Source organism: Lates calcarifer, linkage group LG1 (genome assembly GCF_001640805.2).
Source record: "Lates calcarifer isolate ASB-BC8 linkage group LG1, TLL_Latcal_v3, whole genome shotgun sequence".
Classification (NCBI taxonomy): domain Eukaryota; kingdom Metazoa; phylum Chordata; class Actinopteri; family Centropomidae; genus Lates; species Lates calcarifer.
Window position 1 is genome coordinate 4,747,626 of NC_066833.1, and position 60,948 is coordinate 4,808,573.

Sequence of the window (60,948 nt, forward strand, 5' to 3'; positions counted from 1 at the left end):
CTTAAATCAGTTTAAAAAGGCAAGGCTGCCATCTAGTGACTCAAAAGCAAATGTCCTGATGTGATTATTTCTTTTCTTGGTATCTTCCCCACTGAAATAAAAGCAGAAACAGCTTGGCTTTTGATAGTGTATTGTGCTTGAAAAAATAGTTTTGGAATATATTTAAAACCTAGCAGAGCAACAAAAGATAGTTATAATTTAAGGGGATTTAGGGTCACATGATGATAATCACATGGACCTCATTTACGTGTTTTACAACCAAAACAAAGTTGAAGTTAATGAAAAAAAAACTTAATAACTTGGATTAGCCTGATGGTGATATTTCAAATTTTAAGTAATTCATCATGAATCAGGATCCTGTATATAAGGCTTTAGGTGTGTTATGTGTGATTGTTTTACTCTGTAACTGGAAAACAACAACAGAAAAAAAAAGTTGTCTGTTACTGAGTTCAACACACCAAGATACTATTGCTGTGGGATTTCATATTCACATATTACATGAGGCATTTAAAAATACTGAACTTCCATCTCAGACTTGTTCCTCTCATACACGTGTCCCATTTGTGGCCAAAATGTACACAACATGAAACACACATGTAGATTCTAAATTTTTGCTTCAACGTTGTATTTTTCCTCTTTTAAACTTTTGTGATGGTTAACTTTAAACCACTATTGGGTGCTAATGCGGTGTGAGTGCTGTCAGAGAGAGTGGTCTGGGGATTTTCCTAAAGAATTTTTAATTTTGGTAGGTGTGACATTTACAGCCTTGAGACCAAATCCAGCCCCATAAAGACCTGTTGCACCGCCCCCCCCTCCTACCCCCTCCTTTTTTTACAACCCTGTAAATAGAGTTAATTTGTTTTTTTGTCCACTGTGAGATTAAAACATGAACACTGAGTAAGAGGTGTTTTTAAAGGTTTCATTTCATTATTCCACAGCGCCCCACAGTCAGGAAATAAACACAGTTGTGGAAAATGAAGTGTCTGATGTGGGTGTGAAACTTTCTGAGGGTCACAGGATTAGAGGGCTGGGCACCCAAAAAAACACATGCTCACATTCACTTATATGAGCAAACACAGAGCTGAAAACTGAGAACCAAGATTTTCTCCCCCTGCTATGAAATATGTTTACCACATCTACCAGCCCTTAGGACTATAAATTCAGGCTAAGTTACAAGGGCTATAAAGTCAAGCCACATCTCCCTGATTCCAGTCGTGGATGGCTGCAGCAATGCCAACAGGGACCAGGGGAGTCTTTTTTTCTACGTGACTGGCTGGCAGATTTGCTCTGTGGGGACAGTGCGGTCACACCCAGGTGGTCTGGAGCTCAGGTAGTCTCTGACAGGTTTCAAAACCCCTACCATGTTCAAACCAGCTTCAGTCTGGTTTGGCTCCAGGCCTGAATTGCTCCCTTAAGACCTGTAAGACAGAACCCATCTTAAATCACACCTGCCCTGTGTGTGTGGTGATCATGAAGGGAGTGCTAGTACTGCTTTACATGAACTTTGTCTATTAAGACTCAACAGTATGTGGATGTATTTTATATAGAGATGTAAAGCGGCAGAGGGAACTGCTGTGTATACACATTACATTTCTCTCTGACATGGGAGAATTTAGTACTGTGAGAAAAAAAAGACACATTTTATTTTGGAAATGAGGTGCGTCACTGAATAATACCGTGTTTCACAACATACAAAAAACTGTGTAATCCTCCTGATTCACCCCTGGAGATGGGAGTGGATGTTTATACAGAGACAGTCAAGAATGTCCATTATGATTCAAGCGATGGTGAGGATGGCTCGCTCCCTCTTCCTCCTCTTCCTCTTCTTCTCCACCAGCCGGCCTGTGGCTTCAGCAAAGAACATCACGTCCTCTTTGCTCTCAATCTCCCGCTGGAGGAACTGGAGGGCCGCGCTGTTGAAGCCCATCACGTCCTGAAACACGCACAGAGGAGGTGGTGAGGACTAACACGAAAAATAGATTTTCTTTGTGGCTGAATTTGCTTTTTTCCCCAGAGATGTTACTTACTCTGATTTCGCGCACTTTTGAGAGAGTATTCACCCGAAGCTCATCGATGACAGACAGCAACATCTGGTTACTGGAGATCTGGCCAAAATGGATCCTGGCAAGAAAGAAACAACAAAGTCAGCTCAGCCCAGTGCTGTAAAGTGCTGGACTGTAACTAAGTACATTTAGTCAAGCACTGTAGTTGAGGTACTTGTACTTTACTTGTTTATTTTTTATTAATGCCACTTCATACTCTGACATCACTACACCTCAGAACATATACAATAGCCACTGTACTAGTTAGTTTACAAATTAAGAATAGCTTATCAAATATGATGCTTTGATAAAGATTAAACCAACCAAAGTATGTAGAATTAGATCTGAAATGATCAAATGATTAACTGGTTTGACAATTGACATAAACTTCAATTAAACTATTAAAATATTCTACGGTTCCAGGTACCATGGTTCCTGAAAGCCATGGTACAGTCAAACACAGTGTTTGTCGAAACTTGTGGTCCCTCATTTTTCTATTTTTTCTTTTTATGGTTGTCAGTGAGGACATATTGTTAAAAGGGCCTTTTTCAATTTTGCACCTTCAAATGTCTCAAACATAAAGATTTAATAAATTCAGTGAAGAAATCTAATTAGAAAATTTGTTTCATTCAGTATGTTTCAATTTGCAAAAACAGTGGGAGGTGACTGTACTTTTTTTTTCATTCTGAAACTATTATAATTATACTGTGACATTATTCAGTTGAACTCACTCCTCAGATATACCGTTGATGCATGCAATTACAAATTAGCTTAAATGAGCCCAAGTGAATAAAAATGGCTCAAAGATAAAATCCTTTATTTGTTTTTTAATTCTTATATGTTGTGTGTTGTGCCACCACTCAGGCCATCCAGTGATTTTCATTTAATTACCAAACCCCTTTTTCTTTTCCACACTCAGGCAGGTATCTTACTTGAGCAGGAAGAAAAGGCAGCGGCAGACCAGCTCCACCTCCAGGCCCTGCTGGATGTAGCTGTTGAAGAGCTTCAGCAGCTCAGGGACGTAAGGGAACGGTAACACCAGCAGGGAAACCTCCAGCTCGCTGATGATCACAACACAAATATAGGAGAAAGAAAAAACCCATTGAGTGTAGTTACATGCACAGATTGGCTTTATGGATGAAGTCAGAGTGAAAGATCAGTGGGTTTGGTCTGGTCAGCCTAGGCTCAAATCTTACCTGGATCTGACCTTCCTTATAACATCTAAGACGTAGCGGGACGGCTGAAAGACGGACAGAGACAGACTTAAGTTACCTACAGCCAGAAAACAACCTAATAACAGTAAATTTAGATTTGTTATTGATATCACTGCTCAGTTATTGTAGGGAATGTTGGCTAGAAATTTAATCTTCATTCATCACTGTCCTACTTACTGAAACATTTTCCAAAAGCCACAAGGATAGGATTGGGTTTCGGTGGAGGAAGCTGCAAAACAACATCAGCTGTCAATTTATTTGAAAAAAATCACAAAAATCCATTAAGAAACTGTAATAAAGTTTTCTGTCACAGCAAAGGATATTCTCAGTGATTTCTCAGCCTGGCTCAGCATCTAAACAGGATTACTAAAACAGGGTGTCTGAGGATTTTTATGCTCCACATCCCATGCCGCACAGATGTTGTGAAAAGTAGGATTTACTAGATGATGTCTCTACCTCTTTTCCTGCGTGCTCACAAGCATATTTATGCTCTTCCATCTTCCTGATTTCCTCTTTGTAAAGTTCCAAAGCCTCCATTATTCGCTCTGCCTGCAAAGAAATCATGTGACAGCAAGAACATCAACAAACATAAAAGAAAAATTAAAAAACTATATCTATATCTAAGCTACAACCTTACATTATCTGTATATTCACTTCAAACTGAAGCTCCAAGCAAGAATGAGAATGATATTCTTGCTAGAGGAGGTGACGTGAACTTACAGCTTTGACTGTCTCGACAGTCTTCTTGCCAGCTGGTGCTGCCTCTCCTTGAGTCTCTCCGGGTACCTGTAGATTAAAACACGTTAATGCATCACTTAACATCCATGATTTTGCTGTTAAAATGGTGATATTGTGTTTAATTTCCTTTAATTCAGCTAATCAGGTAGGTGAGAATGTTCTTATTTAGGTGTCCAAAAAAAAAAAAAAAAAAAAAAAACCCAATGAGACTCCTAAAAAGTGTCATAAATCTTCCAAGTGAACTGTTGCTGTAAATCATGGCAAACCATTCCTTATGCTTTGAAATCTGAGCATAACAAAGTAAGGATTTGACTAGTTTGGGAGGTAATGTTGACCCATCCTCACCCTCAAAATCTCTCTCCTGACCAATGTGAAGCTACAGCATATCACTCGTATATAGATAATGTCTGGTGAAAAGTATAAAGATGTTGACGAAGCACTCACCACAGGCACGTCTCCTTTGGCCATGCTCTCCTCAAACTCTGCCTCTCGCTCCTGTGAAAACAAAAACAGTTTAAGTAAGAGATACTAGAAACTGTGTCCTTTAAGTGTGTGTCTGAGCATCTGTAAAACGTTCTGTCTCACCATCTCCCGTTCCTCCTCCAGGATGATGGGTTCTCTGGTTCTTTCCCACAGGCGCAGGGACTTGTCGTGGGATGACGACACAATGTGGTCGCCGCTGGGGCTGATGGTCAGACACCAGACCTCCCGATGGTGGCCCTGTAAGGCAGAAAAGATGTTCAAATGTCAGCCACCACTGATATCTTGCATTTTAGCATTTGAGGTGTGAAGGAATCCTGCGAGAGGACCCTTGGACTAAGCCACCTGACCCTAAATGTCAAGGGCATGGAGAAGAGTGTCACCTCTAGCGTCTGGATGTGCTCAAACTTGTCTGCGTCCCACTGTTTGATCTTCTTGTCCTTCCCCGCTGTGAAGAAGAGGTGAGTCTTGGGGACAAACTGGAGGAACATGATGCTGTGGAGAACAAGCACAGTAAGAGAAGAGAGAGGAAGTCAGATAAGCAAATATGAAAATAATTCAAAAGCTGGAAAGCAGGGATGAAAACGGCAGGACAAGACAGAGAGACACAAGGAAAGAGAGTTAATAAGCAAAAAAGGATCAAAAGAGAGGCATGGAGAAATCAAGAAAGAAAAATAAACAGAAAAATGAATCAAAAAGAAAATTAAATTAATTCAAGGAAGAGAACAAGAAAAAACAGAGAGGACAGAAAATAAAATGATCTGCGAGAGAACAGATGAGCGGTGAGATGAAAGAGCAGCTGGTGTGAAGTCACAGGGCAGTCCGAGTTAACGGGACATGGATCAGAGTCCCTGACCGCAACAGATGAAGTCAGAGCTGGAAAGTCAAGAACCTAGAAAATGATTTCATCACCAAATTATTTGATGAAAACTGCTCCAGGGAACCTATGACAGTTTTGGTTTGTGTCTATGTTGTCGGGTGTTACCTGTCATCATGAGCAAACATGGAGCGGTGACAATCGCCAAAGTCCAAACCCCAGATCTTCACATTTCTGTCAGCGGAGCCAGTGGCAATAAGTGTGTTATCCTGGTTAACAGAAACACAAGGTCAGAGTCCGGAAGGCACAACTGTGGGTCAAGATGACCTTACTTGAGTCAATGTTGATTCCTAATGTTAATGCAATGACATAGCCTGTGGAGACTTCAGCCTCTAGTTTTGCTGTTTGCTTTCTATGAATAGGTGCCCATTTTGACTTTAACACATCAAAACACGCTGCAATGTGCCGGAAAGGCAAGGAAGAGGAAGTCAGAAAGCTAGTAAGGTCCAGTTCAGACTGTACGAATTCAGCCAGCTTATCATGGCCGACTGATATCCAGCATCAGGCCTGAATATGAATGCTGGAAATGGCAGATGGTCCACAGCATGACAAAAAGTCTAGCATGTTGTTTTGGCATGTTTTTTAATATTTTCCCGCCTTGTCTGACAATGTGTTCCTTCCCGCTGACCAATAGGATGACAGAGCACTCTCTGCTGTAAACATGGCCTTATGGCATTGCGTTTGACACGCTATTGACACTGTGAGTAACAATGGATGTAAACATAACTTGTGTTTGGTTACAAGAAAACTCCATAGGAGTAGGACTCCATGTAGATTTATTTGTCTTATATAGTTAGAAACTTAGGGGTGGCACAGTGGTTAGCACTGTCACCTCTTTTCTATGTGGAGTCTCTGGCTTCCTCCCACAGTCCAAACACATGCAGGTCAGGTTAGTTGGTGACTCTAAATTTCCCGTACGTGTGAATGTGAGTGTGAACGGTTGTTTGTCAGCCCTGTGATGGACTGGTGATGCCTTTCGCCCAGTGTCAACTGGGATTGGCTCCAGCCACGCCCACTTTCATTAAGGATAAGAGGTATAGATAATGGATGGATGGACGGAAGTTAAAAACTTTGTTTATAAAGCTGTGTTATATGTGCATTTTTGCAGCTTGAGAGTACTCACGTGTGAGATGTCCAGACAAAGAACAGGCAGCTTGTGTCCGTACAGAGACAAGAAGAACTAAAGCAAGAAGAGGGAAGAATGTTAGCAGCATCTATTACACTATCAATGCAACAGTATACACTGAATATGCCATTTTTTTTTTTAATCAAACACAGGCAGTCTGAATGTTGTGTAATGTTATGTATGTAGGGTGTACCTTCAATGTGTCTGTGTAGAAGATCTTGACAGTGCAGTCTAACAAAGAGACAGCCAACAGTCTGTGATCAGGAGAAAACTTCACACACAGAACGTCTTCCTCCAGCTGCAGAGTGCGTGTGTGTTTCACTGTCAGCCTCCTTTATCACACACACACAAACACACACACAATCAATATAAAATGAAACATTAAATCATCATACAATTCTATCTGAGAAAGCAGACCAAATATAAAGGAAATCACCTACAATGATTCTTAAAAGGAGTCAGATGTGACATTAGACCAACTAACTGGTTGTTACAGGGGACAATATCTGTTGTAGCTGAGTGATTCATTTGGGATGCAAAGAATATGAATAATCCTAACAAGGTGGAACAAGGTGGTGACTTACTTCTGGCCAGTCCCCTGGTCCTTGATCAGCTCAAACTCCCAAAACTTCACTGTCTTGTCTGCACTTCCTGTCACAATCCCCCTCTACAGGAATCACACACACACAATTAATCAAAAAAAGAAAACCAAATACAGTGGAGCCAGTATGTGGTGTGTCTGCACTCTCTCTGTCTGCAGGTGTGACTGCAAACAAGACAGATGGTCAAAAGCAGTCAGGTTTACCTGGTCTGGGGCCAGGCACAGGGACCACAGGGCTCCATCGTGGGCATCTACAGTCTCCAGAAGGCTTCCTGAGGCCAACTCAAAGATCTGCAGTTTTCCACTCTGATGGGAAAAAGCGACACTCAATGACCACAAAACATGAGCTAGAAAAGATCTTTCCAGTTCTTGCAGATTCTTCTTTTTCTGAACAGGTCTAATAGTTCTGAATGAACCAGCTATTGCAACTTTCTCTACAGAGAATATTGTTGTTTGGCTTAAGAACCTGATGGACATTTATCATAACCACATTAAGTGTCTGACTGAGTGGTTTTGTGTTGGAATACCTTAGTCCCCAGGATGATCTGTCTGTCTCCAGGCACAAAGAGGGAACAGAGGGCATATTCACAGGACATGGTGCGAATCACCTGCAGAGTAGACCTGTGGCAGGGGGTGTGACATCCAGTTAGAAAACCTACCAACAGCTCCTTTAATCCATGTGACAATATGAGTAAAAACTAAGACCGGACTTGATGAGACTGAAGCAGTTTCACCTGTTCCACACTTTGACTGTGTCTCCGGAGGCGGACAGGATGGCCAGGTTGTCAGAGCTGAAGGCCAGGGTGCGCACGTCAGTGCGGTGGCCACCGAGTGTGAGACGAGCTGTCTTGTTGGCTGTGGGGGTCTTGTCTGATGTCCTCAGGCTGTAGGTTTCAACAGTGTTGTTCTGCAGCAGCAGTGCCACCTTCAGCTCACCGCCCGCACATGACAGGCAGTCCACCCATCTGATGGGGGATGGAGCAGATGTGCATGAAGAGTTAGGAAATTCATACATAGGTTGTGGCTTACAGCAGCGCTGAGTGCATAATTTTGTGTTTTTCCTTGGCTCCACACTGACCTGATCTTGGCAGAGGCTTTGAGGTTCGTCAGTCTGATGATCTCATCTTTCAGCATCCTCTCCACCATCCGGCTCTGCTGCTTCCTCTCCTGCATCTTCTTGAGCTCTGCAGTAGAGGGCAGCCACACCACAACCATCAGCATGCTGAACTGAAAATTCCATCGCTGAATGTAGATGACAGTACAGCAGTTGCAAAAGTTTTAGAAGTTGGTGCAATTACCAACAAAATGCTTACTTGGCTGCCTTCTTTTTTGCTTTCTTCAGCTTCTTTGTCATTTTCTTCTGCACTTCCTCCTCTGACAACACGGTGAAAAGCTCCAGGACTGAATCATTGCCCTGGAGGAAGAGGAGGATGTATATATATATATGTGGCATTAATTGCTTATGTATAAAATATTTAGATAATCAATATATTTTAAAGTCACACATTCTGTACACAAAGTGCACTAACTGCATATAAAGCTACTTAACAAGAATTTAAAAATCTCTGTAATTCATCAACTTCATATGACTGCTGCTTCGTTTCAGCACATATTAACTGAACACACCGCAAAACTACAGCTGACATGCAGCTGAATGCCGACAAGCATGTTCACTGTGCCTGTGTCTACATGACAGGAAATAACTTGTCAGTAAACTGTGTTCCTAATCCAAAAAATATTAAGAAAAGACAAACAAAACTAATGAGGCAACAAACAAATCTTCATGGCAGTGTGAATCATATTAAACAGTCTTGTCATGTGGACAAAATACAAACTGATGGAACACAAATTTCACACACAATTTTCTTTGATTTGCACTTGTGCTGTCAGGCAGTAGTCTTATGCTCATGAATGAGAAGTATGCTTAAAAATAATTCACATGGCTAAACAGCCACAAGACTACACCCAGAACCAATATGTTAAATCAGACAAGTAGCCACTGATGAGAGGGCAGAAAAAAAACCATCAAAACTATAGATGATAGCAGGCGTCAGACGGCTCAGCTTCACTGAACAAATGTCACCTTGAGCCTGAGCTGGTACCTGTGATAGTGAGCTTTATCTGTGCTTTATCACATCTGTGACAGCTTGAGGCACTTTTATAAACTGAAAACATTTACTATGACTCAGTATGTTGATACTGACTACTACTACTAAAAAAATCTTCCTTCAATTCCCTGACATCTCCTGATTCATGATTTCAGAAACCCTGAAACTCTTTTTTCTTTTATGATTTTTCAGAGGGAACTGGAAAAAAAAAAACGCTTCGACACTCACATGGCAGGCGATGACTCTGGCCTTCGCGTCTGCTGTCAGCGAGACGACTCTGTCCCTGGCCTCTCTCAGGATGGAGCCTGCTTTCTTACAACTCAAGATCCGCTGAGAGACAGAGAGAGAGATACAAGTTTAAAGCCAAGTATGAGCAGAAGAGATTTATCTCAGGTCAAGAAGGTAAACTGCTGTTGTATGTAGTATGAAATGAATATATACAAACATGACTACTCTTGTACCTCTTCAAGACTTTCATCCACTCCTTCCTCATTGTCTTCATCATTGTCATCATCCAGCAGAGTTTTCCCCTTCTTCACCTTGGGCTCACCCTCAGCTTTTTCCTGAGCAGGGTGCAAGCACACAGAGACAGAGCTTTCACAAAAACTGATGATATGTCTCAGATTGGCAATTTTCTTTTTAGCTAGCACGATAGCTTGATAAAATTTCCACAGGTGGAGCAGAAACACTTGCATGCACTGAGGACAAAGTGTCCAGCTGCAGTCTTCCTCACCTCCTGCAGGTAGTTGATGTCCCAGGCTCGAAGTTCACTGTCTGCTGAGCCTGTTAACAGCCTGTTCTGCTGGTTCAGTAGCACCATGCCCCACACCTAAAACGCACACACAAATAAATACCTTCAGCTAATTTGCTACTTGTCCCATATACTTTATCCTCAGTCACATTCATTCCTTTGCTTATGCTAAATGATTTCAGAGTAAGAAGCCCCTCACCTCACTGCGGTGGCCCACCATGGTCTTGAAGCAGTGCTGTGTGTCCAGATCCCACCACTTCACAAAGCTGTCCTTGGAGCTGTATGGCGGCAGAGCACAATGGTAAATGGACTGCCTTTATAGTGCTTTCTAGTCTTAATGACCACTCAAAGCGCTTCACACTACAGGTCACATTCACCCATTCACACACACATTCATATAGCACCTGTTATAAACATACAAAGTGCTTACTAACACATTCATACACATTCACACACTGATGACACACATCAGGGGGACAAATCAAGGTTCAGTATCTTGCCCAATGCGGACTGCATGCAGACTGTAGGAGCTGGAGATTGAACCATCAACCTTCCGACTGGTGGACGACCACTCTACCTCCTGAGCCACAGCCGCCCCAAGATGATGGATGTACTGCGTTAGTAACATTACAGCTCTTATTTTGAAGTGTTAAACTCTTGCTCATTTGCATAAAGTGACTGAGGTCAAAAATCACAGCCCTGAAAACTCTTATTTCTATATGTGAATATGAAACTCTTCAATACAGGATGACTTTTTGCAAAAGTTGCTGAAAATGATGCAAAAAGCAGGCGTTCTTATTTAGACACATAATATGACATTGTTCCCTTTTTTTAAAGTTGCATGCCATGAAACAGCATTTAGGAACTTCTGTCTGGGAGCAAGGAGCTGCAACATGAACTAATGATAACTTATTGTTCGAGAGCCATTTGTTTTTTGGCTGGAGAATGAATGAAATTTCCTCTTAACTTCACCTGCCGATTGCTGTGTGTGTAGTGATCTCTTAATAATTAGAAGCAAAAATTAATAATTCTTGTCAACCAGCCAAAGCATCAAGGGAAAGGTGTATTACCTGGTCACCAGGAGGTTCTTGTCTTTCAGAAACAAAGCCTGTGTGATGACGTCTTTATGGCCTCTCAGCCTGTACAGACCACATTCATTGATGATGTCCCACACAATCACATCTGTGTCCTGAAGGAGGAGGAAAAGGTAATGATGCTTGAATAGGCAACAAACCATTAGCCTACATTTACTGATTTTATCACCTCTGCTTCTCAGGTGAAACTGAGTAGTTACATCCTCATCTTGATGTTAAAGGTTGCCTCTAACTCACCTTGGAACCAGTGACGAGCCGTGCTCCCAGTCCGTCATAGTGTATAACGGTGACGGCAGACTTGTGGCCGTTGAAGGAGACGTTGCTCTCGCCATTCAGCAGGCTGAAGATTCGCACAGCACCATCCTCGTAACCAACAGCGATATGGATGCCATCAGGTGAGGGGCAGAGGAAGGTCACCTCGTGTTTCTGGCCCTGCAGGATCAGGACCTTGACAAAAACACAGAAACACATATGCTGGATGAAATCTGAATTGGAGAAGGGACCAATTTCTAAAGTTGCTTCAAACTGAAAGCTGCTGTCATGACCATATCAGATTCTCACCTTCTCTCCTTTTCGTACATCCCAGATGAAGACATGTTCGCATGCAGCCACAGCAACATAGCGCCCCTTCTCTCCCCCCCGGAGAGTCACGTATGCGATATTGGCTTTCTGGCTTCCGATTACTCCAAAAACTGCACTGGCAACGTAGCGCAGGTACTGCTTGGTCAACCCCATGACCAGCAGCCTCAAGGTGGCACTGATTCCTGTTTCAAAGGGAACGCTGGTGATGAGTTATTATGGCATTAAAATATACAGTGTTAAGCTTTGATTGGTTCATAGAAAAAGAAATCACTTTAGTGCTTGTAGTAAAAATGTGTATATGCCAAAACATTGTCACTTTTTTAACATTACAAAATATGATAACATCATCTGCAATTCTATTATTTCGATGCTAAATATATGGGAAGTACACTACATGACCAAAAATATGCTTGACACCTAACAGTTACACTCACATGTAACTGTTAAATAGGTAAACCCTGGGCTTTAATCCTCTGCTATGAGTGAGGTCAGTGTTTCAGTTCATCTCAGAGGTGTTGGATGGTCTTCCAGACTAATTTTTCAATTAAACGTTTGGTTTCATCTTTTTTGTTCAACTAACAAGATATTAAATTCAGAATGATATATGACAAAGAAAAGCAGCAGGTTCTGCCGTTGGAGAACCTGGTAGCAAAGAACATTTTTCACTGTTTTTGCTTTAAAAATGACTGAAAAGACTAATCAATTATCAAAAGTGGCTGATATCCACATACTATTGGGTAAAAGGGCATATAATAATTACAGAAATAGAAATCTGTTCGTTTCTTGAAAACAAATGCATCTTTTGTAAATATTTTATTTATCGTTATCGATTAGTTATGTATCTAGGGCTGCAACTAATGTTTATTCCCATTATTGATTAATTTGCTGATTATTTCCTCGATCAATCGATTGCTAATTTTTTTTTCTATACACCAGAAGAGAGTAAGAAATGCCTGTTGTAATTTCTCACAACCCAGCGTAACGTCTTCAAATGTGTGCTTGTTCAACCACAGTCAGTTTTACTGTCATACCTGACAAAGAAAGTTATATTTGAAAAGTTTGAAACAGATAATGTTTGACTAAGGCACTACATTACACACATAACTGACATGAATGTGCTGTGTGACGTTATTAATGTGTTCAAATGTCATAATACATGAATTACAACGACTTATAGTGTATCTCTAGTGGAGTTTATGGCGTTTCGTGCTATTTTCATCCACAGTGGTGTCACTTACTCACCCACTATGACTACAGGTGTATAGCGGTTTTCTGATAATTATTTTTGCATATCATGCTTTTAAATAACCTACAAACTCACTTTTTGGTAAATTTCTAGTTGTGCCACACGATAGTCAACACAGTCAGAGGAGCGTTCGTTTTGTTAACTTGGACTTACCCGCGTGGTAGGACTTTAGCGCTTCAGACCATCAAAATCAACTCAATATGCGGCAAACCCCGCCCGCTCAAAAACCCCACGTAAAACAAATCGAGTACACTTCACCACAACACACCGGTTGTCCCTGAACCCACGTGGTGACGTCCCCGGGTTAAATGTAAATTATAAAACCAGATATAGCGCAGATGTAATTCTGTAAATGTTGAACACAGAGCTGAGATTTTTATCTTCAATGCAGCGCGTTTTCTGTTTGTTCAATTTCTCGTCTTACCTCTGAGAAGCTGCTGCTAGCTTTAACTGAACTGTGCTTCCTCCTGCGCTGCTGTTTCAGACCCAACCAATCGATCACACATCGACTAATAACTGGTTACCACCATACTGTACATTACTAGCTTGTTTGTTGAAGTATACTGTTCCAGCAAAATTCAGAATAAATATATTGAACACAATCATGGGGCAAGTTTAGCTTGTGTGCAGTGTTGGAAAGTAATTGAGTACATTTGCTTAAGTACAGATGGTAGTTATGTACTTTACTTGAGCATTTCCAAAATGTGTTAAAATGTGATGCCTTATTAAACCAACAGTATACACAGTTCTTGCTGAGACACTTTAATTTTACATATAAAAATACCACATTTCATATTTTCACCTGCTATATTGTGACGATTTGCCGTTCGTGGTTTTAAAATGTAATAATTCTCATAATTTTGAGGTTTGGACTATTTAATGGACAAAATAAACTCTAACAAAACAATCGATTAATCAGGAAAATGGCGAGAGGATTAATCCGTAATGAAGGTTGTAGCTCTAAACACAACAGTTAAAATGAGTTGGTTAGACATTATTGCATGTGTGATGTTAATCTAAGGAGTTCTGCATTGAGTAGGCTGCTCTTAATAGTTTTTAATTACATTTTGCTAAGTACACTGTAATTTAAGCAACAATTCAATACTTTTACTTGTAATGGAGTACTTTTACCATAGTGTTATTAGTACGTTTACTAATGTAAAAGATCTGAGCACTGCTGTGTGTTTTTGCTCGATTGCTCTCTTTCTGTTGTTTTTGTCTGCGGCCCCAGGAAGAAGCACAAACACTTGATTAACCAAAGGTTTTAGTTTATTGAGCTGTGACGAGGTAACTTCGATATTTTGTGGCACAAATTTGTTTATCCATAGAGTTATTGACAGAAAAAATGCAGTGACTTGTCACAGATCCCTTAACAACCTCAGCGGAAGTGTTCCTCGCTTGTTAGTCAGCTGATTAGGAACTGAAAAAGAGATAAATCAAGTCAAATACAAAATAACAAGAATAGTACCGGAAATACGATACAAAATAAAAGCAGTATGACTTTTCAAGTACCTCAGAGGGAAAAGGACGAGGTAAAAAAGCATATCAAACATATCTGCAATAATAACTCGGGTAGATAAGAGGCACTTATGTTCCTTGTAGTTTTCTCTGTGCTAACTTTAAATCTTAGTTTGACACATACATTCTGCAAACTAATGGAATCTTCAGGCTCTTCTAATATAGTATTAATCCAAATTGTTTTAAACTATAAAAACACACATTGAATTCTAAGGAGTTGATGTAATCACCTTTTATGTAGTAAAACATCAGATACAAATATTTTTTTTCAAATTAGAGCATGTTTGTGAGTCATCTTACCTTCATGTTTTATGTCACACAACAAGGAAAAATAAAAATAGAAAATAAAAAAAAAAAAACACTTTTCCATGTCATGTCACACTTGACAAAGTCAACTTTTTCCCTCTAAAGCTGTGTCTAACATACATAATTTAAAACGTGTGAAGTGTATAAAATATAGAAATATTAAAGAATCTGTTACAAATAGACCTGAAAAACAAAGAAACAAACAAAAAAAAAAAACAAGAAGTCCAAGGAAGAGTAAGAATGTGCGTGTGTTTCTATAAAAGGCATATGTAATTTGAGATTTTTTTAGGCTGAAGCTCCACCTCCTAGTGCGTTAAAACAGACAAAAACATAATCTGAAATTAAGTTTGTGTGTCTAAATGTAAAAGCTAGATTTTGAGGGGGGGGGGTCAATGTAGTTTTATTTTGAAATTCAACACCGGATGTTGTTTGATGTAATTCGCTCACCTGACGTCGCAGAATCAGCAAGCAGTTAGCATGCTGGCTAAATCAGTAAACCTGCTCAATTGTCACTTTTAAACTTAATTTTTGTCTGTTTTTGCGAGTATTCTGTTTGTTAGTATGAGAATTCCGAGACACTACAACACCTCTTGAGTGTATACACGCCGTGTCAAGATTTATTGATTATTTTGTGTATGTTTTTTGGCGTGGGCATCACTTCTGCCTGGAGGAAATACAGCTGGCTAATTAGGTAGGTAACTGCTGATTTAATGATTTAGGGAGACGCTGACTGGCCAAAATACAGTCTTCATCGATTTCTAAACGAAATATTACTCTTGGGGACTGTCATAAATATGTTCAGGAAGATAAAGGCGTTAACTTATGAAGAGGAAATTTATTTTTTGACAGTAATAGGACTGTTTCTTAGGACCAGTCCCACCTCTTACTTTCGTACTACCGTCCTGTGTTTTGGTTAAGTTAATGAGATATAACGATGTGCAGCTGTTCCACAGTGGTAAATAAATCATAATAGCATCGTGGTTGTCATTTAGCAACCAGTCAAAGCCAAAAGAATCAGAAATATATTTTCAGGAAAGCATCATGGCTTCCTCATCTAACTCACTATTACAGGTTATTAATTGCTGTTTAATCTGTCTTTTATTCCATTAAACATGACCTCAAGTTTAGTAATTTCTTTCAAACATCTGGTTTTGTCTGACTATCAGTCCAAACCCCCAAAATACTCTGTCTACCGTGATGTTAAGCAGTGAAAGGCAGCAAATCTTCTCAGCTTTGATCAGTAAATGTTCTGCATTTTGCTTGATAAATGATTTAAACAATTACCAGATCATTAGAATTGTTATTAAATTTGATAATTTTTAAAAAAATTGTTTCACTAATAATTTTGTTAAATCAACAGTTCAAAAAACAAATACATTTACACTGATTTATGTAAATAAGTATGCAACAAACAGAATAGCTACAGATTCTCTCATTTTAGAACCTGGAAAAAGATGAGAAAGCATTTCTGCTTGATAAATGATTTAATCAGTATTACATAACTTTATTCTGTGATACAACCTGTGAATTTATTTCTCCTCATGAAAAGGTTGGTGTCTTGAGTTAAGTTATGTCAGGCTGTCACTACATTACTGGACAGAGACTGCTGTTGTGCTTGTATGCAATGAAGCATGCAGCTCTTCTTCTCTAATCTGCAGATAATGATATTACATGGAGGCTTCTTCGTAATCAGCCACTTTAAATCAGTCCAGTCTGGTTTATGTGGCTGGATTCAGAAAGAAATTAGACATATGCAGTTAAAAATCCGGGAAGGTCATTCTGTCAGTTGGGAAATATTTATCAGAATAAACTACTACCTCTGTAAATGTAGTTGTAGATGTTGTACCTGATTTCAAAACGTCATGAAAAAATACACTACTCTTTTTACTGTATAATTAAAAACATTTATTTTGTTTTTTGTTTTTGCCCTGCCTGCTTGCAGGGAGACTGCTTGGAGATCAGGTGTTAGCCTGCTGTACCAGAGGGGATGGATCCTCTGGGTGCTCGCTCCCAGTTCGTAGATATCCAGACTCTCCCCACATGGCAGCAGCAGCTGGGTGAGGATGGTGAGGAGATAGTGCGGGATGAGAGCGACAGCCTGCCCAGTCAGCAGGCCTTCCCCTCACCCTTCCCCTTCAGACCGGACATCAATCGCAAGATCATCCTCTTGTGAGTCACTCATATATTTCTTCATGTTGCCGCTGTTTGGTGAACAGTCCTTTCTCCTAACTGTCAGCTTTTCAAGAGCTCAGCCTCAGTTTTTGTTTAACTGACTTGAATTTTTGAGTTTGCCTCCAGTACAGCATCATATAAACTTTTAAATGGAGATACAAAATGTGAACTTGGTTTGGTTCAGAGAAGTATTACAAACAAATACAAACAAACCATGTCAGATAGGATTTAACCTATGGCTGGAGCTTGCGCCAATCAGTCATAACATTAAAACCACTTGACTTTTTTGTTTAAACATTCCCTCCATCTTGTGGAATAATTTAAGGAAGTGTCAACTGACAATGGTCCTGTTTGCACTTTCAACCTTTCAGTAATACAATCAGAGTGAAATCCATGCCGATGATTAATACATCCTTTATTTATTTAGTGTTGAATAAGCTAATCACACATCCACTGGAAAAACTGATTTACTCCCATCACACTTTCCATTTCAGCATGAAGTGGCCAATCACTGAGAACAGTGAGCTTTGTTGTTTTTGGGCAGAAAGTGAAGAAGCTTCCAAACAAAATCTCTCCACATGTTTATTTGAGTTTTTATTTGTTCACTGCTCATGGGAAAACCCTTGAATCTGTGGCTCTAACTCTTGAACTCAGTAATCCTTGCTTTTAATGTGTAACAGTTATTGAAGGTTACTTTCTGAGTAAAGAATTAGATTTTCTACATACTTTGCCACATTTTCCACATAATAAATACATGGGCAATATACACTTGAAATATAGGTGTGAAATCTTAAAAATCTTAAAAAAAAAATGTAATTCCACATAAATCAGAAATTTTGATTTCTTTCAGACATGTACCTAGTTGTTAAGAAAGTGCTAAGAAATGTAAAGATCTGATGTTCAGTGGTTTAATGTGAAGATATATTGGGCACCAAAGCACAACATAATGTTTTCAATACAGTTTTCAGCAAGCCATAATTTGGCAAATATGCAACTCTAGGCCACCCATTTTGGAGGTTGAGGACGTCTAACAGTGTAGAACAAAATGTCAAGCATGTAGCGTAAATAGTAAATGACTTATTGACCCTTGAAATTTTTAAACAACATTTATTTATTAGGGCCACAACCCCTTTCTTAATCATCCAGACGCTAAAGGGGATAAAAGCTGAAAGTTATGCACACTAGTTGTTGGATGCAGTGACAATATTTACAAATCTATACAAATAAATCTAAGATGGCCAGAGCAGCCCCATGCTGAAACCAGTCAAATATCAAATTTGATCACTATACTTTTTTTTTCCTTTTTTAAACCTTGCACTTAAGCAGTGCTCACACTGCAATACCAAAATCCTGATCCTGAGGCATTCAGCCTGTGTTGAGTATTGTAAATATTCCACCATTCACCAGAGAAAACATAACTTTGATATCCTAGAATATACAGGAGCAATAACACAAACTTGATCAGGTGTTAATGTAGCAGCTTTAGGTCTGTAGTGACATTGCTGCCTGTGTCTCTCCACATGCTCGCCCAGACTAGTTCAGAGTCCACATTGCCTCATAAATCCTCTTTGTGGAGGAACACATGACCGTCCAGAGCCCGATTTGGCAGCAGTTTCTCTGTTAGAGCCTCGTTGTTGTAGAGGGCCCTCCTCTGCTCAGTCATCAGGAGCCAAGCACATTCCTGCTACCAGGAAGAATTGACCCTCGAGCAGTGGTGCTTTTTTAGCATGTGATCACTTAAAGTGAAAGAAAAAATGTATCTTGTGACGCTTTGATAGAGGCTGCATATGCCCAGTGGTGAACAGTCCCATCATGAACATATTTTCCTTTTTGCCAATGTCAGATTGTTGCATTTGAATAATTTTTAGACAAGTTTCTAAAGATATGCAGCATGAAACTGAATTCTATGAAACTGAACTGTTTTTTTAATGTAAATGAGTAGAAATATAGCTCAGGTCACTCAGGTAAATTCTCTGGTCATAGTAAAGAAGAAGGTCTGTTTATTATTGGTGCCTTCACAAAGTCTGGTTGTCATTTTTACTTCAGCTGATAACCTAATCATTTTGATACCCTAATTTTCATATTAGATTTAAATTACGACAGTATTAAATACAGCAATTGTGGTAGGGCTATATATGAGGTAATGTGCCAGCCACTCATATATTGTATGAGAGTGGAACCCAGTGTACAGTATACAAAGTACATACTTGTTGACATTTTACTTCACAAGGAGTATTTGCAGTCTAAGTGTTTACACAGATGTATTGTATATAAGAGTCAATAAAACAGGATCTGCGAGGCTGTGACTGCCAGCGAGGTTTGTTTCTCGCCAAGAGTTATCCTCTGGCAGACTGGTTTGCTTTGGATTATGACTCATCTTTTATTAACCGAAGAGGGGATGATGTTTAAAAATAAAAAAAAAAACCCTCTCATTCTCATTCCTGGAGGCTGAACTCATCTTGTGACCAAATGCTTTCAACACATGCTTGAGTAGTTCCTCATTGTTCTTTTCAAACAAACCCCAAAGGGCTTCAGACATTGAAGCAGTAAAATAAGCATTTTACTGGCTAAATGCTGTTTCTTCAAGGTTGTTTGGATAAATATATGCAGACTAATGGATTTGTGTGTGGTCACCCAATCACTGTTTCAATCACTGTTTGCAAGTCAGATAAAACTTGAATGACCCTTGGGCTTGGGATTCACTGCAGTAAATACTTAAGGTAGAAATATAATATTAATAAGAATATAGCAAATGGTAAGCGTTTCTGGCAATGAATAAAGGATAAATATTGAAAAAAGCTGTTTGAGAGTGCACACCAGCAGAAATATAATAATATAAATCATTGAAGACTGAAATTTGTGCAAGATTTTGAGCGAAACAAAAGCTAAAAATAGTTGTAATTTGTAGCCAGATAACATATTACATATGTGTTTGTGCCTACATGTTTACATATCCTAGCATTTATACATTTCTAGTTCAGGTTTTAATAGAGTTACTTGTGTTTCTTTCCACAACAGCACTGGGGACCTTGCTCTTCTAAACTGCACTGCCATTGTGAATACAAGCAACGAGTCGCTAAATGACAAGAACCTGGTGTCTGACAGCATCCATCAGCTCGCAGGGCCGGAGCTGCGGGACGAGCTGCTCAAACTCAAAGGTAGAGTTGAAGTAAAAAACTGGAAAGCTCCCAAGAAAATGTTGAGCTCATCTGCTCAGTGATGCTGTGGGTTCAAGTCTGGAGGCAGAATGCATATTCACTGGTTGTTTTATATAGACATGACCACACATGATGCTCAGCTGAATTTAATAAAAAGGGTCATAACTACCATTGCTACTCTGATATATGGTGAATTATGTTTTAGAAAGGTTCCACAGCTACTCTATGAAGAAATGCGAGCTCTGAGAAAAAAAAAAAAAAAAGGTTCTCCAAAACAAGACCAGTAAAACATAAGTAATACAAATGGTCTTTGGAGGAGTGTGCGTCATACCAAAAATGAATCCGTATAGCTTGGGTTTGACGTGCCAAAGCATCTGTTTCTGAAGTTTCTGTAGCCATGTGAAATACAATGGAGGTGAATGCAATCTAAATTGTGGTGCTCACAGCATTGCACATTACAGCAGTGGAGAACTCCATTAGTTGAATCCATCCAGCCTGGGACCTGCATGTCACATCTCTTCCTCTCTCCCCTTGTTCCTGTCTGTGTTTTCCTTATTCAGTGTTCAATAAGGGCAAAAATACCAAAAACATAATCATCCATCAGCTATACCACTTATCCTTTGAGGGTCAAGGACTGGAGCCAATCCCAGGAACCCTCTTGCCATAACAGGACAGTGCTGACCACTGCACTAGCAAGTACTTGAACCTGTAAAAGACTAGTATCCATACTTACAGTTGATTTTGAGAAGAAAGAAAGTCTGGATTTCCTTTTTTCAAATGCAACAGTTGTAGAAGCCAGCACACAAATAACGAGATGGGTCACTGCTGGGTCAACAGGCTTTACAGTCATAACCATTTTGTAATTGCAAAATGGTAAGTCAGTTTTTTTTGCATGTTTGTGCGCAGGATGTCGGACAGGGGAGGCAAAGCTGACCAAGGGCTTCAACCTAGCAGCAAGGTTCATCATCCACACAGTTGGACCAAAGTACAAAGCCAAGTACAGAACGGCAGCTGAGAGCTCGCTATACAGCTGCTACAGAAACATCATGCAGCTGGCCGCGTAAGAACAGTCACATCAGCCATTCAGTCAGTTAGTCCATCATTCAAAATCCAGGCAGTATTGATGTTATTGGCTTGTATTACTTGTATAAACACACAGCATGCTTTACTTCTAAAGTTGTGTTCATCTGCCAGCGCTACATCTGACACAAGTGAATCCATTGATTTCTTGTAGTGTTGAGCTGTCATGACAAGATTTTTCAGATTTCAGCCTTTTATTCTTTTCCCTCAGTTATGATTTTGCTTGGTAAACAATATTTTTGTGCCTGACAGGTGCAAAAAACAAACAGTGATTTGATGAAAGCCACTCAGAGCTCTCCAGCTCTTCTCAAAAATGCATGAAAAAGATTGCAGGAATAAACAATCTCAAAAACACCATTGGGAGAAAAGCTCCATCTGTCTTTAAGGTAGATGGTAAAATCTTAAATGTAGCCAGATATAGTAACTTATTTAAGTGGTAACAAGGGTTTTTTTTGTGTTTGTTGCATCTCTGTTTGATGATGCCAATGTTTAATACTGCAGCTCTGTATCTAATTGGTTGTAATAGTTCAGCAGGGTCATTGCCAGAAAATGTGGGCCCTGTGCACATTCAGTCCCCTCTTCCTTCCTCTCTTAATACATTAATTCTCATGCATATACGGATAACTATATAACAACTGAACAGGTTGACTGAAGAGATTATAGAACAATATTTCCTTTGTGGCTGCTCAGGCTTTACTATCCCTGGTTTTAAGACAAAGGTAGAAAAAAAGCAGAAAACTGAAAGTCAGTCTTCACTGGCGTCACGCTGCTCACAGGCAGTCTCACTCTTCATGACGCAGCAAATCTCCTTTCAGTGTGAACTGAATCTTGTCATGGTTCAATCTACTTACCAATAATAAACTAAAATCAGTGCTACTGAAACAAACTGTTTCAATCATATGGCATTTGAGAGGATTTTGTTAACATATGATAATCTGAAGTTCTCTTGGATTCCTTAGATTACTGTCTTCAACCTCACTGTAGGAGTGACCACCAGTAACTAGTAAAAAGATAATCATTTAAAAATGAAAAAAAAAAAGACTTTTAATGTGTAGCTCCACTGCATCCTATATGAATAATGTCTTTTTGTGGCATTGCATGTTCACATGTAAAATTTAATTTTAAATGTAAGCCAAGACTAATGTAATGTTTGTGTAGCTGATGTGTTGTGTGTCTGTGTGTATGTGAGGAAACCATCTCACCAGTCATTGGTGTGTAATATAAATGTGGTGTAAAGCTTGTAAAATTGTTTTTCTCGCCGCCACAGAGAGCAGTCAATGGCGTCTGTTGGCTTCTGTGTGGTGAGCACGACCAAAAGAGGTTACCCACTGGAAGATGCTACACACATCGCTTTCAGTAAGACAACACATACAAACACACACACACACAGCTGTCATTAAGAAAGACACACACACCTCTTTTTATCAGTGAGGTACATACCCACACAACTTGTGGTAACAGTGATAGCCTTTTGTCATGTCACATATCACACTTTCTTTTTCAGTACATACACACATCCACAGAGACCCACAGATAATTGTCATGGGAACTAAGTTATAACACAGTACTTAAGTCCCAGACAGACACATTACTTGTGGCTACTCCTAATTAGGTCAGAAAATTATACAGGTAGACAGACATGCATCTCTGGAGCTGACACATCAGACCACATAAACAGTATGCTCAGAACATACTGAAGCAGCTGCTTCCTCAAAAAGCTTCTGTATTTACATGGAAACACCTGTCAGTATAATGGAATATAATCCACAAGCTACAGTCCGCAAAGTGAACATAAAGTTGAATCAAGACAGTTTGAACAAAAGCTTAACATTTCTAACCCTCATGATAGTAGGATTTATTGCAGGGACTGTTTTACTACACTAGTAGCAGTATTAGTTGTATACACAAGTAAATACATATGTGAATATATAATACAAAGTTGTTTAAGCCAAAACATTCAGTGGTTTTGTTTAATGTGCGGATTTGCTGTTTTATGTCTCTTAAAATCTTTCAGTTTCAGAGTATTTTTGTCCAGTAATTTGTAGAAATCATCTCGAGAGTGTGGAAACTTGAAATTATTTTGACATTGACCGAACGTTGGTATCACCCAATACTTGTCTTGTTGACTGCCAACGGCCTATCTGCAGATAAGATGACATTCACCAATGGCAGTGGCCAGTGTTTATCTGTTCCTCAATTTTGCACTGGTTAAATGTTGTGTTGGTTGTCTGTGGTGGGGCAACAGTCGCCTACCCAGCTGCAGATTCGGAGAGGATCCAGTAGCTGGCACAGTAACCACCCATAACAGCTACTGGCTGTCATGAGGAAGAAGGTTGTGTTATTAAATTTGTATGATTGAATTTGCACTCATTCAAACACTATTATCAGCATCAGCCCAGAATTTCATGATCAGTGCATCCATATTTTATACCTCTAGTCCATTAGTCTTAGTTCCTTCAATTTTTAAGTTCGTGGTATGTCTTAATAATGTAAGGTGACAGGTGTGTATGTGTGTGTGTGTGTGTGTGTGTGTGTTCATGTGTTTATAGGAACAGTACGGAGGTTCCTGGAGAATCATGGAAACAGCATTGAGACGGTGGTGTTTGCAGTGTCAGACACAGAGGAGGTTTGTGTCACCTACACAGATGAATCAAAATATTTTGACCACTCACAGATGAAGTGATTAACATTAATTATCTTGGAAGAGTGGCACTTATCAAGGTCTGGGATAAACTAGACTGTAAGTTAACAGTTCGTTCTCATAGATGTGGGGGAAATGAGCAGGTGTGAGGATCTTAGCCACTGTCATCTTCCTGGGCTGCATCCTTCAGACAGTTGAGCCCCTTAACAGGGGCAGTGGCAAGACGTCAGTATACTCAAAGCGAACTACTTCATATGACATGTCAGACACATGTCTTTATAGTTGTTCTTAAAGGCTTCACTTAAAGGCAGTGAGAGAAATTCAAACCCTGTTTGATTTCTCATCTCTGTACACCTGGCCGATCACAGCATGAAGAGGGCATGCTTGTCAGATTTCAGGCTTCAGGCATTGTTTGACCATTCAACAAGTATGCTGGTTGAAGCATCCTTAAAGACACCAATTTAGAAAGTTAGATCCTGGGTGTCGTGAAAGACTTGAACCTGCATGTTCCTCTTACTTAAGACCAGGCTTTTTTTATGCTGCCCTGCTTTCTATTATGCCTGCACATATATTTTTAGACATTCGTGATAATATTAATATGTTTGTGTGTTCTTCCAGTCAGTGTACAAGAAGCTACTGCCTCTGTACTACCCTCGCTCTGAGGAAGAGGAGGAGGCCTGTCTGCCTCTCATCCCAGCTGACATTGGCAACTCTGAGGGTGAACCCGTTGTCCCAGAGAGACAGATCCGCATTGCAGAGAAGCCAGGCAGCCTGGAAGGTACACCGATGCATCATAAATCTTTCTTTGTACAATGCGATGACATTTTTCCTAGCACTAGAAAGGACACATACTGTAATTTGCTTCACTTTCATGACCGTAATCTGTTAAGAGTTGGAATTATATTTTTTCAAGTGGTTGATATTTAATTTTGGAATCAGACTCAGAGTTCTGGTGTCAGTAATAAATAGTCCAAGATCAATTGATGTGTCGTCATGGCCGTAAAAGTCAGCAAAATAAATGCACACAGGCAGAATTTAATACTTTATTTCTCCCCATTTCTATCCTCACTCATCTCTCACTAAGAAAAGGGAACCGCTTGTTGTTTTTTCCTCCTCTAGTTTATTTTTTTAAATAACTTTTTTGAATAATGACTGGTTCAACTACCAGTCAGCCAGCCAGCCAGCTGGCCATTTGGGCAACCAATCAGTCACCCATCCAGTGTGACAGTCAATTAGTCAACCGCTCAGCAACTCAAAATTTCAGCCAAAACATCAGATGTATGCTCAGAGATGAAGGTCTGGGCAAAGATGAAATTTTGATGAGGACAATATGTTCAGCTCAGCCACTCAGTGAGCAAGTCAACAGACATGGAAGAGCAGTGTAGCAGAATATTTTGTAACCATCTCAGTGGAACATCTGGCTGTCTGGATACTTTAGGCCACACTTGTACCTCCACACACTCACACACACCTACGTGTGCGCACACTCACTCATTCAGAAAGCCGTGTCTTTTTGTAGGACGTCATGTTTTCCACAGAGAATCATCTGCATATTATAAAGAGTTTGAGTTTGTGACCAGCAGGCCTCTTTAATACAGACAAAGCAGGTGTTTTTTTGTTGTTCTGAACTCACAGGTCGTTCGAGGACATCATATTTATATTTGTCTTAGTTAAATTAAGTTCAATTCCAGTCTTTCCTGGAATTTCCTAGAAATGTGTCTAATTAGTTCAATTTAACTGCAAGGACATGCCACAAGGTGCTTTGCAGATTTTATAAAGGAAAGAATCAATGATAAAAAATATGAACAAATTCAGAAAGAAGTGATATGAGCTTAGATGGTGGTTGTTAGAGGGCAAGGAATTACATTTTCCAATGTATTAACAAATGTACCATAAAACAGGTTAAAGTAAAATTATATAAAGTAAGTAACTAAAACGAGTCACATGAAGAAGGTTTCATTTACAGTATACATGTTAAAAGCTAATAATAAAAAAACAAGAATTATATGAGAAGGACATCAGGCATGAAATGACTATTATTTTTGTTCGGAGACCTTGAATGACGTCCTCTTATTTCAGACGTTTGGCAGTCAGCATCATCCACTGCTCATGTGACAGGATGAAGCTAGTATTGCTGCTTGTTGTTTTTGACGTATAGAACTTTCTGTGTTACAATCTTGATTTAGAGTTACTGTATGTCACGGTGCAATGAATCCTGCCTTTGTAGTCTGGTTTCAGTGACGACTTGTAGTCTCGCAGCAGGGGTGGACTCACTTTCAGTCTGGGAGGTAAACAGTGTTGAGTGGTCAACTGATGTAGGGTGGTCAGGATGAAGAGGTTAGGTGTTAGTGGCAGAAAGTGCCTACACTGAAACCTAACACTGAAAGGTTTGCACACAAACTATATCCTTCACTGTGGAGAACTTGGCTACAGCCTGCTAAGGTGCTCTCTCCCCCTTTTAAATCAGGATTTCATTGGCAATGCTGCATTTGTTTAATTTTTTTTCCTCTTCAGCCCAGTGTGCCAAACGTCCAACTTGGCTAGACTGTCCAGACTTCAGATCAAGGTAGCACTGTTCAATTTAGGGAGGGGCTGCTCGTTTATTCCCCTGCTGCAGACTTAATCAGGCCATAAATAGAGTTTGTGTGTATGGACACAGAGACTGCAAATGCTCAGCTCCATCAGCTCAGTTCACAAGGTAGATAACCCACAGTAATCAGGACAACTCTCTCCTTTGATGTTCTGAACCACAGGACTTTATTTCTGCCTTTTTTCCCTTTAATTAGGTAGTATACGGTAATGAAATGAGGGGGTTGATGCAACAGAACGTTCCTAGAAGGAATCACAACCAGAGATGTTACAGTCAGCATCTTAACCTAAACCCTCTAAAAAACATCTTTCCAAGACATTTTATGTGAACTGAATAGTTTTCGTAAGTCTTGAGGCAACTGAGCAGGTTCAGCACTGTACTGTAGTTGGCTCTGTTGCAAGTTAAGTAAATCAGGCAAAGAAGAACAAGAAGGAGAAATTCAGACTCCCTTTCATTTTGTATGACCTTTGTAGTTTTGAGTCTCATTTTTTTCTTGTATTTTGTCTAAATGTTAGTTTTTGGTGAAGAGGATTGGGAGAGTAACACCAGCCCATGTGTTAGTGAGTGTTTGTGGTTTCTGTGTTGAGCCTGTTGACTCCATTGACCTCCAGTCTGATGTCAGCTGGCGTGATGCTTCAAAGAGACGCGATGTGGCTTTGGGGTGTTGATCCAAAGCAAGCAGGCTGCCTGCAAGTGAGACCCAACAACAACAGGCTGATATACACACATTGACAGGCACACATGCCCATTTGGATGCAGATAAAATGCGTGGACATGCAACAACTGTACATGTGGTTATAGAGAAACAAGCAGAGAAACAGACTTGAACCTGAGCCTGAATTCTGTCGACAGAGTTTATGACCTAAATCACAGATTTTTCACAAATGCAGATACAACAAATAGTGTCATGCTTGCAGATAAATTAGCATCTGTAAAAGTAAATAAACACGTGCAGACAGGCTCATGCCTTTAAATGTAGTTAACAGACTTACAACTTGAAAAATTCAAGTATACAACAGATCTTTTGTGGGAAAATCATCATTTCAAAGATCAGAATGAAGTCAGATCCAGGATTTTTAGCTGTTTTCATTCCGTAAGGAGTGTACTTAGGGTCTCATGTGTCTGCGTGTGCGTGTGTGTGCGTGTGTGTGTGTGTGTGTGTGTGTGTGTGTCTGTCTGTCTGTCTGTCTATCTATCTGTCTGTCTGTCTGTCTGACTGTCTGTCTGACTGACTGTCTGTCTGTCTCTCTCTGTCTTTGTGCATCTAACTTTACCTCTTGCGTATGCTACCACTACCATAATGAATACATCAAAGCTAGTAAAGGAAATTAAAAGTAGATGTATTACCTGCTTCTTTGTTTGTTTGCCTAGATGATGCTGAAGAGGAGACTCTGGAGTTAGATCTGGGTCAGGTGGGGAATCATGCTTTCGCTCGGATGGAGGGTGATGTGGACAAACAGCGGAAACAGATTCTGCAGGGCCAGATGTCAGAGGCAGCCATGCAGAAACAACACCAGAGGAAGTAAGAGTTCAGTCCAACTCTGAAATAACATACTATTAGGAATGTGATATATATGATGAAAGACATTGCTCCAGTTTTCAGTTATGATCAGTTGAGCCATGTTAGATGAATATTAGCATTACCAGTATTAGCAAAACAGTAGCAACCAATAAAAAACAGGGATGAAAAAAACAAGATTAACAGGCTACAAAAGACCTGGCCAGATCTTTTTACATATACAAATCATAGGGCACTTGGCCATTACGTTATTATATTGGTTATCACACTTGACTATTTTTTATTAATAGCAATTTGACCTACATGAATGATTTTACTGCATAAATGAAAAAATACAGGTTATAAGAGAGATCATTAACAGCCCATTTTCACCAAAATTTTAGCAGGTGATCTCTGTTTTTGTTTATGTTGTTACACGACTATTAAGCTATAATGAAGTCTTTTTAGAGGCAACACTTATAGCAGTTCAGATGTATGCCCAATCTGTATTATATGCTGTTTTGTGAATCCATATAACAATGAATAAAAGCTATCCCCCCTCCTTGCAGTTATAATCGCTGGCTGTGTCGAGCAAGAGCAGAGGATCTGTCAGACATCGCTGCACTGAAAGCCTTATATCAAACTGGTATGTGTTTGTGTGTGTGTGATGGACAAAGGGTGAGAGGCAAGTTATGTATTAGTTCCTTGTTTTTTTCCGTATAAGTTTCTCACCTCCTCAATAGGTGGCATGTGTTTTCCTAGTAAATGAAATACAGCATCTCCATTTCCTCTCTTAGCTCTTAGAAGGTGCAGTTGAATCTCATCACCAGCAGGAGACGGTGTTCTTATTCAATTTAGCCCCATTGTTATCAGACCCTATGGACCTTTTAAAATGATATTTGCTTTCTCAAACCAGGAAAATGTTTAAACCCATACACACTTACTGACTCCACTGATTCTGATTTCATTCTAAAAGGTATTTCATTGGAATTAAACTCTATAGCATAAAACAAATGTGTGAGGAAACGGTCCTTACAAACACAAAGTAATGCTTTTCTTTTATGATTTATTTATCATGACTAGAGGCCTCAGTTGACCAATGTTTTTATTCACCAGTATATTGTTGTGTCCTCACTTAACAACCTAATATTTATATCACAGGGCATAAGATAAGTTTTATATTTCAATATAATGTGATGATGATGGGATAATAAACATGTTTTTTGTTAAAAATACCATCTGTTTTTGCAGAAAAATTTCAAAGTTAAGTTTAAGTTAAGTCATTTCAAATGTAAGAAAATCAGTTGAAATGAAACAATGAAAAAACATACAAGAGTAACGGTGCAGGAAGACCTGAATGGAATGAAGTATGTACAACTAATATGTATATAGCAGAGTAAAAACATTGTATAATAAGATACAGTAAATGATTATGCTGTATACATCAAAATACAGTTGTTTCTTAATGTGCCCAATATGTGTCTGTTTCTCTTGGTTGTACCGCAGGAATGAAAGGAGAAAACAACTAAGGGATAGAGAACAGTAACTTGGGTACATTGGACACAGATAATACATTAAAAAGATGGTTTAAACAAGACACAGCCAAGAACTTCCCATTTACCACAGAATACAAACACAAAATCAACAACATCATCAGATACACATGAAACAGGGCTAAGCTGCTGTATTGCTGACCACTTCTCAGCCTTTTCCAAAGTAATGTTGTCACCTCTTTTGTTGGGACATGGTCTGATTTGCAAGGAGAGACAGTACACCAAGTGCTTGAGGCGCAGAATGAGCTCCAAGTCACAGAGTTCCTCACTAAGGGGGTGATATTTGAGATATTGATTGGTTCTGCCATTATATCATTGCAATTTAACTAGTGTTGCAGATGCAGATAGCTTACACCAACACCATTTTTAGATAAATAATTATAAGTAACATTTTTGCACAGGGGTTCAGCCACAGTTAATCCCAATTCCCTTTTGCTGGTCTGAACACTCCATGGCAGCCACCGAGGATTGTTTTCATTATCAGCTAAACTGTCCATTATTTTTCCACTTAATTGATAACTTGTCAAAAAATAAGAGAAAATGTTGTGAAGATTATTACGATTATTAAACAGAATATGGTTACAATAATCAGTGATTAGCACTATTGTGGCTGAATAGGAAATAAAAGAGCAACACAAAGACAAAGCAACAGAAAGTCAAACTGCATCAACAGGAATTCCAGTGTAGAGGATGACACCTTTTCTGCTGATGATCTCTGGGGATTTTAGTGCTGAAACACAGCAGAAATGCTGTGGGAAGTTGGGAACCTCTGAAGCTCTGAAGTAATCAAGCTGAGCCATCAGCCACAGGCTTTGTTCAGACTGCAGGCAAATCAGATTTATTTCTCAAATCAGATCTTTAAGACAGACAGACTGCACTGTCACCTGCAAGTGGTCAGATTGGATTTGTGTGTCCAGACATCCCCAACCTATGTGTATGGGCCGTAGTAATAATGATGTCAGTAACTATATAGCTACACTCAAACACTTTGAAATCCAATTTGAGCAGCTGCACCCAGACCGAGACACAGCTTCAGAGATCTCATTGGAATCACATTTCAGACTTCCTCCAAATGTGGTTTGGATCTGATTTGCAAAAATCTGATTTCATTTGGTTTTATTCACTGTCCAGACTTTTTATAATCAATCTGGATATGTCCAAAAACGGATTTGGATCCTTCAAGTCCATCCGCCTGTGATTCTTTCTGTATTAAAACTGAACCTGTTTGTGTTCGATCTTTTTTTTTGTCTCCATTGTCTGTGTCCCCAGGTGTGGATATGTGTGGCAGGACCGTGATGGTTGTGGTTGGACGAAACATCCCAGTAACCCTTATTGACCTTGAAAAGGTAACAAAATTAAAAAATATATATATTTCAAAATAGAATAAATAAAAATACCTATAGCGATGTAACAGCTGGTCAGACTTGACTTCATCTGTGTGTCTGTGAACAAATGTTCATCTTTATGTTATGTTGTCTTTGCATGTGTGTATCAGGTGCTTTGTTTCAGTAGATGTGTTTCTGTTCATGTTTTGAGCATCTATGTGTGTGTGTGTTTCTGTTAGGTTGTCCTTTCATGTGTCCATCTGTATTCACATGTGACTATAGCAGTGTGAAAATTGTGCAAATGTTTTTCATTTTGTGTACTTAAGTTAGGTTCTGTGTTAACATTTGTTTCACATCTGCATAGTGATGCAGTTGCTGTATTAATGCAGTGTGTGTGCAAGTTTATGTCATATTAATCTCTTTTAACAATTAACAACAATTAAACTGAACAAAAATGTTAAATATTAAATACATTTAACACACAGCTTAAGTAGTTAACAAGAGTTCATTATCTGTTTGTTTTCCTCAGTGCCTGTTGAACACAAATACCTATTTTAAAGTTGACCATCACTTACACAAAATTATAAAACTTGAACCAAAATAAAAGTTAACTTTTGTATAAAAAACACAGGTAACCCAAATAATAAAAATAAAAAAGTAACAAAACCTGATATTAAATCAAGCCATAGTGAACTGAAGTTCAAATAAAAATGTAAAAATGCAAAGTTCTAAATGTAAACTGTGGAGAATCCAGAACTATAAATGTTTATTCACACTGATTTTTATCTGTGTTTGTGTGTGTATGTGCAGGCTCTGCTGTACTTTATCCATGTGATGGACCACATCACAGTGAAGGAGTATGTGATGGTTTACTTCCACACACTGACGGGCGAGCACAACCACCTAGACTCCGACTTCCTCAAAAACCTCTACGACATTGTCGACGCCAAGTCAGTCTGACATTTTATGCTCTTTGTTAAACTGAGCCAGTAACTGGGCGGGTGTGCTGATGTGTCTTTAAGTCAAATGAACTTAATCTAAACCTTACACCTGATGCATGGATCTGCAATATTTTTACTACTTTTTTTTTTGTTTTTTTTTAACATTTTCCAGTTGTTATTGTTTGGATCAAAGCATCTCATGTGTGTTACATGTATTTACTCTGAGGTTAAATAGAAGGATCATTAGATTAGACATTATCTTAGTTCCCCTTGTTTCAGTTTTTTCCCCTCCATTTTGTCCTATCCCTCTACCACACACAGTGATTGCTTTAAACTCCCACCCACTCAAGAGCACTGACTTTAATGCTCTGTGCTGTATGTTCTGGGTTTGCAGTAGGATTAATGTGATTTGGCCATCTCTGCTGGCCGGCCACATCTCTGGTATTTAATTGCCAGAATTGTCAAACAGAGAGGCTGAGAGTTTTTCTTTTAAGAAATGACTCAAAAAGTTTTAGACAATTTGTCCAGATGCAACAGAGGTCTGACAGGCTTTGACAGCTTCCTGGTATTTTTGTTGTTTCTGTTTATAGTAATAAGACATTAATCTGCTAGTGAGACTAATTATTACTATAAACAGAGAAACAACAATAAATAAACGTAAAAGGGCAAAAGGAGAATTCTCTCTTGCCTCTCTAGGCTCAGATTTTTAGCTGAGTACGATAATGTTTGCAAAAACTTCTGTAAGGCTTGGTCATCATTTGACCCTCATTTGGCTCTCACTTGGTGCCCTTCTGACTATCTTCTTATTCTGCAAGCACACTCAAGTTCAGATACATTGTTCATGCTACAGTGTGACGCTGCCAAGGTTACAGTGTTTAGACTTTTGGAAAAGCAAAACGAGCTGTGAAACGCTTTTGTTTTTCGTTGTGGGTCTTGGAAATCTGGAGGCCATATTTGGAGCAGGAAAACCAAACTTGGAGTGAGTTTTTGGGGTGACGTATTGGCTGTGACTCATTCTTGATCAGAGGGGTTGAAAGTTTTAAAAGTGAATCCTTGTTCTGGCCTTTCATAGGAATCAGTAGTATTGTTAGACATTTGTCTAGTTGTGAAAGTGTTTAAGTTGAGGAATGCATCTTCAGTGGGTAATCTACGTAGAGAGGATCTGTAATGAAATACTAGCCCAGTCAGCTCTGTGTGACACATTTGAAGTGAAATCTGAATCACATGCAGACAAGTTATCTTGTTCTTGATAAGTACAGGACAGAGCCACTGTCATTTATTTAAAGACAAATATTCCTACCACTCTTAAAGATCAACATGTTGATGATAATTTGTCTCTGAAAACCACAACAGATGGAGTCCAGACATCAGACCTGGATCAGTGATTCTGTTGGGAAACTTGAAAGATGTAATTTTTTTTGTTCAAAGATTCTGAATCCGCTGCAGAATGTTTGTCATCACATACACATCATTCTCACATCACATTCCCTACACATGGAGTCAGATGTTGTATCCGGGATCAGTACAAACCTAACATTGCATCTCTTTGTTTTCAGTCTGCTGTGAGGTTCTCCATAGATTTTCATCAAGCTAAATAGAAACCACGTCTTCCAAATGAAAACCAGAGTAGTTTCAGCCGTCTCTTTTAACAGTGTGTGCAGTCAAGCGTTGTTTGAACCTACTTTGAAATTTAGCCGAGGACCTAAAATTTTCTTTGATACCCAAGATCATACCCAACTCAAACTGAGTTGTAGGAAAATGTGGTTAAAATGATGCTTGAGGTACCTTGTTTGAAGCTTGTTTGATGCAGTCATGGAAAAATGGCATCTTTGGGTTTAGAGGATGTACAACTGGGCAAGAAACACAAGCAGCCAGATGATCAGACTGGTTTAAACAGACCCGCAGGTTAGTGTTGTTTGAAGGAGAAAACAAAAGTGATTTATAACCCAGACAGTGTTTTGAGCATCCAGTTTACAGACAGACTTTCTGAGTTCAACACTGACCAAAGCACAATGTGCACAGTTTTCCTGTTCACTGAGGGGTTGTTGGCAACTTTTTATGCTCCCTTACTTTGAGATTTACCCTTTTAAATAAAGTTGTTAAGATAATCTGGCTCAAATGTTGGCTTGTTAATAACCTCTCTCGTCATCGATGTGTCTGAAAGTTGGTTCAAAACTCCAAAAATTTAATACAAGTGGAAATAAACAGTTATCTTGCAGTAACAAAGTATTTGAAGCAAGTTAAAGTTATTGTTTAGCATCCTTCACATAGGCCATAAAACACAAAACAGAAAAAAAAAACTCTTGTAATCATTTTGTACTTTACTAACTTGGAAACTACTTAAGGGAAAACGTAGAGAGGAACTCCAGGGCTCAGGTAAACTTTTCAAGTTCTTGTCTCTTTCTAGTTTCTTGTAACCACAACCAAACAAACTTCCTGTGTCAGTGGGAAACTCCATGCAGCCACTAAGCACCTTTCAACCCCTCTGTTCTTTTATTCATTACTTCCTGTGACTAGCCATGCAGTTGCTTTCACCACACCTTTCTTAACCATTTCTGGTCTGGAAAATCAGTCAGTACTTAGCGAAGCATTTATTTGTTGGTTCTCTTTAAAGGATGTACTTTATATGGGGAACGTATTCCTAATCTCTGCACTTATTGTATAGGTCAAGTTACGTTTTTAAAGGCTGTAAAAATCAACGGCACACTGTGTGCCACATTTCAGTCACACAGTGATGAATTAAAAAGGAAGAAAGTGTAGAAAACAAAAATACCCTATGCATACAATCAACTTTGAATATGAATGAAAACACAGTCATTCAGCGTCCTCTTTCATCAGAACAGGGAAACCCCATTCAGTCATAAACAATAACTGTGACTGCTTTAATACACTTCGCTGATTCATCACAGACAGTTGCAGTTCAGGGCATAATGTTACTTACCTTAAAATGCCAAGGTTAAAGTTCCACAAACTCTCTGCAAAGTTTTAGTTTTGGCTCATTAAACCTTATTATGAGAACACGGACCAGTTAGACTTTAGTTAGAACTGGTTTGACAGCAATCAACCAGCTGATTTTAATGTTTCAAAGGTACATTTGATGTGTGTGTGTGTGTGTTTTTTTGGTACAAGTTTTGACTTAGCATCTTGGCTGGCCTACAAGGAAAAGAAAAACACAGAACCTGTTTATTCTAAAAGGTTTTGTCATTTAGCAGGATCTTAGGATTGGTAGTTTTTATTTTTTTTATTTTATCCATGATAATTTTTTATTTGGTTTTTCTGGCATTGTTACAGTCTCCTGGGGTCAGGGCCCCCCCAGGGAGAATCACGCACTTTCCTTTGGTACTCGCTGTTCTTGCTTATTCTACTCTGCAAAGCAAGAAGCACAAAGTTCTGCATCTTTGTTTCATGTTTAGTGATTACATTTCATATAAACACAGCTTTCATCTGTAAATGTTATTTGAGGCTTACAGTTTCTCTTTATGCCCCAACTCTTTTGTTGGGATGTATGACTAATTGTGAAGCTTTTTTTGTTCAGTTTAATTTCTCCAGCTCTTTTGGCGAGGCACTGTTGAGCTACAGAGGTGATGGAACCACTAACCCTGCATGTCCAACATGCTCAACCAGTCAAGCTATTGATTGGCTGCAGATGCATTTTGACTCCAGACAACTTAACCAGTAGACTAAAGCCAAACATGAATGCAAAATGTTTCCAAAACTGTCTGGCTAAGTGGGGAGATTGATTACTTTCTCCAGAAGACAGATGAGCTTGTGAGGTGGATTATTATTTTTTTGTCCCCACAGGGTCCAATGCTGGACCGGAGCAGAAGTCCCACATCATGGTTTAGTACCCCTAATTCCCCTCTGAGTTAGTTTGTCAACTAAAATATCAAGTTCCTCCTTCCTCTGGCCAACTGTTTCGTATTATATGAACAGATGCCATGTATCCCAGCCAGACCACCACTGTGTGTGTGTGTGTGTGTGTGGCATGACAATACAAACTGTTGCAAATGTGGCAGAATATTTTCAGTGTGCTGCCATGAAATGAACAGCCAAGTCTGCATTTCCAGAGCTATTCAGTCTCTGAATTTTGAATATAACTGCTGATGTTGTTTGTTTAGTGATTGTAATTATACTTTAGGTTATCTCAGGTTTGTTGCTGTCAGAAATTTCTCCTCAGGTGCTGGGTGATTTGGAGCTGCTCCAGTTTCACTGTTGGAAATCAGGGACTGTGATTCACGAGGGTCAGAAAGGGTTGGTGGCTCCCAATTTCAAAACAGAGAGGCGAAGGCTTTGCTCTTATTATTAGGGAATTACCAACTTATCTGGTTCATACTGGTTTGGTGACCTCAGGATTGTATCTGTGCTTTTTGCCAGTGATGTGGTTTTATTGCCTCATTGGACCATGACCTCCAGCTGGGGTGGTTTGCAGCCGACGGTGAAGTAGTTGGGATAAGGGTCAGCACATCCAGAGTACGAGGTGCTTTGCCAGATAATGGTGGGTTGCTCCCTGCTGGTCGGGAGTGAGTTGCTGCCACAAGTTCGAGTGTCTTGAGGTCCTTTCTATCAGGGGTAGGCTGCATGAGATTGACAGGCAGAACTGGTGATGAAAAGAGCTTTGTCTGAATGTGAAGCTCTCAATTCTACAAGGTTGTTCCAATTCTCACCTCTTGTCATGAGCTCAGGGTATGAGATCACGGAGACAAGTGATTAAAATGAGTTTCCCTCACAGGCTGTGGTGTTGCCACATTAGAGAATTAGAGAACAGTGAATAGTTTATACTTTGAGATAGACTGTGTACAAAGCTGACAATACAATCTGTGGGTGCTGCTGGAGGAAAGGCCAGGAGGAAATCCATTCGAATCCTACTACTTACTACAACTACATACTACTTACAGCACCTTGCCAAGAACTACAATGTTGGATGAATGTTGGCAGTCGTGATGTCACGTTGGCACCGGAGGAAAAGTCAGGGAAACCTCAAAACCTCCCAGGATTAGAATAAATCCTCTGGGGACCATTCATTTCTTGAACAGTTTTCATGGCAATCCATCCAAAAGTTGTTGAGATTTTTAACTTTTAATTGGACAAAACTACAGACCAAAGACACTATCATGCCAAAGTACACTGCTATCAGGTTAAATATACCCTGTCCAACTGGCAGTCATTTATTGATAGATGAATAATACTTCTGTTAAGTGATTGTTAAATACATTGACATATATATTACGTATTGCATTAGATCCCCAAGTGCAGAGTTTGCCTGTTTAGTAAGTGAACATAAACAGAATGAATAGTTTGAACAAATGCAGTAATAAGTGATATTTAAATTAAAATACAGAGCAGTACCTGTGAGGTTGCCCATGGAGACTAGAGCGTCATAATGAATGCTCACTAGCATCAGGGTTTAAATCCTATCTCTCTAGTTGAGGGTGTCTTACTTTGTATGCCATTTTTATGCCCCACATATGCAAAACTTTCTGTCATCTCTCCATTGCATTATAGTAGGAATAGATGTCTATTTTGCTCCTCTGTAACTGAATTTTGTATTTTATGGATAAAACTGGCGTAGTCCAAAACCACTATGTGTAACACAACCAAAACATAGTATTAGTCTGTTCTTATGACTTCTGTAGCCTCTCTGTGGCACTTGCCAAGCCTTATCATTAGAAAACAGATCAGAAATATATATTCATTTTAAATGAAGCCTTAGTGACTTCCTAAAACAGATGGGCACTGTCTTTTTTTGCAAATGTCACACAAACAGGAGTAGTAGTATATGGCATTGACTCACAATAAACCACAGTGCCCATATTTTTTGTAATGACAGAACATGTCAATGAGTGTAACACTGTGGCTCACTGATGTGTTCTTAATAGTTTTTGGGCAACAATGGAACTCTTGGGCACAGAGGAATAAGATACTGTTTATCAGGGTTTAGCTACAGAACGTTGGTTTTGGTGTTTTTATTGGAATTGTTAACACTAAGAAAAATATACAGTTTGCTCAGAATATGCTTTAATATCCAGGGTCTGAATCATTGTATTGTTACAGTTTTATTTAGTTTGGCGGGAACATCACTGTGTAACTGGCAAAAGCAACATAATCATTGTAGAACAGACAAGAGTATTTACACACTACATGTCAAACTTCACATGCCTGTCTGTATTAATTCTTAAGGCTATTGGATAAGGATCTACTGACAATTGTCAGATGTTAATTGACTAGTTCATTGGCCTTAAGCAGTCCACACATACTGTATGTGTGAAGGTTCTTGTTCAGTAACTGATGGGGAGCAGGATGTTTGTACTTGAATGTGTGTCTGGGTGGTAAATGTTTCCATTCTGATGGAAGGGCTGGAGAACATCCTTGTTAACACAACTATAGTGATCTTGTCGTTTATTTCAGAGGATTAATCCCTTTCACCTCATCTTTGTCATAGCCCTCGTTTTCACACAGCTTCTGTTTCTCTTCTCTGTTGTGTTTGTGCAACCATGAGTCCCTGTCATAACCTTGCTGTAAATGTTTCTTGCTGAGGTCTTCTGTTGTCTATGTGTTGCAGGTTTAAAAGGAATTTAAAGGCTTTCTACTTTGTACATCCAACATTTCGCTCTAAGGTAAGATTATGTTGTCAACCTGACTGCGAAATTTGCCTGTTACAGCAACGTTATCATTTTAAACAGTTTAGTAATCATGTCTCACTCCCTAGGAATTTTGGAAAAAAAATTGTCCTCAGACAAAGGCCTTATTCCTAGGATGAGATATTAATCATCACAGTGTGTATTTAGATGCTAATCCTGATCCAGATGCAAAATCAAAACTTCTGAATGTTTTTCTGCCATGAGAATAACAAATCTAGAGAATTGAGCAGCCTTGGCGGCGATATGGGCTCTAAGTGCATTCTAGTTTATATCTGTTTCTTTATTGTTTACTGGAACTACAGTATTTTTTGCTGCAATTGCCAAACTTCCCATTGGGGATCATTAAAGTTTCATTAGATGTAATCTAGTTTCTGTTGTTTGCTTTAGAAAGTTGTGTTCAATTTTGTTTCTTTGTTGGTTATGGCAAGATTAATATCTTGGTAACATAAAATCAAGATCAAATACCATCCTTCACTGATGAAGAGGTTCTTCTTATTTCCTCTCTCTCCATTTTTCACAACCCATTCCAGGTCTCAACGTGGTTCTTCACCACCTTCAGTGTGTCTGGGATGAAGGACAAAGTCCGCTACCTGGACAACCTGCACCAGCTCTTCACCTGCATCAAACCTGAACAGATTGACATCCCGCCATTTGTCCTGGAGTATGACGCACGGGTAAGCACCATCCCACAGACATACATGCACAGAAAGATCCATCCACATATACAGACACAGAAACATTGTTGGTACATGATCTATGGCTACCTTTTGTGATAATTCCAAAACCCCATCATAATTAATGCAATTTCTGAAATCTTGAAACCTGTCAGGCAAGCTGCTGACCTGACAGCAACAATGTTCTGGTATCACACCACCTGGAGGGATGTTTAACTCTTTGGCCTCTTAATATTTGGTGTATCCCCCACCTTCAGATAAATTATTGTCCTGTATTTCTGGACCTTTCATGTAATCCTGTTACCACATACATATAAATGGCTTACATGCTCCTGTGATATGAATCCTGTTTGGGCAGGGTTTAAGATGAATCACTTGTGTTTTTTAGCTGTGAGTGATTCACTAAAATAACCAGACTAGTTGAGTCAGGTTCAGCCAGGCTAAACACTTAACCCATGTCTTTCTGTCTATAAGTGGTACTAGTGAGAGTATAAGATGGGTCCAATTTTCAGGGTGTTGGTTAATGCCTTTCTCTTTACAACACATGGTTGATCATACAGTTTAGCTAAAGTTTGCCTTGCCAAAATATTTGATTGATGTCTGATGAACATCTGAACCTAAAAAAGATGCATGCTGCAGCTTTATAGAGCTCAGACGCACATAACTTATCGTTACTGACTGCCTTCCTTTTGATATATACAAGTATGTGTCTGCAACTCCCTTTTCATATTCACAGTTAGTCTCACATTTGCAGGTAGAAAGAGGCACAAACCTCTTGTTTTGAGTTACATACTGTATAGTTTCAGCATCTGCTTTCCAGCTTATTGTGTTTTAATGGAAACCTAACCTCCCGCTGATCACCCTGTGTCCTTGCATGCCAAATATAAACACTTAAATGTGTTTACACTCATATGTGTTTTACTTTGAGCATCATTCATCACCTCTTTTTGAAGGGTGAAAAGCAGAACAGAGACGAAATTAGAAAAATCAGAGAAGGCAAAACAATCAGTAAAGGTCTTGTTTATTGTGTGTTTGTGTGTATATGTGCATTTATAGAAATGACACCTATTAATCAGTAAGCCTACAAACTCAATTAAAATGACATTGTCCAGGATGCTCTGTTTCTCTTTGAAATTTGGGATCAGGATGCAAAGATAATTTTCTGAAGTCAATGGCTTTAATTTAGCAAGGCTGTAAAAAGAAGTAACTCTGTACAGCTTTCACCAGCTTTGTTCTTGTGCACTGACCTGTGAGAAAGTGTTGCAAGTCCTTTTGAAGAAAAAGAAATTCAAGCCAGCTTTAAAAAAAAAAAAAGAATGTGTTGAATTAAGACATCAGAAATGCTGGTTTTCATGTCAGATGTATCTAAAGGATCCGGCAATCTTGTTTGGATTTTCTATGGCTGACTGGCTGTCATCTGATTCTGTATTTTCACTTTAAGGTGGTTTGTAGCTTATATTGGCTAATATAAGGAATACATGTGTTTGTTGAATCTTGGATAAGGATTGAGAGATATTTAGTCCAGTTGAGCAGTAACGTTAAGCTCATTTTGTGTTTTGGATTCTTCTGTCTGGATTCATACAAGGTTCCATGAAATGATTTTGACAGTTTTCTTCAGTGGTGACATGAATGCATGAATCAAAATGCCAGGGCAGTTCAAAAGTAGCGAAAGCTACACTTTTGTAACCAAATACACAGTCATGGAATGTTAGCTTGTGAAGTCTGTTGCAATTTTTTCATACTGGAAAAACTTGTACCACAGTCTTGTACCACCCTCTTCAAAATGAATCAGGTTTAGTCACTTGGACTGCACATGAGCAAATGGGAACAAGACGTTTGCAAACCTACGAACAAATACACATATTAGATCCATCTTACTGCTGGTATTGTGAGTTAGCTTCAGGATGGAGGTAGACCTGCAGGTGATGGGAGTACTTGTTGCCCCAAAATTTTTTTTGATAATGCACCAGCTGAAAAAAACTACACTTTAAGGTTGGATTTTAGATTGATGCAAAACCACTGAGGACACACAGGGACAAGATAATGATTCTATATAGTGTCTTTGTTGATCATGTGAGGACAAATGGGGCTAAAGGTTGTACCTGTTTTAGATTATATTGTTGTTTGTCTGTGGTTAGACCCTGTGTTGTCCTGGAAACATTAGTGACTGACATTTTGTTGCTTTGAGCTTTAGCTTAAGTTCAGTATACCATTTAACACAAAAAATGTAAAGTTAGGTTTAACATTATTAGTGGTTAAGATTTGGTATAACATTAAAATTGTTCTATTAGGGTTAGATTGCAGTGGTTACATTATCCATCCATCCATTCATCCACAGCATAAGTGGTTATACTATTAGTTGCCATATTAATGATGTTAATAGTGATGGTAATAGTTAGCATTAGCATTAGTCAAGGCATTGGACTACAGTTCCTACTGTGTTCATCTGATGTGAGACTCAGAGTTAAATATAAACCTCAAGTTCTGGTCAGTCCCTGTTCCTTACTGACTGCACTGTATAATCTCTGCATCATAAATAGGGGAGGGGGAAAAAATTGTACATAAAAATGTGGTTCTAGATTGTTACCCATAAATTGACTCTGTGTAAGGATTTTCTTACCTAGAAAGTGCATTGAAAAGATAAAACCACAGTGGACCTAACCTTACTGAAATAATAATAATGAATCAACCATGCCACCTCTTGCTTTGTTGTTGTTGAATAATTCGTTTTTTTCATAACACTTTTTTCTGGGGTCAGTCTGGTTGTCATGGTTACAGTCACTGACATTGCACCAAAGTTAAGACAGTATCAGAGAACTAATTGAGCAAGAGGAGTGAGAGATCCAATGAAATGAAATACATTGACAAGAATTGTTTGTCTTTGACACCTGTGGCCGTTTTCAGATTTTAAGCAACTGACCAAAGGGGATTATGCTCATATTTATACATATTTTGTACATTCTTATGATAAACTGCAGACTTTTCTGGTTGGAGTTTGCCAGAACTTGGGGAAAATTATTTGATTTCAAAACTGTAATAAGGTACAGACCACTGGACTAGTCACTATTATAAATGTATGAGCCAGAGTAGGGAGAAAGAAGTCTTTCTCATGGTTGACTCAGCCCACGCAGATACTCTCCCATCAAAACAATCTCTTCTTGCATATAATATTTCTTCTTTCCATATTTGTGTGGATATACAGCCACAAGTCTGCCAGAATGATGCATTCATGTCCAGTCCTTTGCTTGTGAATTGAGTGCAGCTCACCTCCCCCTGGGTTGAACACCCACCACAAATCATTTGTCAGTGCTGTGACATTTTTTTTAACTGATTGGCCCAGATGGACATGTTTGCTGCTGAATTTGCTGCTAAATTCACAAATGGTGGCCTTTATTCAACACAACTACAGAGTGCCAAGCCATTATTGAAAACAGGCTTTAAGTTTATTAGTTACCCCGAGGTAAAACTAATATGGTCTAATACAACAGTCCTGCAATAAATCCTACCTACATGAAGGTCATTATGATCAGTTTGTGCTGAAATTGTTTTTGAGGTGTTAATTCAACTTTATTGTCATTTTGAAATCCAAAGAACCAATGCAATCATTCAAAGGCTTAGAGAAATAGCAGTTAAATGTATGATCAAATGGCTGTAGTGGTTAGAAGACCGCTTGGTAGTTCAGAGAACTCAAGTGCAATTCTTGAACAGACTCAAAGAATTTTGACGTTCAGGACTCAAAATGAAGATTCAGAGGTGTTCCAAGAGAAGCTCCCAATGCACGTGGCAAGGTTGGTTCATTCAAGGCCTTGAGGCTATGGCCACTGCAGTGTGGTTTCATCCTACCTGTTAACTGGAGCACAAAGACCTGCTGCGGTGGGTTCAAAAGGTTGTACTGTATGCAGAAAAAAATGAGCAGAAACAATTTCAGTTGGTGAATAAAAACAAGACAAACCCAAAGCAGAAAATTGGTGAGTATGACATAAAGCTGTTGTGATGATGGAATTAATGTTGTGGAAATATACATTATGATGTACTATACATGTGATTGATTTTTGACCCAGCTTTTTAACAACTAACCTTTGTTTATTCACACTAGCAGTGATTATTTGGATGCCTTTACTTTCATGTGAGAATTTATGACTACATGATGGACTTACTTTTCCTCCTGTGATCTGTTTAAACCCTGCTGATTTTTTTATCCCCCCCCATCTCAGGTGAATGGACCCTACTATCCTGCTCAGTCCTCCGGTCTGTGACAGACAACCAATCATACCTCTCTGCTGGGGTAACAAGGTAAAGGCAGCATGTCAAATGGAAGCCAATTTATGGACATCATGTTGCCCATGTGGTCTGACCTCCTAACCTCCTCTTTGAGACTCTGAAGCATACTGGGGGAAACTCTCCTTGTGTTCTGTCCCTGCCAAAAAGGACAAAATTAACAGTCAAAGCCCACATTCAGCAGCATGTGGCCTGTTGAGTGTTCATTCTCACTCACCACAGACTATTTGTGGATCTGGTATGGTTTTTTGGATTATGCCTTACACCAGGAGTTCTTCTTCAGCAGTTTCCTCAAACATCCCTAAATATGAAGTTATCATGTCAAGCCTGACAGTTGCTCAAAGCTTTTTCCATTGTGCGGTCATACGAGACATCCTCATCCATGTCTCAGAATACTGTCAGACTTTTCAAATGCTGGACCTTGGAAGATGATGTCTGTCTGGATTTCCATGCTATTTAATTCTGTACTGTGCCACTCTGGACTGCAAAAACTCTGGATGAGGTAAAGACTAATTCTGCGTCAAACTTCAGTCTGAAGTTGGAATTTCCCACCTGGTACAACGCCGTAATAACAACCACTGAGGTCTCCTGCAGCCCCATTCAGAAAACCCCAGGCAGTGGATAAAAATTCACGCCTGGGAGATTTTCTTTGATAGACAAAAATACTGCTCCTTGTGTAACAGGTTATGTCATTCTGTTTGCTAGCTAGGTAATATGGAGCATCAACTTCAGCATAAAGACTGGAAGCAAGGGGAAATGGTTAACTCTTATGTACAAATTACACATACAAGATACAGTGTGTTAGTTTGTGAGCTGTAGAAGTGCTGGTGGGCAGATTTTCTTACCTTTGAGCAGGGCCAGGCTAGCTGTAGCTTCATATTTAAGGGACAGATATAAGTGCATCATCACACTTCTCATTTAATGCTTTACAGGACAGCATTTAAGATTTCAAATGTTGACATTCTTTAAGCTTTAAAAGTTGCTGTATGTAAGTTTTTTCAATTGCTACATAGCTGTTGTTAGCATTAACAGCAGTTAGCAGTTTAGAAGAAATGTTGTGAATTCAGGATCAAAGTTAATTCCTTTATTTGCCAAGACTTGTCTCCCACAGTGGAAAGCAGCAGCAATATTAACACTTATTTTGCCTCTAATTCTGTCACTTCTTTTCTTTTACTTAAGTTAGCATGCTAATCAACTAACCCCCAGCCCATCCCATCTCATAATACCACTTCGCAAAAATGCAGGGCAGTAGCATTAGTCTAAAATGAGAGGATAAAGAAGTAGTGCTGACCAGAGAGCATATTCTAACCTCTTGTCTTGTAAACACAAATGATGGCTCAAGGACTTAGCAAGCGACCAATGTAGCAATAGCAGAAACTTACATATAGCACCTTTAAATCCAACACAAAGTGGTTGGTTGAATTTAAGGTGAAAATGTAACTTAAGGAGTAATGAAATACTGCTGATATCTGCATCACAAAAACCTTGCTGATTGCCTTCTGGGGTCCAAACTCTTTGTTTTTTCTGTTGCATTTTCTTAGCATGAAATTTGTTATTTCCCACTTAATGGTGTGTCTAGAAGAGTAGCAAGTTTCTGCAGTAGAGGCAGCTGCAATTTCTGAACAGCAGATGTAGGACTGCATTTCTAGGACCTTAATTTTTCATTACACTGCTACCATACAAAATCTCTTCTACATGTGTGTAGAACAACTCTAACCCTACCCCTACTGCTACCTAATTAGCTAGGTGGTGCTATCGCAAAAAGTCCTAGAAATGCGATCCTTGGACAGTGGGCCTGAAACTGCAGTCTCCTCTAGTGCAAGAATATAATAACAGGGCATATATATGCTTTTTTCCTAAACTCACTGTACTTCTTAAAAGTTGTACTGAAAAAATTAATCAGCAAGTCAGTCAACAGAAAATTAATCGTCAACAATTTTTACAATTCATCAATCATTTGAGTTATTCAACAAAAACATTCACTGGTTCCAGTTTCAAATGTGAGAATTTGCTGTTCTTTCTGTTTTACATTGTTATAAATTTAACACTTTGGAGGTCACATAAAAATAAGCAAACCTAGGACCTCACCTTAGGCTCTGGATAGGTTTCACTGTTTCTTGAAACTTTATAGATAAAACTGAAATCACAAGACAGACAGTCAGACACATCTCTTCTTCTAAAGTAGTGCCTGTCTAAAGATACAGTAACTAGTCTTTCTCAAGGCAGCTTACCTGTCAAGCTGAGGATCCTTGCTGTCTGCAGAAGCATTATACAGCTTTATGCTGGCAGATTTCAACCTGGAGGTCAGGAGATGATGGATGGGATCACAAACAATATTCTCCTCCTTTCATTTCATGTATTTACTTCCAAATTGTCTTACAATTGTAAATTTTATCTTTGAAATGCTGGCTGAGTTTTTGGCTGCTCTCCTTCCTCTGATAGTCACTGTTTGGTTGAATTGTTGATGTTTCACAAGAAGGCATCACTTTGTTTTAAAGGTACACAAGCCAACAAGGGTAAAGAATTGCTGTTTTATCTCACATTCACATGATGAAGGAAAGTATCATTGGTAGATTTTTCTTTTCTCTATGCCATTGCCATTGGAGCTTCAAGTCTTTTGTGCCTGTTTGTCTGCTAAAGGATAACTCCAGTATTTTTAAAGTGGGCCATGTTCCCATGTTTTTGGGTGTAGGTGATTGAGAGGGACAAAAATCTTGCATAATGGTCACTTGTCCATGTCAAATAATTGTCCACTGACAGGCTCAGACTGTTATTATAAGTGTCTGACATTAACATAGCACAAACAAATTAACAGATCAAGGCAGTGGTATTCCAGCAGCATGTTCTGCTCTGTAAAATTACAGTTTTTGTCTGTGGAGTCTAGTGATATATAGCGATGTTTATTAAACAAAAAGGATGTTACTCTTTAATAAAATGGTCTGTCTCTGTAGGAATCCTATCCATGATATTGTCAGACACTTATAATAACAATCCAAGCCCATCAGTGTTCAAAAATACTCAAGTGAGGGTTCTGTTCCTCAGTCACTAATTTCCTTGTTATTTGCACAGTTAGCTCTACTTTACTTGGTGTTTTCACAATCACAAGTAGTTTTATTTAACTTGGACTACCAGACTGGTGGGTTTACTTTATCAGGGCAATTGCAAATCAAATGTACTGAACTTTCCAGCAGTCATTATGTAGCAAACCCCATCTGTCTGGTACCCCAAGAGGTAACACTATCACTATAAATGTAGATTCTGTTTGACTAACGTCTGTCCCTCACTTCTGGACGTGAGGGATTTCACCTGCACGTAGTTCTATCTTCACCCCAGTCCTGTCTGCTGTGTTTCCACTCATTGTCAAGAAATCAGGAATCTGTATTTTTAAATAACTCACTTCTGCTGGCAAGAAAACAAACTCCTCATGCTAAAGCTCTTGTCCTTAAATGTCCTCACTAACAGATGATAGGGATATAAAAATCCTGACGCAGAAGCATGTGACACTATCATACAGAGTTCGGCTGGAAACTTAAGGCTTCTTAAATGGTAACTTACATGTTAGATTTTGTAGACTCATCCAATGGGAAGATGTGATGTGTCAGTTCGACGAATGTTGTGCTCCATTTTCAATCAATACACAGTTGATCACCCTGAGAAGAAAATGCGAACAGTTAAAAAATGAGAAAAATAACTTTAATGAGCTTTTAAAAGCCTTTAAATCTCATTTTTCAAATAATAATAATAATGATAATAACAATAATGATAATAAATGAGGGAAAAACATCTGATGTGGTGAGATGATTCCAAGTAAAACCATGCTGAAAACTAGTGAATTTTCTTACACATTGACAAAATGCCCCTGATGCTTCCACAAAAATAAAGATTTAAAGACTGAACATGACAATGTGTTGTTCAGAGTGTCAGAAATTATAACTATGGAGAATTTGAATAAATCTGGTGTCACTGTTTTCCCCTTCAGTTGTCTCCTTTATGAAGAAACAACCAGGAACCATGGCCTCAGATCAGTGAAGTCATCATGATATACTTTAATGTCAGAGCTGTGATTATACCTGAATGTATATAAATGATGAGCCAAATTTTGACTGTCTGGAAATGAATATGATCTCTTTTTTAATGATTTAAAAATGATGACTGTGAAGGACTTACAGGAAATGACTTCATTGGTGTTCACATGTCCTGTACTGTTGGGTTTTTTTTTTAACTGTACACTGATTAAAATTACTTCTTTTTTTTTCTTATAACAGAGGGCTCCGATCTGTCTAAAGAGTTGCTTGTGTTGCAGAAAGGTCACATATCACATGTAGCTGATAAGTGATGAAAAAAAAATTGTTTATCAGCCAGACTAAGAAAACCCCAAGTCTAAGCGAGTCAGCTTTAACAAGTTGGCGAGCTTACCCCTAAACTGCAGTTAAATCTGTTAAGACAAAATCTGTCGAACAGAGTTTACATGGAAACTGTTTGATGGGTGCTTTATATTTCAGAGAACCTCCTGTGGCTTTGAGTTCAAGCATTTTAACATGTCAGAGGTGAGAAGATGTAAAACCATCATCCCTGTCAAGTTTCCTTTTCCTGTTAGCGGGTGATGCTTTTACTTGACTAACTAGAGAATTGTTACTTAACTGCATATATCAAAATGGAAAAGAAGATAAAATCCAGAATTTACTAACATAAACTAAGATTCAAGTTAGAGTGGTATGCCAACATAGGATTTTATTTACTTACCTTTTAGACACATTGAATGAAATATCCAAGTGTTTGCATCCTTCTCTTCAACCACATTGTGAATGAATGAGTATTGAGAGTCAATCAAGGGATGTCGGTCAGTAGGGGCAGCATGATGGTGATGTCACTTCACCATTAAATACAAAACTTGTATGGCTATAGATTTATCCAGTGGTGAAATAAGTATTCAGATCCTTTACTTAAGTACAACTATTGCATCATAAGTAAAAACCAAGCAGCCAAAAGTTTACTTCATCCTGACATTTTTGCTTTTTATAGCTATAGAATATAAATAAAATTTGTAAATGCCAAATCCAGCATTTAGGTGTGTTTTCCCTTTAAGAACACAGGAAAGACTGAGACACACAAGTGGCTGAAGTAGAAGAATAAACAGCAGGTGTTGCACTCAAAGCATGTTTTTTTTTTTCTCTCACCAGTCTCACCTTACCTCCGTGGAAAACAGCATCATGTTCCAGGAAGTGAAGAAGTGGCCCTTCGCTGATTAAAAACCTCCAACCTCCACGTCTGCTCACCACTGTCCTCAGCGCCTCCCGTCTTTTCACCTGCCCACATTCTGCTGACCACTGTGACCCCCTTTCATCATGTCTCATCCTCTGCTTTTTAATCTCTCTATTCGTTCTAGGTGGATTAAAGTGCTGAGCAGGAGATGAGGATGGAAGGATGCTGTAAATGAAGAGCTGTGGCGAGTGGACGAGCAAATCCATCTTGTATGGACCCCTCCCTCCGTGACAGGCAAGGATTAGCTGGTCAAAATAGACAGGCAGACAGAGCAGTGAAACACAAGAAACCATGGCTAGCTATTGGCCAGACTTCAGATTACACTAAAATATGTTATTTTTAACTGCAGTGAAACATGCAAACATGGAGTGTACAGTTGACGTGAAACTTTTTTTTTTTATCTTCATCTACATCTACAAATTGTTGTAAATTACTGCAGTCGTAATTGGTAATAATGAACATACCAATGTTCACATAAAAGTCCATACAATAAATATTTGGACAGTTAGACATTTTTTGCTCTTTAGGCACTGTGCCTCAGTACATACAGTTTGCTGTTTTATCATTCAGCCATACGCAGTTCCCACAGCAGTCCATACTGCTGTCATACTAAGCAAATACAGAGCTGGGGGACATCTTTTTGAGGCTCCAGTTATGTGCTGTATAGAGCTGCGGAACATTAGACCATGGCTTTATATTTACCATACAGACGTGAGAGTGGTAACAATCTCCAAATGTCAAACTTTTGCTTGTCTCAAGGACTTGGGACTTTTCTGTGCCCGGGCTGTTAACTTTAAATTGCAGAGAAGGGTGAACCCATTACACAGAGCTTAGACATTGTGTAAATGTCATTTTAATTAAGAAAATGTCACTTTAAACACAGTTTCTGTTCTGACCTTTCTCTCAAACATGAGCTCATTGCATGGCACTGTACATGCTTTCTGTGAGTATTTTCTCCACTTAACTTAAACTGACATTTCATCGTCAGAGAACTCCAGGAAAAATCTAGTTTAGTGATTTAAATTACTGTGGGAATACAGCCACTAGATTTGCAAGTATCTATCTTTGGGTGAAAAAAACAACACTCTTGAGTGTTGTGGATGATGACTTTTGTGTGCCATGTTATTATCTCCTCATGTAGTTTGAAGGTTAGCTAAATGGGGAGAGTAGATTAGCTTCACTCATACACTGTCTACATGTCACTGTCTATGTCTATGGGATCAGTTGGTAACAAAATCACTACATTACTATTAACAACTTAACACAAATGAAATGACTTTTGTACGATCTCAAAACTTCTCAAAACTGCAGATAGAGGCCATGTTTCCTTCACTTTAAATCTGCCTATATTGCCTAAGGACCACACGAAAAGACCTTTAGTGATGCTGGTAGATGGATTTTGTTACCTCTGGACATAGACAGGTTTCCAGGATATATGCTGAGCTCAACAGCTGAAGCTTCACATTTAGCGTACAGAAATGGGGAGTGGTATCGATGTCTGTGTAGGTTCTCAGTCATCGAGGTCATGGTAGTCTTAACTGCTAGAGTGTAAGGCAACTGGACTTCTTTTAGGTTTCTTGAAGGCCTCCACAGTTCTAGTCCTAGAACAGTTCTAGCCTAAAAGAAGTCCAGTTGCCTTCAACTCTAGCACTTCAGAGTTGTATCGATCTTATCATCTAACTCCACACAGAAAGTGAATAAAGAGTATTTTCCAAAATGTTGAACTAGTCCTTTAAGCGCCATGTTAGTATTAAAAAGACAACAACATTATTTGCTCTCACCTGTTCAAATAAATTGAATCCAACTCCTCCAAGCATTCTTGTTGAAGATGCAGCCTCAAAGCCTCATGACTCATCTCAGCTTCTAGGCTGACTGTAGCATGGGCTGGTGTGCAGCTATTTTACACAGTAATCTTTCCCATGATCAGCTCTAACTTCACATCACCATGCCTGTAGTTTGACAGAACTACCTGTGGGGAGTATGACAGAAAGGGAAAGGCGGTGAACCAGACTGATTCATCTGCAGGCTCCTTGTACAACATAAGGTTCACACATTCTCACATACCCAAATTAAAGATGGACAAGCTGATGACAAAGTAGGTAAACAACATCATCAAATTAAACACAGATATAAGCAGTGCAAAGAAGACAGAAATAAACTTTTAACCACGCAGTCGGCACCCATGTGTGGATACAATCGGTTTTCATGACCAACATGCTCAAAGCCATTAGGTCTCAACAGCCCCTTTGAAGCTCAGATTCAGTGTGTGATCCCTTGATCAACTAAACCAGATCTGATCTCCAGATGATAAAAAAAGTAAAACTGTTCATTAGTAATTATTAGTAGTACACAAAGCAACAGGGGAATGGTGAAGTGTATAAGGAAGCTCTCTGACAGTACAACTTGTTTGCAGACTGTGCTCGGTCAAGATGACATTCAAACTGATAAAAAGTGTGTGGGCGCACTAATGAGACCTTGTAGGGAATGCTAAGTGGTTGAGTAGTTTCCAGTGTCATTACATCTCCTCCTGCTGATATTTTGCCATTTTATTATGATTCTCTACAGCAGTATCAGTGTTTAACACTGATACACTGAGTTTTCTCTACAGCAGTATCAGTGTTAAACACTGATACTGCTGTAGAGAATGAGTCATTTTCTTTGGTTGTGCATTTTATTTACTGTAACCCGTCCAATGTGGTGGTTTGTCCCTTTTAACCACTGGTAAGCACACTCCAAGCATTTGTGACCCCAAGGAAAGTCTAGATTGGTCTAAGATGTCTGGTCAATATAATAAAAGGGAAGATGAATACAAACAAAGTAAGAAAAAAACTTGAATGACTACAGAGGCAACTGGCACAAAAAACAGAGGAAAATCTGATGCATACCACACAGAAGGGACACCACAAGCAAAGCGCAAGAACAAACTAAACTAAGCATCTACAGCCATGCTAGCAGTTCTGCGAGGCTGTATGTCTGTACAGCAGTGCTTTGAGCTAAATGGTCATATTGGCATGCTAACATGCTTACCATGACTGTGATTACATGTTGATGCATGTATAAAGTTAACATATAACATATCTATCTTCTTAATTTTTGCATACTAGCATTTGCTAGTTAGTACTAGAACACAAAGTAGAGCTAAGGCTGATGGGAAGTTATTAGTTTTGCAAGTATTTAAGTAACAAAGATGTTGGACAAACTGAAAGTTGACCTGATGATGGCATGATGGCAACATGAATGTCAGTATCAAATTGTCTCAGTAGTCACTGAGATGTTTCACTCTGAGCCGAAAATATCAACCTCATGGTGCCATTAAAGGAAAAGTCATGGGTTCATCCAAGTCAGTAACATACACATTCTGGGAACCATAAGATCTTTACCAACTTTGGCCAGTTCATGTGATAAATTTTGAGATATCTGAGAATGGGAGAGTGGGAGAGTATCCAGTAGCTGTCAATTGATTTCAGTCTAGACCAAATAGGTGAACCAGCTAGCTGCATTTCAGAGGAGAAAAGTACAAATGTTGCAAAAATAGCCCTACAATCCACCCATACCTTTCAAGCCAGCTTTGAAACAACAATCCTCCTCTCCACTCCATAAAACACAGATTAATTACGGTATATTATCAAAAACAGATGATGTTTAAGTTGCGTCTGGAGGCAAAATTCTAATCACAGAGAAGAATTTCATGGAACACAGGAGTTCGGAGTACAATGTGCCTTAGTCAACTCAGTTGTCCAGCCTGTCCCAGCCCAGATATGTGGCAGCGATTCAAACTGAGCAGGTGCTCGCTTGATTAAAACTGAATGCCTGTCCTGGGTCTGCCTCTGAATGGTGTGTGTTGAGGGGGCAGGACGAGGTCACATCAAAGTGAAAAGGTGTGGCCACTAGGGGGACAAGCTGAGCTTAGAGTACAGAGTAGATAGATGGTTGGTGTCTGCAGGGTTCAAACTGTTCACAGTCCCTTTTATTTCACCTACTTTATATCCTACTCATCTGTTTATATGTATTTTGTTGGTTCAATGTCTTTTTGTTAAGTACTCTCTAACTTGTTGAAAAGTGCTACATAAAAGGACTATTAGAGATGCATTGTCCACCTATAAACAAATGTTCACTCAAGATACCCAGGCATGCTGTATTTATTTGAATGCAGCATGCATACAGTAAAAGTATCAGTGGTGCAGATAAGCTGTTGTACTGATTATAAGAAGTGCAACATCTGTGGTATGCAGACACTGACGGACACATCGAGGCATGTAAACTCATTATCCCTGTAAAAGCACTCAGCAAATGCACTTTGTTTTTAAGGAATGTGGCATTTCAGCTTTATCTAGAATATTTATCTGGATGTACAGTGTTTGCTTGTGGTACATGCATATATTAGAAAGGTGTGACCGCTTTTCCCAAATAACATTAAGCACTTAGCAGACCTCAAAATCCTCAAGCAATTCCTCAAGCACGCAGCAGTTTTAAGGACCTAATCAACGAACTAGCTCTGCTGTGCTAACCACTAATCTGGTGAGTTGTCTGTTTATTTAACAACATGTTCTATACTGTATTAGTCGCAAATGTATACATTTTAAAAGTGATTGTGATCTCAGCCAACTTGATCTGCCTCACTTAATGCAAAAATTGAATAGTTGAAGCTGCAAACTTTGTTTTGTTGCCTTAGTTGTGCATACATTAAAAGGTTTTCTGGTAGCTATAGTATTTATGACCTCAAATTGGCAGTTTATGACCTATGTTTATGACGTTTATCCTCCTTTTCTTCCAAACATTTTTTGGTATGCTAATACGCCTACATGCTTATTGCTAGAAACATGGTTTGAAAACTGAAAACGCCTATTCTAGGGTCAGGTCCAAATTTGTCTATGTATAAGTTGCATAGGAGCATGTTTCAGGCCTTTTGGAGTGTATTGGGACTGGAAAAGTTGACCTTATTACGTGATAGCTAGCTGCGAGTTAGCCAGAGGAAGTTTAAGTCAGAGGAGGTTTTGGTGAGAGGAGGTGTTAGCCACAGGATATTTTAGTCAGAGGAAGTGTTAGTGGAAGGACCGTTTTAATGAGAGGTTTTAGTTAAAGGAAGTTTCGGCCAGAGGCATGCTGATTTTAGCCAGAGCAGCCTCAGATTTAACCTCCTCTGCCTTCAGCTGAACATCCTCAGGTTAAACTTGATCATTCTTTGGCCAGAACTGAACCCTCTATAGCTAAAATTGAAATATCTTTGTATAATAAGTTGTAAAAATGTCACAGTATTGTATGTGAGTATGTATTGTGTGTAGGGTTTTCCCTACCATTATAAGGCTTAGGTGCAACACCGAAGCCGTTCTGGGCACCACCTAAGCCAAATTAATGTAAAATCTTTGTGGAGATCAAAAATAACTACATGACTTTTCTTAGATCCTATGTTTGTAGTTGGACCCCAGTGAACTTCAGTGAACAGGTTTTGTCTTTCAGCTTTTTGGGTGTTACATATTTATTATCTCCCCTACCTTTTCCAAAATTTTTACACATTTGTGGTAATAATAATGGTCCACAAATGATGTTAAATTGCATTGAAAATATAAACTTTTCTTTTACACCCCTATCAAATCTGTGCACCTAAGTCCTGCACAAATGTACGGAAAACACTATGTATGGTGTTCAGTCTTGGAAGCTGTAGCAACATTATACATTGGCATTAGAAATTTAAAGAAGATGGGGTTTATTGCAGGGTTGTGGACTGCCTTACGTGGAATACGTTTCAGTGTCACATGACACTTTCCAAGATTTGCAGAAATGAAATAAATGATAAAGAACTGAACAAGATGAGCAATGTAAATTTTTAATTTATGATCTGAAAGCATTATGTGCAGGACACCTAGATCCTTCATCTTAACTTACTGATAAATCAATAGTTTATTCTAGTCCTTTATAGATGTGACCATGTAAATATTTCCAAAAAGTAAATAAAAAATAATGATCATTTTCCTGTCAGTGTGGTGTGATGGAAAACACATCATAGAAATCTCAGATTACAGTTTTGCCTCTTTGTAGAGAACACTGATAACAGTTCTCTGTTCTTGTCTTCAGGTGTTGCTGCCTGCTGAGGCAAACATGGATGACGTGCCACTTGGACTCCTCTGTCAGTGCCAGTTCTACAGATGCCACGTTCTTCTGCTCAGGACTGCAGATGTGCTTGAGGGTAACATAGTTACCCTGATGCATTTGTTGTGCCTTTTGTACTGATTTATGTTAGACTTTTTGTTTGACGACAAATACAGCTGTTAAAGTTATACTCCAACAAATGTATTTTAAGTAGTAAAAGTGTAGGAGTCATGCTACATGCTAATATGCTGAGTTGAGCCTAGTCACATGATCAAACAGTGTCAAAGCAGCAGAGGCAAAAGCAATTTTTTGCATAATTTAAATGTATCAATCGGTTTGTTTGTTTGTTGTTTCATTCACATTTCATTTGTCAGCGCTAAATAACAGACTTCCCATGCACCTGTGCTTTGCTGGTTAATCTCATTTTTGACTTGAAATACAGTTTCCAAATGACTTAGGTACACCACTTGACTCATTCTAAAAGTCCTCATGAAGACTGGGAGAGGGCAGTGTTCCTAACTTGAGGGTCTGAGAGAGCCATGTGCTCTAACACCATCTCATCCAACTGCCCCAGTGTTAGAGCACCAGTCTGCATGGTGTTCTGCAGCAGTCTGTCTCTCATACAATACACAAGTGGCCCACTACCAGTGCTCATGAGGATATTGTGAATGACTTTAAAGGTGTACCTATGTTCCTTTGGATAATCTGTGTTGAAGGTAAAAAAAAAAAGATTACGATGCCAGTCCTCATCCTTTCATCAAACACATCCTCCTCATTTGTGGCCTGTACAAGAGATCAGAGAGAGAGAAAAAGAAAACAGCATTTACCAACTTTGTTACAGAATGGTTGCATCAAGAGTATGTCTCAATTGTCAGATGTAAACCAAAATTTTACATTTGTAGTATCAGGCGTTGAATGTTTATCTCTATATTATTTTCCAGGATTACGTACTTTCATTCATGCAACTTTTATGTTTTTCATTTTGATACTGAAGATAATTAGATGTATTACTTTGGTTGGAATATAAAACAAGATCACAGATTAAAAATCAGACAAATATTTTTTACGCAAAAAGATTTAAAAAGTGTGCAACATGTTGGACAAAATGTCAGTTACTTTACACCTAAATAAGATGCATAGCTGCTTTCCTCACAGCTTCACACAAACCTTTCTATAAACCAAGATCACAGGGGTCGCCAAGTAAGTTTGGTCTTGGGCCAGTTTTTTGCTAAGCCATCAGATTGTAGGCCAGAACATAATCAAAGACTAATTTAAGAAACTGATTAATTAAAAAATTAGCCTGCTTTGTTACTGTTCTCATGTGCAGCACTGTGGCCCACAGTCACAATAAGCATTCGTCAGATGGGGGTAAGTTCTCTGTTTGGACGTTACAGATATTTTGTAAAATATAAAAATATATGTGGTGGGGAGATATTATTATGAGATATTATTGCTTGCCTGTGACCAAAGCTGTGAGGTACACTATGGCAGTAAAATGGCAAAGACCCTGGAGAAGATGCCAGATAAACACAGGAAATGGACAATTGTCTAAAAATCAGATTTTTTGAGAATATTTTTTTTTTGTCATCTGTAGTGAATAGCCATTTATTATATGTTTAGAACATTTCATGACCTACAAATGTGAGATAGAAATAATTAAATAATGCTTACCTCCACAGTCTTGAAGAAAAAATAGGAATCTTGAGAAAAATGAGAAAGGCCCAGCAGAAGAACAGTCCCCTTCTTTTGTGTGGGGGTCTAGTCAGAGAAGAGAAAAAGACAGATTGTTTATGGATCACCTTCTTCTTGCAAACATTCTAAAATTACAATGGTTTGTTACAGGATTCCATCAATATATGGTGGCATGGTATGGTCAAAATTTCTGTAAAGTGAGTACAAGATAAAGTGATCTCCAAAAGCCAGAAACATTCTTTTCAACATTTCAACGCAAGATTGTTTTGTTGTTTGTTTGTTTTATGCAATGGAGTGACAAAAAAAAAAAGGGAAAAGAGCTCCATGCAAAAGTTTGGGCACCCTAAAGAGATTTAAGCTCTTAAATAACTTTTACCAAGGTCTCAAACATTTCTTAGCTTGTTAGGTCTATGACTTGTTCCTACTGCTCGTAGGACTGCCAGAAAGCAAATCAAAACCCCTGTTCAACTGCAAAAGACCTTCAGGAAGACTTAGCAGACTCTGGAGTGGTGGTGTACTGGTCTACTCTGCAGTGACACCTGCTCAAATATGACCTTCATGGGAAACTTTCCTGTCCCCTCACCACAAAATTCATTGTCGGAGATGAAGGTAAAAAGAGGATGTATAATGATGTATAATAATGGTCCTAAAACCACCTCAAAATCCACAATGGACTACCTTCAAGACAGAACTGACAGACTCTTAGCTGGCTACAAAAAGCATTTACTGATTGTGCCCAAACTTTTGCTTCAGGTCCTTTGCCTTTTTTTTTTTTTTTTTCTTTTTTTTTTTTGAAACTGTAAAAGATGGAACAACAACAAAAAAAAAAAAACATAAAATAAAATAATTTTTGGGCTTTATGGATTTTTTTTTCCTGACCAAATGTTGACCAAAACTATGTGGATAGCCTAAACCATAACATTAACACAAATCCAAAAATTTAGCCTTGTAATTGTGGCCTTTAGATGCACAGAAACATGGGAAAACAATTAACTGTTGAACACTTCCGTCATCATCAAGCTATGTCGTAAGCCTTGTCAGGCCCACTATGCCACTTTTTGTATAGCTTGAGGAACCTTGCCAGATACTGATCATATTGTCATTGGTAACTCCTCTAGTGTCATCTTCAGTCAGGATGATGCAGAGCAGTGTGATGAATCGCTTTCAAAAGGAAAAACAAAGAACACAAACTTAACATGAACATAATTTCAAAGGCAGGAAATAACTCATTATCAATAAATACTTTGGAGCAGTCACTGACAACTTCTGAGGCAGTCTTTAAAAAGGAGCAGCAACATTTGTACTTCCTGAGGAAGTTAAATGTTTTTAATGTGGACAGAAAAAATATGTCCTTGTTCTACAAGTCATTCAATCCATGTTCTTATTTTCTCTATCACTGCCTGGTGCAGCAACTTGAACATCAAAAAACCACCTGAGCCATACTGAGAAGGTGGCTGGCAGGTGATGGGTGCCCTACAAACCTTACAGACCTTAGGTAGACCCAATATTCAATATTAAATAAAACATTATGAAATAATAATATGAATTATTTTTGTGAATGAACTATGAAATATTTATCAGAACTCATCATCACTTATTTTAGAGCTACTTTTTACGAGGAGAGTTTTTTAAAAATCAAATTTAATTTCATGATACCATTGTTCCTACTGTCACTTATCTTATAATGTCATTTTTCACAACAGTGGAACTAACCTAACAACCTAGATGGCTGCGTGAATAGAAATAAAAGTAAATGATGACATTATGCTCATTTGCAGAAGCAGCTTTTGAGTTTACTTAGAAGTATTTTAGCAAATAAATTTGGTAGTGTTGAGCTGGGTAACAGAGGCAGTGACTGGTGAAGGCTCCACTGAACCCAAAAATAACATGAAAATGGCATTATTAAATAAATCAGACTTATGAAAATGAAGATACAGACTTATAAAATTATATCATTAGATCCACTGATCCAAAATGATGAGCATTTCATGAGAATGTTAAGTTTTAATTACTAAATGATCTCAAAATGTGTTAATTTACTCTGAACTTCACTTCACTGATATTATTTGAGTCATATTTTATTTAATATTTATTGCTCTGGGGCTCATAAGAAAGGGGATGGGCAGAATGTATCAAAAGTAGACAGCAAGTGGGATGTCTAATCTGCTAGGGCCATTTCATTATTACTGAAGTATGAGAAATCTGCTTAACTTTTCCTTTATCATTAAGGCAAGACAGCAATTCTGTAACCTGAGTTGAGTTGACTTAAACAAACTTGAGTCAAACAATTGTGGGGAGGAGACCCTGGGGTAAACCGAGAAATCACTTGGAGGAATTACATATTCCCAGGAGGAACTGGAAAACGTTGCTGGCGAGACAGACATCTGAAATACCCTGCTTAGCCTGCAGCTACAGCAGCCTCACCCTGGATAGGTGGAGGAAAATGGATGGATGGGTGGATAGAGGTGCTTGCCTCTGAAATGAAGCAAAGCAGACATAGGCTGTGATACACATCAGTTTCTAAACTTAAAGTGTCTTCATCAATATTACAGCTGTGCTGCCTTAATGCCAATTAAAGCACCAATTTCATAAAATTTACTGTTCTGGATGGCTAATTCAGACACATGCAAGTCTGCTTGGATTTGCAAAAGGCATCACAGGCTTGCCAAAACTGGCAAGCCTGTGATGATTTTTTCCCCTATAGTATCAAACAAACTAGCACTTATTTCAGCAAGTCCTGTGTTCTGCTCTGTAAAATTGCTGTTTTTGTCAAGAGTCGGTAGTGATATAGCAATGTTTCTGGTTAAATAAAAAACAACTTACTCTTTAACAACAAGGTCTATCTCTGTAGGAATCCTATCCTACACTTCTGATAACAATCTGAGCCTGTCAGTGGCAAAAACAAGCACTTTAGTGGATGTACTTTACTGCAGACAATGGCTGGGCTCAGTACTACACAGACTCTAAAGATTTTTGGACCTATCAATCATTAACCCCCAAACACATGGGAAAATAAGGCCCATATTTAAAAAATACCTGTTATCCTGGCACCATATTTTATGGTCATATTGTCCACCAGACATTTTAGCTGTATATTTTCATCTAATGGACAACTACACATAATACCAGCTAATGTAGACTCTGATCTGGACCATGTAATTCCACTATCTCTGCAGTTCTGTTATTATGGAAGCTCACACATCTTGTTCAACATATTGACTGCAAGAATTGAAAATTAAGTCAGGGTGGAGCTACCATTTTTAATTTTAAGGAGAAACAATTCTACAATACCATTACAGGAAGAAAGTGCTATACAGACACATGGGAGTACTTTTTGTAAGCTGCTATGTATAACCTGTGTCCACCAACATAACCTTCTCACACTAGATAATATAGTGAGCAAAACAGTCACGAATCACACCAACATAACCCAAGCGTCAAATAACTAAACAAAAAGAATAGAATTATGTATTCCTGAAAGTGTTCTGCTGGCACACACAATAGAAAACACCCACTTAAACGTAAGAGGAGAGGGCACGATGGAAACAGCTAGTTAACATCAGCTGGTTAGTAACGGCAGTCCAACATGTATCGAATAAAAATTATTTAACGCAAGTCTGTAAGCATGACCATATCTTGGCTCGCCCCTTAACCCATTTTTTCACCTCAGTGGCTGTCAATGGCAGCAATGCAAGTGAAGTGATTACATGAGGTCAAGACACACAACAACAAACATAGCCTAGCCAAAAGATTCCTTTAACACCGGTCCAGTCACTACAAATATTGCTGACATGAATGTCCACCTAAATCATATGGCTTGTAAACTTACACACAACCTTAAACGGCAAATTCGAATTGTAAATGCTTATTAGCTGGGTTAGCTTGTCAACAACAGTGGTCAGTGGTCAGCAAAACTAAGAAATAACTAATCCACCCATCAAGAATTTTCTGTATAGTCTGATCAAACATTTCACTCAAAACGTACATCAATTTGCTAGACAGAAAACCCAGACTGTGCTCATTCATTCAGCAGCAGTGCAGACTTTACAGAGGTAACTTTCCAGCACCTAATCTCTGATTGCTGAAAGCGACATGACATAAAATAGAAGTACAAAACAGAGTGTGAAATACAGGCTGCAAAATAAAAGTGCTTTGACATGCCCTGCCTCAACTAGAGGAAGCAGCATTCTGCTGTTGTAAGATAGGCAGGAAAAGATGGGGACAAAAAGCTTACAGCACCTGGTATTCCCAGGCAGTCTCCCATCCAAGTACTAACTAGGCCCGACCCTGCTTAGCTCCCGAGATCAGACGTGCTCAGGATGGTGTGGCCATAAGCTACAGCAGCTGGTGAAGACAGACCCTTTATACATGCAAAAATAACACTGACAGATCTGTTCTTTCACAAAGCAATCAACAATAATAATAATTGGCAGCAAGGCTGAATGGTGTCACCATACCCATCTCTCTTTAGGGGGTAAAGAAAAGACATTATCATTAGCCATTAGATATTATTAGCAGTGTAGGATGCACAATTGCAACCTAGGCTATTTATTTTGACCATTCTTTCTTTAAAACCTGTCTCTCACTAGTCTCCTAACTTTCTTTCTTTCTACTTATTCTACACTGCTATTTTGCTCCACTACAGTGGATACAGTTATAAAATTGTTGACTTTTCA

At 38.9% G+C, this 60,948-nt stretch overlaps 2 protein-coding genes and 1 pseudogene across 4 annotated transcripts; 1 reads left to right on the top strand and 2 right to left on the bottom strand.

The window, feature by feature from the left end:
- Positions 1-1,524: 1,524 nt before the first annotated feature.
- On the bottom strand, positions 1,525-13,361 carry wdr3 (WD repeat domain 3). Its single transcript, XM_018660706.2, is given in 28 exon segments — positions 1,525-1,933; positions 2,028-2,121; positions 2,975-3,103; positions 3,239-3,289; positions 3,442-3,485; positions 3,713-3,805; positions 3,977-4,042; positions 4,439-4,489; positions 4,580-4,714; positions 4,858-4,969; positions 5,460-5,560; positions 6,475-6,531; positions 6,671-6,809; positions 7,062-7,144; positions 7,283-7,384; positions 7,606-7,699; positions 7,813-8,043; positions 8,157-8,224; positions 8,226-8,262; positions 8,392-8,492; positions 9,415-9,516; positions 9,648-9,749; positions 9,920-10,015; positions 10,137-10,215; positions 11,008-11,126; positions 11,269-11,478; positions 11,593-11,795; positions 13,284-13,361. Coding segments are annotated over 27 exon segments (2,826 nt in total). The 5' UTR covers positions 11,767-11,795; positions 13,284-13,361; the 3' UTR covers positions 1,525-1,777.
- A 1,764-nt stretch (positions 13,362-15,125) lies between these two features.
- Positions 15,126-48,568, top strand: gdap2 (ganglioside induced differentiation associated protein 2). 3 transcript variants are annotated; one of them, XR_001959278.2, is made up of 16 exons: positions 15,126-15,374; positions 16,626-16,852; positions 19,874-20,013; positions 20,920-21,073; positions 22,361-22,449; positions 23,643-23,719; positions 24,353-24,512; positions 27,696-27,846; positions 28,392-28,468; positions 30,645-30,721; positions 31,511-31,650; positions 38,201-38,255; positions 38,810-38,953; positions 43,168-43,246; positions 47,734-47,778; positions 48,412-48,568. XR_001959278.2 is itself a non-coding variant. In XM_018660694.2 (15 exons), the coding sequence occupies exons 2-14, from the start codon at positions 16,671-16,673 to the stop codon at positions 43,207-43,209; spliced, it is 1,488 nt and encodes a 495-aa protein (XP_018516210.1). In that variant the 5' UTR covers positions 15,126-15,374; positions 16,626-16,670; the 3' UTR covers positions 43,210-43,246; positions 48,412-48,558. The 3 variants fall into 3 exon arrangements, 2 of the variants coding, with proteins under 2 accessions (XP_018516210.1, XP_050923010.1); XM_018660694.2 differs by lacking the exon at positions 47,734-47,778 and having other exon boundaries at positions 48,412-48,558; XM_051067053.1 differs by lacking the exons at positions 47,734-47,778; positions 48,412-48,568 and having other exon boundaries at positions 43,168-47,345.
- An 11,931-nt stretch (positions 48,569-60,499) lies between these two features.
- On the bottom strand, positions 60,500-60,608 carry LOC127142850 (uncharacterized; annotated as a pseudogene).
- Positions 60,609-60,948: the final 340 nt, after the last annotated feature.

Coding starts and splice junctions, on each gene's coding strand:
- gdap2 (XM_018660694.2), top strand. CDS start 16,671: ATGGATCCTCTGGGTGCTCGCTCCCAGTTCGTAGATATCCAGACTCTC. Junction 16,853..19,873: donor AATCGCAAGATCATCCTCTT/GTGAGTCACTCA, acceptor TTTCCACAACAG/CACTGGGGACCTTGCTCTTC. Junction 31,651..38,200: donor TACGACATTGTCGACGCCAA/GTCAGTCTGACA, acceptor TATGTGTTGCAG/GTTTAAAAGGAATTTAAAGG.